General features: G+C 40.7%; 1 long non-coding RNA gene across 1 annotated transcript; it reads left to right on the top strand.

The window, feature by feature from the left end:
* The first annotated feature begins 17723 nt into the window (after positions 1 to 17723).
* Positions 17724 to 44631, top strand: LOC135980860 (uncharacterized). Its single transcript, XR_010597765.1, has 3 exons — positions 17724 to 17836; positions 34743 to 34800; positions 44287 to 44631. It is a non-coding gene; the product is annotated as an uncharacterized LOC135980860 (long non-coding RNA).
* Positions 44632 to 72089: the final 27458 nt, after the last annotated feature.

Genomic DNA, 72089 nt, shown 5'->3' with positions numbered 1-72089 from the left:
TTCCTCAGCAACAGCAAATCCATCTGTCCAACATGAGCACACCTTTGACTTCCACAGTTTTGACTTCCCTGGGTAAGAAGCATAGGGCAACTCCAGAAATTAGCTTAAAGCCCTAAAAAAAAAAGACTTAAATACTCTTATAGAGACTCACTGAAGAAAAGGGGTAAATCACCTCAGAAATTTCTCAGCAAGAAGACCTCATGTCCCAGAAGCAGTACAGTCAAGGCTCCTAGACCCTCTGGTACCAAGCTTCCTGCACTGACTAAAATGCCTTCTTCTGCTATCCGCACTGAAAAGTCTTTGGCAGAAAGCCGCATTTGGTACCAATTGTGGTACCTGTCTCAGAATGGACCAGGCAAAAGTACTCCACCCTAGAATAATTCTGTACTGGCACCAGATCCCATGGCACCTGCCCCTCCAGTGAGGCACAAAGACAAGGGGCATTCTGATCACACCCCTTTGCCATCCTTGGTACTGATGGCTTCAACTACATCAAACTCAGCTCTCCAACATGCCTTCCAAGTACCAAGAAGATACCTGTTGTTGAGGAACCTCCTAGTCTCTATGGAGCTTGACTTCCCCTCTTCTCCCCACTCCCACACCCCTCCTGCTAATGGAACTTTTATTTTGTATGTAATAGAGACAGGTGCACAAACTAATGTAATGTCAGAAGAAATTTTAAAATGTCTAAAAGTAAAAACTGTAATAAGAGAACAATATATATTAATTTACAGACTTAAGGGATGAGAATTCCTGTTAGGAGTATCTGTGAATTACAAGTCATATCTAAATATTATTTAGAAAATCTAAGATTGGTAGTAGTTAAGGGGCAAGGCATTTCTATTTTAGGTTTAAAAACATGTTTAGCACTAAATCTAATTGGTAGATTCAGACTATTCAGGATTCTAAAAAATTGGAAATAGAACATCAACTTACACAGTTATTCACAGGCATTGATAAATTGAATACAATGTACAAGATACAGTTAAAAGAAACAAAGAAACCAGTTATACATGCAATTAGAAAAAATACCCTTAGGTTGGAGAAATAGGGTACAAAAGGAATTGGAAAAGTTTAGTTAATTTATAAACTTATGAAATTAAGAGTAGAAGAGCTAACTGAGTGGTTGAATTCTTAGTAATAAAAAAGAAAGATGGAGCTTTATGTTTATGTTTAGATCCAAAAGACTTAAGTATGTTAAAAGAAACATTTTTAAAATACCTGCCAGGAAGAAATATTTGGACAAAAGTCAGGAGCAAAATATTTTGCTTCTTTAGATGCTTCAAATGGATTTTGGTCAGAACCATTGGAGTAAAAAAGTCAATTTCTATCTATCTTTAACACACCTTATTGACATTACTGTTTGCTCAAAGATTACCTTTTGGATTGCGTTCAGCTCCAGAGGTATTTCATAGAATAATGCAAAAGATTTTTGTAAATATAGATGGCAGACTAGTATACATAGATGATAGAACAATATGGAGAAGAACTTTAGAAGAACCTGATATAAGGTTAAGTAAAGCATTATCTAGAGCAAAAGAAGCAGGATTGAAATTTTGAAAAGTAAATATACATTTAGAGTGCAATAATTACATCTAGGAGAAAAAGCTGACCAATCAGGGATTTCAGAGAACAAAGAGAAGTCATTGATAATATTGCTTACCCAAAAGATAAGGAGTCATTACAGAAATTTTGGGGTATGGTTAACTTTTTAGGAAAACACATATCTAAGTGGCAGGGAAAAAATCCTTACAAACTTAAGGGCTTTACTTTATAAAAATAATTGATGGAAATGGGACTGTAAGCATCAGCAAGAACTTAAGAAGCTTAAGCAACCAATAAAAACAGCTCCAGTATTAAAACTATTTCATAGTAACAGACTTAGAAAATTTGTCTTCAGAGGCAGCCAAAACAAGGCCTAAGGAGAAATACTATTACCAAAGTGTGATGATATATGGAAACCAATTGCTTATTTATCTAGAGCTATGTCATAAACAAACAGAATGTCAGCTTACTCCAACAGAAAGAGGTTTTGACATTGGTTTTTGTACACAATTTTTTTTCACATATACATGGTAAATCTGTACTGGCAAAACCAGATCATAAACCAGTAGTTAAAGTAGTTAATATTTCAAAAAGGGCATACCACCTGGGTTTCAAAGATTATTTGTTCAGTTGCATTTATATGATAGAATATATATATATATATATAATGGTAGAAATTGGGCTCAGAAAGCCACTATAACAAGGTAGTAGCTTAGCCTTGTGATGTCATGACTATGGTCAAGTGTAGAGATGAAGTCAGACACTTGCAATTGTAACCTGCAAAACCAGACTCAGCTGAAAGAAATGATTTAGTGCAGCAACAAGAGCAGCAAATAATGAAAATGACATGATTCCTCTAAGTAATAAACTTCTTTAAATAATGCAGGAAATATAGAAGTTAGATGGTCATTGAGTCAAGATCTGTTAAAAGACTTATTGAAAGCTGTTAAGATAATTCTGAGATACATATACACAAATTTTGGGAAGGGGGGTATTGCTTTTAAGGCACTGTGATGTTACTGTGGCTTTATGAGAATTAATAGAATCTTCAGGGTGCAGGAGCTGACAATGGGAAGAGGCTGTTTGGTTTTAGGTTAGACTGCTTGATTGACCTGAGTTAAGATGCTCTCTATATATGTTAACTATGTATCTAATAAAGACTTTCGTTAAGTTACTAACAATGAATTATTATTAAGGTTAGAGGATTAATCATCACAATGTCCAACCTCATCTTCCAGCTTCAGTTAAAGCCTCAAACTGTGAGAACCTGCCTTCAATTATTGGGACACGTGACAGCTTGCTCATTCATAACACCCCATGCCAGATTACATTCCTGATGGCTTCAGGCCTGCTTTAGGACTGTGTGAGAGCCCTCCAAGCACAACCTAAACAAACGAACATCTATTCCCCCAAAAGTACTCATGTCCTTTGATTGGTCGAAGGATTCCCACAAGGCTTGTGTGGAAGTTCCAATCACTCAGCCACTCCCCAACAGAAATCATAACTACAGATGCCTCGGATAGCCTGGGGTGTCCAGCTTCAAAACCTTATGGTAGAGCAAGTGGACACCTCGAATCTGGCCTTCATATCAAACTCAGAGCATTTTCTACACATAATCAGAAGTCCTCTAGTTAGGGTCATGCTGGACAGCAGAGCAACCATTTATTACATAAACCACCAAGGAGGAGCAAGTTCCTTATCACTGAGAACAGTGGCAGTAAAGCTTTGGAATTAGAGCATGGCCATCAAGACTGAAATCTCAGCTGCATACCTACCCAGCCTTCAGAACACCATAGCCAACATGCTGAGCAGATATTTTTTGCCAAGATCACAAATGGGAATTGAGCAATCTGATCCTACAGGACATATTCTTCATCTGGTGCTTCTCAGAGATAGACCTCTTTGTGACAGCATCCAACAAGAAGTGCAACAAGCTCTGCTGAAGGAAAGGACATGGCTACAATTCTCTACGGGATGCATTCCTCATTCCATAGCCAGGATCCCCGCTGTATGGCTATCCCCTCCTTCCCCCCCCCCCACCCTCCCTTTACTTCTCAAATTCCTGAAAAAGATAAAACAGGACAGAGGTTTGCTGGCTCTGATAGATATGGGTCTTGGGCTTGATTTGCCTGTCACTTTGGCCACCTCTTCACCTGCCATTGACAACAGAATTGCTGACTCAAGACTTGGGGGTGTGTGGAACTATTCGACCCAATCTTCCCATGCTACATCTCAAGACCAGGCTCTTGAATGGCTCTTGGTTATAGAAATGGACTGTTCATTTGAAGTGCAGAAGATGCTGCTGAACAGTAGGAAACCATCCACGAGGAAGATTTAGCCTCATAAATGGAAGTAATTCTACTCCTTGTGCATCCAGTATGGTTAGTCTCCATCCAATTCTCAAAGTGCATGTTTTTAGACTACCTGAAGTTTAAAGACCTTGGGTTTGTCATTCCGTTCTGTCAAAGTCCATCTTGCAGCTATTGCAGCCTTCCACTTATCTTTCTATATGTTAGATAACCTACTTCATCTTGGGATGTTTAATGTCATCCTCAATGACCTAATAACAGCACCCTTTGAACCTCTGGTAGATAGCTTTCTCCTGCACTTATCCATGGAAACTTCTTTACTCAGCTAGAAGCGAAAGGGAACTGGGTGCCATTATGGCAGATCCACCCTACACATTTTTATTGGGACAAAGTGGCTCTTCACTCCATCTTCACTTTTTCCCAAGAGCTCTTCAGACTTCCACATTAACCAGGTCAGATGATTACTCATTTTCTACCCTAACCTGCATAACTCTAAGGAGGAAGCTAGTCTACAGATTTTGCATGCTAGTGTCCTTCTAACATTCAATTTAGAAAGAACTAGAGCCTCCCGAGCCTCTCATAGACTTTTCATCTCTTTCTGCATACAGAATGAAGGGAACCCCTATTTCTACACAGACTCATGCTAATAGATTTTAAGGCCAGAAGGGACCATTGTGATCATCTAGTCTGACCTGCACATTGCAGGCCACAGAACCTCATTCACCAACTCCTGATATTGACCCCCTAATCTCTGGCTGAGTTACTGAAGTCTTCAAATCATGGTGTAAAGACTTCAAGTTACAAAGAATTCACCATTTACACTTGTTTAACCTGCAGGTGACCCATATCCCATGCAGCAGAGGAAGGCAAAAAATCCCCAGATCTCTGCCAATCTGACCTGGGGGAAATTCCTTCTGACACCAAATACAATGATCAGTTAGATTCTGAGCATGTGGGCAAGACCGACCAGGCAGACACCTGGGAAAGAATTCTCTGTAGTAACTCAGAGCCCACCCCATCTAGTGTCCTGTTTCCAGCCTTTGAGTATTTTTGCTACAGGCAGTCGCTAATGGCCACATGCCATCATAGGCAGTCCCATCATATCATCCCCTCCATAAATTTATCAAGCTCAGTCTTGAAGTCAGTTCAAATTTTTGCCCCCTCTGCTTCCCTTGGAAGGCGGTTCCAGAACTTCACTCTTCTGACGGTTAGAAACCTTTGCCTAATCTTCAACCTAAACTTTTTGTCGATGGCCGGTTCATATCTATTTGTTCTTGTGTCCACATTGGTGCTTAACTCCTTTTGAACCCTGGTATTTATCCTTCTGATGTGTTTGTAGAGAGCAATCATAATGTCCCTCAGCCTTCTTTTGGTTAGGCTAAACAAGCCAAGCTCTTTGAGCCTTCTCTCACAATGTAGCTTTTCCATTCCTCTGATTATCCTAGTAAACCTACTCTGCACCTGTTCCAGTTTGAGTTAATCTTTCTTAACATGGGAGACCAAACAGCTCATAGTCATCTTGTGATCAACCAACACACCGAGGTCTTTCTCCTCCTCTGACTCTTCCAGCTAATATGTCCCCAGCTTATAATGAAAATTCTTCCTGTTAGTCCCTAAATGTATGACTTTCCACTATTAAATTTCATCCTATTTCTATTATTCCAGTTTACATGGTTATTCAGATTTTCTTGTATGATATTCCGGTCCTCCTCTGTATTGGCTATACCTCCCAACTTTGTGTCATCCGCATATTTTATTAGCACTCTCTCTCTCTCTTTGTGCCAAGATCAATAATAAAGCTGTTAAATAAGATTGGTCCCAAAATTGATCCCTGAGGAACTCCACTAGTAACCAACCTCTAGCCTGACAGGTCATCTTTCAGTATGACCCACTGTAGTCTCCCCTTTAACCAGTTCCTTATCCACCTCAATTCTCATATTAATCCCCATCTTCTCCTATTTAACTAATAATTTACCATGTGGAATTATACCAAATGCCTTACTGAAATCCAGGTAGATCAGACCTACTGCATTTCCTTTGTCTAAAAAAACAGTTATGTTCTCAAAGAAGGAAATCACGTTGGTCTGGCATGATCTACCTTATGTTTTAAAACCTTGTTTTATTTTCTCCTGATTACCGTTCATCTCTATGTCCTTAATTATTTTCTCTTTCAAAATTTGTTCAAAGACCCTGTATACAATTCAGGTCAAACTAACGGCCTGTAGTTTCCTTGATCAGTTTCCCCCACTTTCTTAAAAACAGGAATTATATTAGCAATTCTCCAGTCATAGGGTATGATCCCAGAGTTTACAGATTCATTAAAAATCCCTGCTCTTGGCCTTGCAATTTCATGTGCCAGTCCCTTTAATATTCTTGGATGGAGATTATTTGACATCCACCTTGGATATGGTAATTTCTACCTCCATATCCTCATTGCCATTAGCTACCCTGCCATTACCCCTAAGCTCTTCATTAAAAACCGAGGCAAAGTATTTATTTAGGTGTTAGGCCAGGCCTAGATAATCTTTCATCTCTACTCCTATCCTCGGTGCTTAGCAGTCTCACTTCTTGTTTCCAGGTTTTATTCTTGTTTATATGGCTGTAAAACCTTTTACTAATGGTTTTAATTCCCTTTGCAAGGTCCAACTCCGCTTGGCTTTTGGAAGTTCTCTCTTTATCTCAACACTTTCTGATCTCCAAGAGGTAGCTTTCTTTGCTGATCCCTCCCATCTTCCATTCCTTGTAGGCTTTCTGCTTTCTATTAATCACCTGTTTGAAATGCTTGCTCATCCAGCTTGGTCTGTAACCCCACCCTACAATTTTCCCCCTTGCTTGGGATGTAGGCTTGAGATAGCTTCTGTAACTTTTACTTACAGTAATTCCAAGCCTCCTTCACATTTAGATCATTGAGTTCTTCAGTCCAGCCAACTTCCCTAACTAATTCCCTAAATTTTTTAAAGTTAGCTCTTTTGAAACTGTCTGTTCTTCTTTGGATGGAGTCCCCAATCACATAGACCTGCCTTTTCCTGTGAGAGGGTGATATGGACTGCAGTTGGTTGCAGTGCAGAAGGGCTTTTACTTTTATTTTAACGTTGCTTTTACTTGCATACTGGATCAAACCAATTGTCTCTAATTGTTTCTTTTTAGAGTGCTGTGGTTAGAACACTGGACTACAAGTCAGGAGAGCTGAGTCCTTGTCCCAGCTTTGCCACTTCCCTGATGAGTAACTGTAGGCAAGTCTCTGTGCCTCAGTTTCCTCATCTGTAAAATGTGATTAGTGATATTGGTTTTCTTTGTAAAATACTTTGAGATCTACAAATGAAGAGCTGATCTTTTATTTAGCCCAGAAGTCTGTCACTGACACTGGCCAGCACCAGATGTTTCTGAGAGTCCTCTTGTCTGTTATTCTCCCTTGCAATTGTCTTCAGTCCAGCTTGTATCTGCATGTCTTGACTTCCCCCTTCTGCTCCTCTAACCTTTGCTCCATCATCTGTTCAAACCCCCTTTGAAACTTAACCATAGTTTCCACCTGCATTTCCAAGCCTTGGCTCCTCTTCTCTTCCATCAGCTCCAACAAGCCACACTTCATATAGACTAAATTCTCTTCATGTATCTGCTTATGTATATCCTACAGTTTCAATCACTGGTCATCTTCATTGTCTTGGGTCATTACAACTGCTGCCTCTTGGTTCCAGCTGATAAGCAATCAACGAACGAGTGACAAGACTACATGCCCAGCCAGAAACTGCTACCCACACCCTATGGAGATTTGAGCTTGCAACCCCTCGTTTACAAGACTGATGCACTATCTCCTGTGTTAAGAAACAATACATTTGTTACCATCTTGTACTTTAATAACAGGCATTTTTACAGTAGTATTAATGGACACAATCATCAGACATGGGTGCCTAAAGCTAGGCACTGAAACGTTGATTTACTCATCTACATCACCACATAGGTGCCAGACATTGGTATTTAGGTGCTTAAGTTTAGATCCTTTGCTTTGAAAAGTAAACCAATATATTCTAAATTTTAAAAGATTCAGGGATTCCCACTAGACATATTTGAAAAACATTGAGCCAGACTGTGATTTGTCCTTCTGAGGTCCAGTGGGGATGTGTGTGAGGAATATGGAGGGACAGTTTCCTCTTTGATACATCTCCTCATGGTGGCTGGGGAGGAGGCAGAGCGTTGGCCCAGCCCTTCTGCACTGCAACCAACTGCAGACCATATACACCCTGTGCGCTGGGAATCTTGGGGAGGATTGTTTCTGTGTGTACAATCCCTGTCTGAGAGAGAATCCTGCCCCTGGGGCAGTGAGGCACTCCATCTCTATCGATATAAGGCTGTGTCTAAATAGCAGTAGGTAGCCCTCTCTTTAGGGACAATTATGTTTCTCTCCCATTCACATTCACTTTCTTTAGTAGTAGACTAGTTCCTGTGAAAACAGGATTTTTGCTCCCCAGGACTTCATCTATTTCTGCTACTGCATTCATTCTTTATATGAAATCAAACCCTGGACTCCTCCAATTGTGACACTATCATTGTCCCACAGCAACCAAATGTTACATCACAAACAGAGGATCATTGCGCGAGGTTGGAAAGAAGCAGCAGGTTCATGTAAACATTTACAAATCTACACCCTATTTCTATGTAAAGTGAAAATGAGCACTGAGAAATAAAGAGAAAATATGACCTAACATTCTAGAGATGGAAGGATTTTATAATTCTCTGCAAGGAATCACCGTCTTTTTTAGGAATAGAGTATCATTTAAAATTGTTGCCAAGTATGGCTTGGGCTAAGCTTCTCTTTACTTGATACTGAAAACTTGTGACATCTTGAATAGTCTATTCATAACCCAGGCAGACTTTTGAGGAAACTGCATAGAAAAGGTGAGCAGCAAGCCTTCCCTGTGTGTAACATGCATGAAATTGGCATTCATTATCATGGACTGCTTGCCTCACAAGAGGACACTGATCTAATATGTGTCAGGTCATAAGATGGAGAATGGAATAGTGTATGTGTGCATGCACATGTGACCTTTCTCTGTTAGAGCAGGCTTTTTGGGTTGCAATCAAAGCAACTGTGAAAAATTATGTCACCTTTGTTTTCAGGTGTTAATAGCAGATTAGGCTTTCATACTTTATCACATTCAGCAGCCAAAGATGACCAAATGAGCGAATAACAAGTTGTGTGAGAAAATAGCTAGGTTTGAGAGCATTAGGGAAAATAAAACACACAAAACTCACATTAGTTAAATATGTCTAATTAGCCAATTAACCATAGCATGTTTATTATTAATTCATTAATTTCAGGTGGTTTTAGCTAAAGCGCAGACTTGAGAATTCTTATCAAAATACAGTTTAAACATAAATAAGAAATTACAGAAAGTAAACTAAGTATAATTATATGAGAGTGTCTAAATGCATGAATTTAATTTATGATGTTAAAACTTATCAAGAAGTAATAAATCCAATCATACTAAATCAGTCTTCTTACCAAATAGTAAATGTATTCTAATTCTTTATTCTGTGGAGGTGATCTTGTGTAGCAAAATGGAACTATGGTTCCTTAATACAAGTCTTTATCAATTTGTCAAACTTGATATCAATCAAAAGTTACAGAACTGTCAGTTCTACCATCAGTAATTCTAAAGTTAGATGTTTGAACAATTATTGAATTACTGAAATGTCAATTAAATAAAAAATTGCCATCCCTGATGTTGATGATTTACAGCCAAACCTTTTTCTTATTACATGCACAAGCCCCCAAAATATGCTTTTAACAACTCAGTTGTTTCTAATTTCTATGAAAATTCCCCAACATGTGTAGACACAGGTAACCTGTAACCATCAATCTTGATTTGTAACTCTTACCTATCCAAATGCTAAAACAGGAAGCTTTGTAGCTTGTAGTTCATGTGCTACTACAAATCAAGGGTTATCTGAAAAATCTTTGTTTTCAGCTTGTATGCTTTTTTTAGCTACTTTTCCAACATAGTGAAAACAATTTGTTAGAACTAGTACTATGCTGAAATAATTTAATGAATTTGCCCACCACAGCACCACTGCTGACGATAGGATGACAATTCCATTTGACAACAACTTTCAAGGTTATGCAATTTTGTTTGTTGTTCCTCACCGGAATGAAAACAAAACCTTTCAAATGCTTTTGTGAAAGAGAATTGTGTCAGAGCAAAAAGGACTAGTTTTAGATTTTTTCTTTCCAGTCACCATCACCTTGGGTCAGCAGTGACTAGATAGCAGTGGAACTCAGAAAGCTTTCTATACAAACAACTGAAACCAATATATTCATAAAACATTTTGGCTCTGACAAAACATCGTATTTTCATGAAGATAGATTTAATTGAAAATGTTCCACCAGCTCTACCCAGCACTCCTAACCTCTGTTTTTTTGTTTTTGTTTTTAAAAGGGCATATAGTGGAAATTTTTGAATGAGATACCTTAAGTCGTTACAGACTTTTTAACTCGGATACATACTCTGTGAAAAGTAGTTACTATAGAGTAACTATGGGTGTGGTTGCAGACCAAGCTGTATGAGCAAGCATTTCAAACAGGTGATTAATAGAAAGCAGAAAGCCTACAAAGAATGGAAGATGGGAGGGATCAGCAAAGAAAGCTACCTTTTGGAGATCAGAAAGTGTGGAGATAAAGAGAGAAATTCCAAAAGCCAAGCAGAGCTGGACCTTGCAAAGGGAATTAAAACCATTAGTAAAAGGTTTTACAGCCATATAAACAAGAATAAAACCAGGAAACAAGAAGTGAGACTGCTAAGCACTGAGGATAGGAGTAGAGATGAAAGATTATCTAGGCCTGACCTAACACCTAAATAAATACTTTGCCTCAGTTTTTAATGAAGAGCTTAGGGGTAATGGCAGGGTAGCTAATGGCAATGATGGATAAACCATCCCTCCCTTAGAAGAGTATTTTAAAATTACCACTGTTTGGGACCAATTATTTATCTTATATCCATGATCAGTGTATTTTCCACAAGACCACCTTCTCCTGTTTTTGAGGCTGTCACAGCCTATTTCTACTCTCTTGAGCATCATCTATCTCTAAAGCAAGATAAGATCCTTTCAGAGTCAGTTGCTTCACAGCCTGTCTCTTACACGTAAGTGTTGAATTTGGATTTATCAGCTCAGGAACGTAGGCTTGCAGAGCTGAGCCTGTGCCAGGAGTTATCCCGACTGTGTGCCAGATAAAATAGCTCAGACAAACCAACTGTGATAGTAAATGTGTGTCTCTTAACTTGTTCATCCAGCATGTCACTGTATGTGGAGTTTACACCTAATCTGTCTTGTAAATTTGAACACAGATTTCTCCTACAATTTGACCCTTTACGGACATTTTTTCTTCAGCAGATATAGGGGAGCCTTCCCCTAGCCATCAGTCCATGTTCCCAGACAGACAGGAGGGGATCCTTCAATGTACTGTTCCACAAAGGCACTTTAGGTTTTTATTGGACTGATATAATTTAGTATTTTTATCTCGATAAGTTTAGTACAAGCAGTTGTGTAACGTAGTTCCAGCCACTTGCATCAGTGAATTCTCAATTTTACATGCCATATTGGGAAAAGAATGGATGCCTGAAAGAGAGATGAGAAGGTGAAGAGTAGCTCAGCAGCAGAGTGGACCTCTTTTCTTGTGCTTTATCTATCTCAAATAGCCACTGATCCTAATTTTGATTTTTTTTTTGTTTGTTTTTCTCCACTTAGGGAATCATTTTTTTCCCATGGAACAAAACTCCTGAGGAGTGCTATCCCTCCCTGGTAGTGACTGTCTTTCCCCCCATCCCCATATGACACTTTCTTTCTTCAGCTGGTGGTAACATCTGGGTATATCATTCTTTTGATCAGTTCCTGAAATAAATTTGCAGAATTAATACATAGGACGAGCATCTTTATTGTGCCAAAGCGAAAAGTGGTGATGGCAAGGTGAATAAGTAGCAAAGGATTTCAATCTATTTGGCTAGCCTTCAGGGAAATATGCCCCCCCCCCATCCCATCTACTAAGATAGGTGTTCTCTACTTGTGGATCACACACAGGTATCAAGGGGATGTCAACCTATCTTAGCTATTTCCTAGCTGGATGGGAAGGGGACCCCAGAATAGTTCCTTCAATTAAGGGGGAAATGGTCACAAAATGGAACAAGTTTGCAAACCACTGTGTTAATACATTTGTTCTACAGTGTGAATACATACAAATTCATTATTATATAATATCTCACCATTTCCTAGCAAAATCTGATCCTCCTGCAAGGGAGTCCTTTTTGCAGTTCTCCCCTAAGATATGTGAAAGACTTTTGGAGAAGACCTTTGAAGAACTTCTCACTAAATGTTTAGGTAGCATATTAAATTTGAAGTCATCTGTAGCCACATACTAATATCATGACAAAGTAGATACCAAATACAGGAGCGTATTGCGATTTGTTCAGCATCCTGCAGCGGAGACTGAAACTTCAAGAAACAATGAGCCGATGGACCACCCAACTGTTCACACATCAACTCAAAGTCCACAAAGTATTTCCAAATCCCGTTCTGAACACCTCACTTAAGTAAACATACTATTTCCCCATCTGTTCAATACCTCACCCCCCGTGTCTGTGGGGATAACTGTGTGACTGGATTTTCAGAACAGACAGGCACTTAACTATCTAAAAACTCCTACTCAAACTCTATGTAAATGCACTTATTTACCAGTAAAGGAGCAGAGTGCTTGGGCTCTGAAAGTCTGCTTGCTTTTTTTTTTTTTTTTTTTTTTTGTAAATGAAAGCTCAGATGATTGAGCCTTCAAAGATGACAGCCTTCAAAAGAACTATCAATTTGCTGGGCTAGTGCCAGCCAACCTCATTCTAGCCCTGAACATACTTAGTAGTAGAGGGCAGAGTTCGCCCTGCTAATAGGAGATAATGGATTCTCATATAATAATACAAGTCCCAAAATGAGAACATTCATTAGGAGCCAATATTGTATTCTCTTATAAAGTACTCTGATAACTAACTTGTGCAAAAAGGATGGTGTTAATATGTGTAATTGCAATCATTCCTTTGGAAGCCTGAAATGAAAATCTGTACTTCCACCTACATCCGTTTCTCTCAGTGTAAGACAAACATGCTTATTACAGGTTCACACAGGAGGGCAAGACTTATGTTACTGAAATTGCTTTTAAAAAAAAAGTAATTAGTATTAAAGGACCTGAGCAGGAAGAGATGCCTAAATACAAACAGACATAAAGGGGGGGAGTAAGTCAAGATCAGGGCTTTTCAACCTTGATAATGTCCCTGGGCATTAGGTGCAATGGTCTAAATTTAAAAAAAAAATGCAAATTAAACTCAGTCAGGTGTCCCAGTTTTCATTCTTAAAAACGAAAGGGAGGGGAGGAATCAAATCTACTTGAAAATAAGTAACTGAACCTGCCTGAAACTGCACCTCTAGGCACGTGGGGTGCAAAAGTAAGTGCTGCAAGGAGTGGAGAGCTCTTTCTTCCCTGTGCCAGCTGATGGTGCCTATGGCATTTTCAAAAACACCCCAGGCACAATGAGCTCATTGTGAGGTATGCAGCAGAAGAGACAAAGAGCAGCTCACAGGTAATTCTCCACATTTCCAGGAATAGCGATGGTACTCCTGAGCATAGTAGGCTTGCACAAGAAAAAGCTCCTGTTTGTTACAAATATGAGGAACAAGGGACTCTGCTGCCCACAGATGACATGATATGGGGAAGACTGGGAAAGAAAGAGAGGAGGAAAGCAGATGTCTGACGCTCAGTACCAGAAGGGAAACCTATAGGGTGGTTGTTGAAATGGAGGTTTCAGAGTAGCAGCCGTGTTAGACTGTATCCGCAAAAAGAAGAACAGGAGTACTTGTGGCACCTTAGAGACTAACAAATTTATTAGAGCATAAGCTTTCGTGGACTACAGCCCACTTCTTCGGATGCATATAGAATATGTTGAAATGGAGAGATCCCCTGAAGAGAACCATGTCTCAGAGAGCAGCTGCCAAGCTAAATATCCATTAAAGCCCAGCAGAAGCAAACTCCATCCCTTTAGCAGGCCTGACAACAGTTCACATTGGGCTGGTGTCAACTTTACCAATGGCAGTCTTTGGATAAAAATACGGGATGCAACAATAACAAAGTGCAAGCTTAGTAAAGCATTGAATAAAAAAGATGAAGGTCTAGATCATGGCTTAGTATCTGTCCTCTGCACGGGGAAGCATGTTGTTACACTGCCCCTCGAACAGCACCCATCTCCCTGCTCCAGGGAGAGAGTGAACTGCCCTGGGTCTATACACGGTGCAATGTGTATTTTGCTAATATGCTAATGTAGCCAAGATTCCACCCATTCACTGTCTCATCCTTCCTGCTTCCAAGGGGGGGCATATAAGTAACTCTGTGGAGCCTGCTTCTCCTCCTGCATCGCATGTGGTGGTAACTGGTAGCTGGCACAAGTTAAGAAGGGGGCTGTTTACTACCTTGCATGGGCATGCAAGCCCAATCACAATCTGGCTCCAGCAAACGTCGAGAATAAAAGCAATTCCACAAATGTGGAGTGTTTCCTCTTCAGCTTCTGTGGAGAAACGTTACCAAACAAATGAAAAGCTGTAAGAAACAGAGGAGCACTCCCGGACTCCAGTCCATGCAGGGAAACAAACGAACAGTGGCATTATTATAATAGCACAATGTGAGGATGTCTGGCCAAAACCATAAGGGGCTCCCCAAAATCTTTGCAGCTGAGAGCTATAAATGATATCCCCTGACGATAACATTTCCCCCATTCAAAAATATCCATCCTTTTCCCATCCAATATTTCCAAACACTCTGCCTCCGAAATCCATCTAGCCTACCCAATACCTCTCCAGTGAGCAGGAGGGATAGTGGTGATGGAGATTACCAGGCTCTTTCTCCTCAATTCCCACAAAGAGGTAGTAGCAGAACTAAGTGCATTCCTGTAAACAAGTCAAAGCAGACCCATGGGCGTATAAAGAGCGAAATGAGAAACAAGAGTGGGAGTCCTAGTACCCATATTAAGAATATAATGCTGTAAGCTGTGAGGAATAGAACGTGGGTTCAGGGGAGCGTCTTCCATGCCAGTACGTTGTGTCAAGGGAAGTAACTCCAATGAGAAAGGAGACCAGAAGCTGTTTTAGCACCTTGTATTATTATAGCACCTAGGAGCTGTAGACATGGTCCAGGACCCTATTGTAATAGAGCTGTGCAAACACAACAAAAAACAATCCCTGCCTGACAAGCTTACAATCTAATTATAAGACAAAAGACAACACTCCGATACAGACAGGGGAGTACAAGGAAACAGTATTTGTCACCATGATAGGAAGTGGACTTCCTACAGCAGCTAACTGTTGTCAAGATTTTTTATAGGATACATGACAAAGGAGAGTTTGAAGGAGGAGAATGCATGACTTGAATTGATGTTTACAGGGCACTTCTCCCAAAAGTGATGGACTGCATGGGGAGAGCACAAAGGTGACTGTTTGAATATCAGAATTAGAAGACCGAAGGCCGAGCCATAGACAGTAAATATAGATTTACTCCTTGCTAAGTCAGTAGATCTTCTCTTCTCATATGTGGAAAGACAGGGCTTCTGAAAATTGATGGAAGTTGGATCCCTTCAGTGGCAGGTGCCAATCTGTTGATTTGGGCTATTCCACTCCCAGCATAATGGCGCTGCTCAAGCTTTACATAACAGTAAATGTGAATTGCCATATTTTGGCCAGGTGGGAAGATCCACTGTAGTAGGGACCTTTGGATCTGTGGGAAAGCCACTATTTATATATGCATTACTGCATATATGATAGCAGCAGAAGCAATAACAGCATTCAGCATCTTGCCACACTATGCACATGTAGCCTTGAGAAGAATCTCACGGTTAACAGTATTTTGGAGAAACTATAGGCAGTCATTAGAGTGGCTGAGGCTAATTTCACAGACATGAAATTTTACACCAAAATGCATTTCACAAGCTAATATATAGCAGGAAAAAAATCTTGGAGCAGATCCTCAGCAATTGACATAACTCCATTGACTTCAGTGCAGCTACGCTGATTACAGTTGTTGAGAATTACATGCTGTAAAATTTAAAAAAAAAAAAAAGTGAAAAATAAATCTAACATTTTCTTGGAAACATTTTTATCATTGTCTCCCACCAGTAGTAGCCAATGCCAAGCACAAAACACAGATTCTCAAAACTTATTCTCACAGCATCTCAATCCACTTCAAAAGTGGGCAGCTGCATTTTGATCTAGCTGTAGATCTACCAAGATGATTTACTGGTATTAAGTTAAATTATTTTGCTGTAGAATGTCAGTTATTCATGTATTACAAGCTATGTCACTATGTACTCACAGGATGCATCATAATGGCTCTTGAGAGGCCATTATGGTGTACTGTACTAATGATCCATACATAATGAAAGTGTCTTAGTCACCTCCATTTATTTCATGATGGATCCTTCACACTAGTTCCATTGAACATAATACATTTGTTTTCCTTTTTGGAAATAAAAAGTAGACATTAATTATCTCTCAATTACAGCGATACTCCTAATGAGCAACATGCACTCACACACTGATATTTTTAAGTTATTGTGATCAGCTCAAATGTGGTCAACCAACAGAAAAAAATGGATTGTCTTCAAATGAATTATGTTTTAGAGTTGGACCAGGTTCTAGTCCTGGCTCCACAGGCATTTGGTCTATTGGTATAGGCACTTATTGTGTATGTGTTACAGTAGCTCCTACTTTGCTCTCACAGTAAAGGCCCCAACAAAGACTGGAGCTCCATTATGATAGGTGTTGTACCAATGCATAGTCAGAGAAAGTCCCTGCTATAAGCTTACAATCTAAACAGGATAAGACAGACAAAGAAGTGGGAGAAAATAAGTATTACTATCACCGTTTTTCAGATGGGCACAGAGAGACTTGTCCAAGGACACACAGCTAGTTCATGGCAGAACCATGTATTAAATCCAGTTTGCCTGAACCACAGTCTGATGCCTTGACCACATGATCAGCCTTTCTTATCCATTTGTTAGAAATCTAAACTCTTCAAATCCATGAAAATAAAATAATTCAACTGATAGATCACATGTTGTGCTGTTTCCTCCATTGCTTCCTAAGCAATCACTATAAAAGTTAAAATAATGAGTGGATTCGAGGGCAATATTTCACAGCTATTCCCTTCAAACTTAACCAGTAGTTCAATAGCACTTAAGCACATAGAAAGAAGGCATCCTGAATAATAGTATTATGATGAAGACGATCTGAAGCACCATCATTCTGGCTCTTATAACATGTTGCTTCATTTCCCCCCTAATTCTCTAATATCGTAGGTGTCTTGCTGCACGTATAATACTATGTACTATAGCATGTGCCTAGAGGAGCTTGCTTATGGATCCCAGATCCCTGCAGTATCAAAACACAAAGACCTGATTTAAAGAAGGAATGAAAAGCCTGAACTCTCAACGTCCTGGCCTTTGTGAGTTTAAGTCAGACCCTTGTGTATGTTTTTTGTTACTTGGATTTATTAAATAAAAACTAATGATGGAAAATGTAATAAGCGAAGCCAATAGAGCATACTCTGGGGTTCTGAAAAACATCTCTGGCTCATTTTGAAAAATAAGAGCCTATTCTAGGGTTTTAAGAAGCTATCTACACTTATAAATTGTTTCAGTAACTTTAAAATTACAGTAAAACACTCCTGGTAAATAACTGTATAAAAATATGCCCCCACAAGCTGATAACCACAATGTAAATAGACATAAGACACATGTAAATAGATATAACCACATGTAAATAGACACATGTTTGTCTTGGTAACAGCCTCTCTTTCTGTACTTTACCCTTAATATTTGAGAACAGTTGGATGCTTGATCTGACAGGACAGCAGAGCATTCTCAGTGGAGGACCTTGATCTTGCTACCCCTTCAGTTGGGCAGAAGCAGGTTTGTTGATCTTTAAGACATGCTACAAGGTATATCCGTTTATCCAGGTTTTCTTTGAGAGTGATTGTCTAAGAGAAGACCTGTAAAAACTTGTCAGTTTTCCATAGGTAAATAAATACAGAAGGTCACTTCAGTATACTTACTATAGGGAATAGCGTGGGAATACTGCAAATACTGGGATAATTGGCAAGCTTTAAAGGGTAACCAGTATAGACAAATTGATGATGATAAGGAGGAGGATTTTTTAAAGCTGGCTTCTCTTTTTTGCTTTCTGAAGTTTCTATTCTATTATTTTCTGTACTGATTTAAATATTTCAACACAAAAACCATATTGCCCTGTGAACAATGAACAAATATAGTCTTTACTTTCTCACTGGCAATAAAACTTCAGGTCTATTTTTCAGAGTAGCAGCCGTGTTAGTCTGTATCCGCAAAAAGAACAGGAGTACTTGTGGCACCTTAGAGACTAACAAATTTATTAGAGCATAAGCTTTCGTGGACTACAGCCCACTTCTTCGGATGCATCCGAAGAAGTGGGCTGTAGTCCACGAAAGCTTATGCTCTAATAAATTTGTTAGTCTCTAAGGTGCCACAAGTACTCCTGTTCTTTTTGAGGTCTATTTTTAAGACTCACAGTCCTAAAATTCACTGTTGCTGTCTAAACAACAGCAAAGTTTAACTTCTCTCTACTTGCCTAGGGAACAAAATGGCAGAATATTATGAAGCACATAAGCTATCCATCCATTCAGATCACTTGATTGGCTTTGCTAATGTGACGAGTTCAGGAACAGTATTTGCATTTGTTCATTAGAGCTGGGCAAATAACTGACTTTGATCGGCTGCCAGTATTGAAAAAGAGATCATGAATGACAGTGAATAGTCATTGGGACAGAGAGAAAGTGAGACTGACTCTATAGCCTGGGGGTTGGGCCCCAGAGATGGAAGATCCAGTTTCTTGTCCTTGCTCCAATGACTTTTTATACAAAGTGGAACCGTTTCAACAGGAGAGATTAAGAGAGGTCACATCAGATGGTGGTGAAGGTTGACTTTTGCCGATTTCTTTAGGGACGGTGTTACAGAGCTTTTGGTCTACTTTTTCGAAGACTCTGCCTCCAGCTTCCTCACTCTGCTAGTAGCAAGGCATTTGGGTCTAGATACACAAAGACTTGGGAATTGCAATGTCTAACCCCTAGGTGCACTTAGTGGAATCCTTTGACCCGAGTTAGGCACCCCGGTTCCCCATACAGTGCAGAGGTAGAGTTATGCACCTAAGAAAGGGATTCTCAGGAGCCAGCAAGCTGATCGGAGAGCCACATGAGGTAGGCAGGAGTGAAATGCAGAGGAAAAGGGTGGAACATAAGACACGGATTCGCAAAGGTACTTAAGTGTTTAATTCCCACTGATCTGGACTTTAGGACCTGGACTCACAGGTCAGAGATAGGTGTGATGTTGCACTCCATATGCTTTATGGAAATATGCTGATGAATATGACATAACTGGAATATGCTTTACGCTAAATACTCCTTGTATGGTGTGATTAGAAAGCTTGTAATCTACTAAGTGTGTTCATCCTATTTGTTTGCATGTATTATTTCTATATCTGGAACTAGGAGAATAAGATATAAACTTATATCACTGATGTAAACATATTAAATGGAGGCTATTAAGGGTGCTCCAGAAACAATTAGTTGTAAATGGCCTTAGTTAATTGAAAGCCTTCCTGTGTACGCGTGGGCCAACCCAGGAAGAATGGAATGTCTGTTCCTGGCAACTGGCATGCGGTTTGGGATAAAAAAATGGAAGAAATATGTCCTGGTTGATATGGAAGGCCAATACAACCTTCAGAAGAAATGCTGGATGAGGCCAAAGCTGCACTTTATCCTTAGAAAGATAATATAGGGTGGTTCGGAGGTTAGGGCTCTGAGCTCAGAGACACGCCGCACTGACGTGATAGTGACAAGGAAATCCATTTTCCAGGAGAGGTAGAGGAGGGAGCAGGTGGCCAGTGGCTCGAACGGGGGCCCCATGAGTCTGGAGAAGACCAGGTTAAGGTCCCATGCAGGGACCGGCTGTCGAAGCTGTGGGTAGAAATGATCCCGGCCCTTAGAAACCTGCCAACCATGGGACTGGCGAAGACAGAACGGCCATTCGCACCCGGGTGAAAAGCCGAGATGGCCACAAGGTGAACTCTGACAGAGGATGCAGCCATGCCTTGCTGTTTTAGGCTCAGCAGGTATTCCAAGGTGAGAGACATGGACGCCTGGAGCGGGGGTGTTCTGCGCTGAGTGCACCAGCCTGAAAATTGCTTCTACTTAGCCGTATATGTGGCCTGAGTGTAGTGCTTCCTGCTGCCCATCAGTACTTGTTGCACAGATTCTGAATAGCGAAGTTCTGCAGGGTTCAGCCATGCAGTATCCATGCTGTGAGGTGGAGAGATCATACATTGGGATGGCAGAGGCGATCGTGATTCTGAGTAATCAGGTCTGGAAGAAGAGGCAATGGGACTGAAGCGTTCACAGAGAGTTCTGGTAGCATGGTGTACCAATACTGTCTAGACCATGCGGGAGCTACCAGAATCACTCGCGCCCTGTCCCTGGTACTTTGAGCAAGACCCTGCGTGCCAGGAGAAACAGGGGAAAGGCATAAAATAGTCGACTCATCCAGGGGAGCAGGAAGGCGTCTGTGAGAGAGCCCGGGGAGCAGCCCTGGAGGGAGCAGAAAGTCGGACATTTCCGAGTGCTGCGGGAGGCGAATAGGTCGACCTGGGGAAACCCCCACCTTCGGAAGATGGGGTGGATGACATCTGGTCGAAGGGACCATTCGTGGGAGTGGAAGGACCTGCTCAGGAGGTCCGCCACCATGTTCTGGATCCTGGGTAGAAAAGACGCCAGCAGCGGTGAATAGAGTGGGCTATGCAGAATTCCCACAGTTGAACGGCCTCCTGACAAAGGTGGGAGGAGCGGACCCCCCCCCTTGTTTATTGATGTAGAACATGGCCGTGGTGTTGTCTGTGAGGACCACCACAGAACTACCCTGCAACCGCTCCTGGAAGGCTTGACAGGCAAGGCGCACCGCCATCAGCTCCCAAACATTGATATGAAGGGAGAGCGCAGATGGGGGCCATAGGCCCTACGACTGAATATCGCCGAGGTGGGCACCCCATCCCAGGGCTGACGCATCCGTGACCAGGGACAAGGAGGGCTGCGAGCTGTGAAAAGGTACTCCTTCGCAAACCACCCGGGGATTTAGCCACCAGCGGAGAAAGACCAGGACCCACTCCAGGACGGTGACCACCAAGTTCAGGCTGTCTTGACCTGGGCGATAGACTGATGCCAGCCAAGCTTGTAATGGGCGGAGTCGAAGTCTGGCATGCCTGGTCAATTTTGTGCAGGTAGCCATGTGGCCGAGAAGACTCAAGCAACTTCTTGCCAATGAGGTTGGGAAGCACTGAAGGCTCCAGACAAGGGCCACTATAGCCTGGAAACAAGCGGCCGGCAGGAGGGCTCATGCCTGCATGGAGTACAGAACCGCCCCGATGAATTCTATTCTCTGGGTCAGTTCTAGTGTGGACTTTGCTGCATTGAGAAGGAGGCCTTAACAATGAAACATGTCCTTGACCAACCGGAGGTGGAACTGCACCTGTTCTTTGGTGCTTCCCGGATAAGCCAATTGTAGAGGTAAGGGTATACCTGCACCTGCCGCTGACGAAGGAAGGCCGCCATGACCGCCATACATTTAGTAAACACTCGTGGGGCCGTGGAGAGACCGAAGGGAAGGGCTGTGAACTGATCATGTTCACGGTTGACCACAAAGCGGAGGAAGCGTCTGTGCGCCGGATGAATCGCTATGTGGAACTATGCATCCTTCATGTCGAGGGCGGCGTCCCAGTCTCCGGGATCCAGGGAAGGTATGATGGTGCCCAAGGAGACCATGCGGAATTTTAACTTTACCATGAACTTGTTGAGACTGCATAGGTCCAGAATGGGCCGAAGCCCTCCCTTTGCCTTGGAGATTAGGAAATATTGGGAGTAAAACCTCCCACCCCTTAGCTCCCTCGGAACCTCCTCAATCGCCCCCATGGTGAGGAGCATCTGAACCTCCTGAATAAGGAGCTGCTCGCGAGAAGGGTCCCTGAAAAGAGACAGGGAAGGAAGGTGGGGAGGAAGAAAATTGGAGAGAGCATCCTGCTTCCACCATGTGGACGACCCAGCGGTCTGCAGTTATGTGGGACCAGGCACGGTGGAAGTGGGATAAACGATTCAAGAACGGTGGGGTAGGATCCTGAATGAGGTCCAATACATCATCCTCGAGCATCCCTTCAAAAGGCCTGTTTTGAGCCCAACAAAGGCTTGGACGGGCTCTGGCCTTGCCCAGACTGGGGGTTGGAGGGCTTCTTCCTGCCATTACACCCCTGTCTCCTATAAAAATCCTGCCTTAGTGGAGGAGGAGGATAGGAGCGTTGTTGTGGCTGCTGGGGTTTAAAGGGTTTCCGCTGGGTATCCGGTGTGTGCATGCCCATGGACTTCGTTATCGCCCTTGAGTCCTTAAGGCTTTGTAGCCTGGAATCGGTTTTGTCTGAAAATAGGCCCTCTCCATCAAAGGGGAGGTCCTGCAGTGTTTGCTGAAGATCCGATGGCAGGTTGTAGGCTTGCAGCCAGGAGATACGCCTCATCGCTATCCCCGAGGAGAAATTGAATGCGGCAGAATCCGCAGCATCCAGCAAGGCCTGCAACGAGGTCCGTGCCACTATTTTGCCCTCATCCACCAAGGCCCCGAACTCCTCTCTGGACTCAGGAGGTACTAACTCCTTAAATTTCAACATGGAGTTCCAGGAGTTAAAATTGTAACAGCTCAGGAGTGCCTGCTGATTAGCGATCCTGAGCTGAAGACCCCACAAGGAATAAACTTTGCGCCCAAATAGATCAAGGTGCCTGGCATCCTTTGATTTGGGAGCTGGGGCCTGCTGGCCATGCCGTTCTTTCTCGTTCACCTATGTTACCACTAGTGAACAAGGCTGCGGGTGGGTGAACAAATAATTGTACCCCTTTGAAGGGACAAAGTATTTGCACTCCAATCCCTTAGTAGTTGGTGGGATGGATGCAGGTGTTTGCCAGATAGTTCTGGTGGTGGATTGGATAGTCCGAATAAGGGCTAGGGCTACCCTTGATGGAGCTTCTGCTGACAGAATATCCATCATTGGGTCCTCCGCCTCTACCACCTCCTCTGCTTGCAAGTTCATGTTCTGCACCACCCTGTGCAGGAGGTCCTGGTGGGCATGTAGGTCTATGGGAGGGGGACCCGAGACAGCAGTGCCTGCCACCGCCTCATCAGGTGAGGAGGAGGAGGCCACATGGGGGAGAGGGTAATCTAGGGCCTCTTGCGGAGCTGGGCCCAGCTGTCCTGTGCCAGCGACCTCAGGGCCCAGAGCAGGAACCGGTGTTGGAGGAGGTCCTGCAGCGGGAAGAGGAGCCACCATGTTATCCATGCCTCCCGGGGCAGGCCAAGTGGCGGTAGCCTCTGGCACTTGTGGTTCAGATGGGGCGGAGCGAGAAGCCCCAGATGGAGCACCCTGTGACTGGTGGTAGGCCCAGGGTGTTCAGAACGGCCATTGGGTTGACCCTTGAGCAGGACCCTGCTCTTGCACCTGCCAATGCCCAATCCCCGACTCCGGGCAGCTATGGTCGAAATGGCAGCAATCCTAGAATCGCAACCCTGCCTCCGATCCTGAAGAATAGGAAATGGAACAGGAAGGCCACAGTGGTGCCGAGCAGATCTGCACCGGGTCACGCCAACGGGGTGATGGTGAATGGTGCCACGACGCTGGGGAGTGGTGCTGGGACCTAGAACAGTACCGGGACCTGGAATGGTGCTTGGATCTGGACCTGGGTCTAGACAATGAGCAGCATCGGGAGCCATATCGGGTCCAGGATCTGCTCCTCGATGGCGACCAGTGGGCAGAGCGGCGTCGCAACCGGGACTAGTTCTGGGAGTCATAGCGGTGCCATGAATACGAGCAGCATCGCGAGTACAACCAGCACCATGAAGGAGAGTGGTGCCGGGACTGTGAGCAATGCCAGAACTGCGAGCAGTGTCAAGATTGCAAGTGGCGTCGGAACAGGAATGGTGCCGAGAACGAGATCAGTGCCGTGGCTCGACCGATGGTGCTGATGGGTGGATCAGGACCGATTTGCCTCGGGATGGTGTCACACGTACAGGTACCAGTGCCTTGGCATGAGGCTGAGGAGATGCTGATGCCATCATAGCAATAAGGTCCCTCGCAGCTGCAAAGGTATCTGGGGTGGACGGCAACTGGACGTTGACCGTGGTACAGGGGAGTCCAGGGGCACTGGACTCAACGGCTCTCCTCCAGGGAGCGGAGTCAATGGTGCTGAGGCCATAGACTGTGCCTTTAGATGTTCCTCTGTTGGACGCACCTGCAGAGATGGTTCCAAGGAGGCTGGCGTCTGTGGAGGTGGGCCAGCCTTTGCTGGTTTCCAGTTCCGCTTCTGGCCTGGAGAGTGGGAGTGGCGCCGGGACGATGATGTCAGCTGTGGTGCTGGGGAGCGTCGGTGCCGTGGGTCTCAGTCAGAGTCCAACCACTATTGCTGCTGCCGGGGTGCTGCACACCAAGGTGCTCAGTGCCGGATCTCGGCGCGCCGCAGGAGGTTGAGGGCTAAGAGCCACCTCCATCAGGAGCTGTTTGAGATGAAAGTCCTGCTCCTTTTTGGTCTGGGGACAAAAACCCTTGCAGATCCTGCACTTGTCTGCTTGATGAGACTCCCCCGGACACTTTAGGCAAGAGTCGTGGGGGTCGCCTGTGAGCATGGGCTTAGAGCAGGAACCGCAGGGCTTGAATCCCGAAGCTTTGGGCATGAGCCCAATAGAAAATCGGGGAGGAGGGGAACCCCCCCATCCCACTAATACTAACGAATTACAGTTATAACTATGAACTACTATAAACTATCAACTATGAACTATTATAACTAGAAACTGTAAGTGCTAGGGAGAGTGGAGACCAGTGAAGCTGAACTCCACAATTCCAATGACCGTCATGGGCGGTAAGAAGGAACTGAAGGGGCGCTGGGTCAGCTGGGGTATATATTGAGTGCCATGAAGGCACCACTCCAGGGGGCTCCATAGCTGACCCACCAGTTGTTGCTAGGGTAAAAATTCTCCAACGGCGTGCACACGGTCCGTGCACATCTAATTGGAATCAATACGAGCAAGCACTTGAAGAAGAATCCCTGCTTACCACCTAAGATGTCTGCTGGAACTAACAAGGACTGTACCAGGGGAAAGGATTGGGCCCAGACTAGAAAGAAGTCTAGTCTGTGAAAGAAGTGTAATATCTCTGAGGGTGAGATACTACCTGTAATAAGTTTCTTAATGTATTAGGCTTAGACTTGCATGTTTTTGCTTGGTGACTTACTTTGTTCTGTTATTACTTGAAACTGCTTAAATCCTACTTTTTATACTTAATAAAATCACTTTTGTTTATTAATAAACCCAGCGTAAGTGATTAATACCTGGGGGAGCAAACAGCTGTGCATATCTCTCTATCAGTGTTATAGAGTGCGGACAATTTATGAATTTACCCTCTATAAGATTTATACAGAGTAAAACAGATTTATTTGGAGTTTGGATCCCATTGGAAACTGGGTGTCTGGGTGCTAGAGACAGGTAACCTGCTAAGCTGTTTTCCATTAAGTCTGCAACTTTGGGGCATGGACCAGACTCTGGATCTGTGTTGCAGCAGGCTAGCATGTCTGGCTCAAAAAGACAGGGTTCTGGAGTCCCAACCTGGCAGGGGAAACAGGCTCAGAGGTAATTTCAGCACATCAGGTGATAGTCCTAAGGGGATCTCTATGACCAAACCAGTCACAACAGGCATCTCCTTATGCTTGGAATTCTCAACCATAAACCCTCTCCTACAGTTAAGTGTATGACCTGGAGTAAGTGCCATAGGTATCTCATGCCCTAGGTATCCCATGTTCTTTCTCACAAAAAACACAGACAGACCATGCCATTATACCCACTGGTTAAGGCACTCATGTGGGAGACATGGGTTCCAATGCTCCAAATCGGGCAGAGTGGGGATTGAAACCAGGGTCTCTCATATCCTAGGTGAGTCTCCTAATCAGTAGATTGTTGGGTATGCTGGAGCATGTACAAACACACACTGTTGCCTTTTGAGTGAGGCCAGATCCTGTAGGCACTCAGACACATATCAGACTGGGCCCCACAGGCCAGATAGGCAGCAGGGCACCTAGTTTGAGAATTCTGCAAGGGATTAGGAATGAGGTAGCACTCCAATTAGCTTGTTATCCGTGGAGAGGCATCAAGCTTAAGGCCACTTTGCACATGCCTACCAGCACAAATGTACATGTACGTGTTTAGGTGGCAGCTGAGCAATGGTTTTGTGAGTGTCAATGGTGCCTAAATATTGGACTTATACACCTGTCTCTTTAAGTGGCAAAGTACCTTTGTGAATCTAGCCTTCAATACCTTGGTTACCTCAGCTTCATCCTCTATGGCTTCCCAAAGTTGCTCATATCTAAACTCCAGGTTGTATCCAACTGCCATCTCTCTCTGTGTAAGTGAACCACATCCCTGTCTGCTATACAAATGTTCTCCTCATCTTCAATGCCTTGCATGGCTAATTGCTCCCATCCCCTTCAGCTCTGAAGAATTCAATGTCCTCTTCATCTTCCTTTTTGCAGTGATGAATGATGCTACATAACTGCAGTTTATCTGAGGAACTCAAAGTGCTTTTCAAACACTAATCAGTTAAACCACATGACACCCTTGTGAAGTAGATTTTATTCTGCACATGGAAAAGCAGCTTACCCGTGTTCCTCTGCCTCACTGATTCCATGTGTGTGCCAAATCGGCAGCTCAAGCTATATCTCTTCTACACAGTCTAGAGCCAGCAATCTTTTGATCAATCCCCTATGTCAATGCTTACTATTACCAGCACTTCACATCTCTCCTAGTCTCTTATCCCCAGGGCTGGATTTAGGGGCAGGCGACCCAAGCAACACCTACGGTGCCAGGCTTGGGGGTGTGTGTGTGCAAGACTTAGGGTACTGTTTTTTTTGTTAGTGACAAAAGGGAAAAATTTCCAAAGGATATATGTTCTGTTTTAAGATAAACTATCAGGTGGAAGATCCTCATGTTACAAATCTGACCATGAAGCCACTAAGTGACCCTCACTGGGAGAACTGCATTGACAGCATAAGGCCACTGAGGTACCAAGTGAATGATGGAACTGGCATTGTCAAGTAAAGCCGAGGCTGGAATCTGACATGAGGGACAAAGCCTGGCAAATCACTGGTCACAACTGTGGTTTGGCATGATATCCTGTTCCAAGGATATGTTGTAAGCAAGGCATTACACACTCAGTTGATGGACATCGTGATCACTACTACTTTGATGAGAAGCTGCCTTGATTTTGTTGTTGACTACAGAGACAACGGATTTGAAGATGCCATCCCTGCTGCCAAAGAAACAACCAAAAACTTAGGAGGTGAGCCTGTCTTCAAGGAAACTCACATTCATCAGAAGAAGTGACACCTTGGTTACAAGGGCAGAAATTAGGTGATTCAAATCTTGGGGAAAAAATCAAGAGGAGTTTTTTGCTCACTCACTGACACTACTTGAGTGTCTATCGAAAAAGGGTTTGGACAAATGAAGCTTCACAAAAATAACTGGGGATTTTTGTATGACCTTAGTAAGCTGCTAGCGGACAGTAAAACACTGCTGAACAATTGTATGGACGTTCACTGGACGCTGACAGATGGAGAATGTTCAGATGTCAATGATAAAGACACCTTTGTCAAATTGGATAACATCCATCACATTTTGCAACATGGGAAGAATTCTCCACACCAAGTTCTCCAATTCATTCATGATGCAGAGTTGAAGGACACTTTTCCTAATGTGTGGATAGCTTTGAGGATTCTGCTCAGTATGCCAGTCACAGTCACGAGTGGTGAGTGCAGCTTTTTGAAGCTCGGGCTTATTAAAACGTATCTTCAATCAACAATGGCAGACGAGAGACTGACATCGCTTGCTATTATATCACTTGAAAATGCCATTGGCCAGTCTTTGGATCTCTCTAATGCTGTTCTTCTGTTCACAAGGTAAAAGGGAAAAAAGCGACCTTTTCAACTAAAGGACTACAGTTAATATTCTAAAGCTGTCACCTACTATAACACTATTTAATACTGGTCCACACAATGTTGGTGCACAGTTCAATTTCTTGATGTTAGTACATTTCAGTTTATTCTTAAAATTAAAAAGTTTCTATAAGCTTAGAGGAAACATTTTTTTTAATTTGCTCATATATGGCATGAATAAATACATATTTACAGATCCTAGCGTGCAAATGTATTGTCTTATATGACAGGCATAAATCATGCATGCAAATTGTGCATCTAAGTCATGAAATGGGCTACAAATGCAATAAAAATAAGGTATTCAAAAGTTTAACAAATGCGGTGGCACCATTTGGTGTAGGGACGGCCCTGCTTGTCCCATGTACATCGATTTCTTATTATTTATTATTAGTTATTTTGACAGTGCCTATGATGTACATAGCATCTACAGTAGTAAAAATATACTTATAAGAGAACTATGTAGATATTCCTTCGCTGTGCTCAGTGAGCACTACCTATATCTCAAATGCGAAGTTACAAAGGAGCCATTTGCGGCTCCCTCGTTCTACAACTGTTTTTTTTGTTTGTTTTTTTTTGCTGTCCCCATCCCCGTCATAGTACTGTTCTAAACTAACCTGTTTTGTAACAGCCCCAACGGGTTATCATTCTAGCCACACCCCCTCGGACTCATGAACCTGAAGTCCCTGCCTCCAAGAGCTTACAAACAATTGAAATAGTTTATTATATTGCCCAGTGTTGTAACAGTTGTGTTTGAACAATGAGTATATGCCAGGGGTCGGCAACCTCTGGCACGCAGCTTGCCAGGATAAGCACCCTGGGCGGGCCAGGCCAGTTTGTTTACCTGCCGCGTTGGCAGGTTTGGCCAATCGCAGCTTCCATTGGCCATGGTTCACCGCTCCAGGCCAATGGGGGCGGTGGGAAGCCGTGACCAGCACATCCCTTGGCCCGTGCTGCTTCCTGCAGCCCCCATTGGCCTCGAGCAGCGAACCGCGGCCAGTGGGAGCCGCGATCGGCCGAACCTGCCAACACGGCAGGTAAACAAACCGTCCCGGCCTGCCAGGGTGCTTACCCTGGTGAGCGCCGCATGCCAGAGGTTGCCGACCCCTGGTATATGCTATAAAATTATGTTGTACCGACCAAGGGTTCTACAAACTACTGTAAACCTTCAGTCAGGTGCCAATGGCAGCAACAGAAGCAAAGTTCAATCTGACTTGGGGTCCTCTTCTAAAAATAAATAAATGTAATGAATGCATGGTTCAAGTCCCTACCCAGAGTTATATTTAGACTTGGAAGGATTCGATTTTTATTGGTAAATGTCAGTGAACATCTCCTCCCCCCCATAATTTCCTACAACTGCGAAAATTTAAGTCCCTTAAAATAAAAAAGTTTAAAAATAAACATTGATATTATCCATCAAAAATATAAAAATAAAATTCTGCCAAGCGTAGTTATACTTCTGCCCTTGGGAAATTAAAATAAAACCTTCCTTGGTACCTTTGTTGGTGGTTTTCCCCACTCACAAGTACTCAAGAGTCCTTGGGAATGTTGGAACCACAAGCATCTTTTTTATTTGGGAAAAAGTAAGCAAACAAAACATGACTATGAACATGGATTATAATTAATGTAAATGAAGCTGGCAAGAGCAGGATTTTCCCCTTTTCCCCTAGAAAGGGAGCAGAGAATTCCAGCCCTCTAAGCCAGGGGTTCTCAAACTGAAGGTCGGGACCCTCGAGGGGGTCACGAGGTTATTACATGGGGGGTCGCGAGCTGTCAGCCTCCACCCCAAATCCCGCTTTGCCTCCAGCATTTATAATGGTGTTAAATATATTTAAAAAGTGTTTTTAATTTATATGGGGGGGTCACACTCAGAGGCTTGCTGTGTGAAATGGGTCACCAGTACGAAAGTTTGAGAACCACTGCGCTAAGGCTTCTGGATCTGGATGTTATATTATGATTATGAAAGGATACATCGTGCCATACTTATTAGGGATTTAGATTAGGCCGGCCACAGGTGAATCTGAATGCAACTCAGATGTTTCACACTCTCTTCAGCTCACACTTAAAATCATGAAACTGTTCCCTGGACCCCTGACCCCCAAATTAAAATGACTAATCTTTTGACCAGTAAGAAAGGTTTAGTGAAGTATATATTCTAAAGGTATAGTGCTTCAGAAAAGAAACACTATTCATGTGAAAAGAGTACACATTCTCTCGCAAAAAGATTTTCTGTTTGCAAGATGTATAGAGTACTACAACAAGTGCCTAAACCTGAAAAATAAAAAGCATTTCAGAGGTTTTCTTATACTGGGATTGTAAAATATCTGGGAGGTTTGCCAGGCTCAGTCAGAAGGAGAACACAGTATTTTCTCATCACTAATAACAATGACCTGAAGTCACGTTAAAAATTGTAAGGTCAATTTCCCTCTTAAATCGAAAAAGAAAATAAAAGAACAGATGTGAGTGGTTGCTTGTGTATTTATAAACCGCAGTGACATCAGGGTAGGATATATGATCGCCAGTTTCTATGAATTTAAGATTATTTTTATTAAATCATTCATACTAATCAGATAAAAGAGTAAAGGTGGATTCCTTTTAAGTATTATATAGTGTAGGCCAAAAAAACAATTTTATAAACTACATTTAAAATTGAGAATTTCTTCTTTAAATGTGTTCAAATCAGTTTGCCAGATTGAATAGGGATGACCAAGGCTTTTTCGGGGATTGAATTATCTATACCAAATGCATGAAGTGTAAAATACAATAAAAAGTCATGTGATCATAAAAAGAGTAGGTTTTAAAGAATGTGTAAATTAATATAACTTTTTAACTATATAGTAGATTCCTAATTAATACTACCTGCTATCAGTAGTTTTTTATCTTACAACTGTGATATGAATAACTGAGTGATGTACACATGATATTTTCTTAGTCTTTTTTTTTTTTTTTTTGGTTTGCATTGCTAACAGTAAATCCTACACATAAATACTAGAGTTCTTTTATTCTGCTTGATTTCAGATGCTAAACTATTCTAATTACTGACTCATTATTTCCAGGAGCTGAAAAAAGGCTTGCAAAGTTACACCTATATTTACTCCTATATTTATTTTGAGCTACCATTACCTTGCATTAAATTCCCTACCATCTGCTTGTGGATTTTAAAGACAATTCTTTCCTTTAGATTATAAAACTAGAGATCAATTACTGTGTGGAGCATGTAAATTGACCCCCACAATCCTTTTCTTTTCTCACTGCACTATGACTCCAAAGCGAGAACCCAAAATGGAGATCTCCCACATGGAGGCATTAATGCATTAACCAAACTCAACAGGTAGAACCTCCTCTACTCTTAACTGTGTTACACATCTCTGCAGTCTCTCTGCAGACATTTCACTAACATGTATCCCATATAAATCATACACTCTGGAAATCTTTCATGGTATCTGAGGTAGTGCTTAGGCTACTTATCAGCCAACTAGAGAGACTGGTTGATGATTGTCCAAAAGGGGTAGAAAGATTAAGAGAGGTAGGAAAGCGTAAAGTATGGCACACAATATTCTCTCTCCAGGAGCCTTAGAAAAATTGGGAGCATACGCTAAAGCAGCCCTCAGGCAGCTTTAAATTGTGCAATCAGCCCTTATGTAGCAGATTGTCCTAAGCCTCTCTCACCTTGGCAGCATTACAAGGGTCAGATTCTCACACGGATGAATTGTTCCTGAACAGTTTCTGCAATGTGCAGAATTAGATGGGAAAAAGTTTTTGTTTATCTTCAAAGTGAAGGACTTCTCTTTTCAAGTCTTTTTCAAAATGTAACAAACTTATTGTGGACAATGGAAAGGAAAAGTTCATTAACCATTCATATTGGTATTCCTCTGGGTACTTTCTAACAGCAATTCAAGGCCATCTTCATCCAATGAGGGTTTTGGAATTACCCCCCGCTCCCATTTCTATTCAAGTTTCCTACCTATATCTTTTGCATATTTTGTAGTATATGGCAATTCGTCAGGCGAAGAACTTTTGCTGCAGTTGCAGGTCCCCTGCAGCTTTGGACAAATTTTGTCAGATGTTAAATTTTGCAATGGAAGTAGGACCCTGTGGGTACATGAATACTTGATATACTAGCTCTTACGTCCTCCAGGTACCAAATAATTTCTTCTTTATTTGAAAAAAACACTTTGAAAATATCTAATTTGTCTATGTACTTATTTCCACATCCCAGATCAGGCTCAACTAGAGCTGCTTTAGGGCAGATATACAAGGAGGGGGTAAATGATGCAGGACGCCCTTTCTGCCCTGCCCTTCCTTGAAAAAGGGAGTCACAAGGCCAGTGCTTGTGCTGTCTCAGCTTAAGAGAGGGTAAAATAGTGTGTGACAGGTTTCTACATTTCGGGAGAGGGCTATGGGCTTTGTCTTGGTCCTGCACATCCTGCACATTTGCTGCAAGACTGAGGCCAATGCTGAAGGGAATGTGATGCTACACTATTTTACAGGGTGTAGTAGTCACCACTTTTGAGCATATTTCCCCAGTGCTTCAGGAGGCAGGCATTCTTGACTGTCCTCTTTGGGCAGAATAATCTTACCCTTCACCCAAACCTTCAGCACACCGTTGGCTCTCAAAACTGCAAGAGATCCAATAGGGTCCTAGTGCTAAGACTCTTACCACCATCAATTAATTTTCAAAGTTGCCCTGCTTCAATGTTTGCCAGGTATCAAACACTAAACAAGGACAGTAATTACATCTCCCCAAGGACTTCCCCCCCTTTGTTTAAAATGGGTTTTCTGAATTTTTCTCGTGGCCTTGTGGTTTACTCTAGCACCTTCTTCTGGTTCTCATTGGTTGACTGGTTTTCAGTAATGTGTTCTCTTCAAGCACAGAGGTGTATGTCTTGTGTTCCTCCAGATCTCACCTTCAGCACACATCCAACTTGTAGGATGATTTATACCAATCACCACACCTCTGGCTCCACCAGGAGGAGACATCACCTTGTGGTCAATATTACCTCATCTCTCCATTAGTCATTTCTGTATATACAAATGTTGCATTAGGGCCCTAGAGCCTTGATCTCTTAAAAAGACTTGTGCAGCCAGATCCTCATGGAGCTGTGTTGACTAATACCAATTGTGGATCTGGGCCACTATCTGTAAAATCCTGTTGCACGAATGATATCTAGCATCTTGAGTAATGGGACTGATAGTCTGATTGAGGTCTCTGGGCACTACAGTAACAGGAATATTCATGTACTATGATGTCAAGCTGTGTCCACACATTACTAATAAGCATAGCAAGAATGTTCTTGCAGAATAACCAGAAGAATATACATTGTTTGTTTTATTCTCCTTCCATTGTTAAATGATGAGGAATCCCCTTGTCCATATATAAAGGTCCTTATTTCTGGTCTTGAGGGCTTAATTTCTTTCTTCTGTATATGCCAATCAATAAGTGCACAATTTTCACTGTATTCTAACTTTCATGTTTGTTTATAGGTATATTTGGTGTATACATAAAACACCAGCAATTTCTAATCTGATTATGGGGATTTCTATTTTATGAACATATAAGACCTGTGTATTTGAGGCTAAAACCATGGAAAGCTTCAGCATGCTGTAATTCATCTCCTGACAGGATACCTTTCTGAGAGAATATCACATTGGTTCCATGCAGTGGATGTATATTGAATTCTAGATTCACTGTAAGGTCCTGATCTAGCTCTACAAAGCTCTCTTTGGGCTAGGAACTAATAAGCTCAGGTATAGCCCCTTTCTATGGAAGCCTAAAGAATATTGTGATCCACAGAGCCACCAAGCCCAGGATAAATATCTTCAATGCAAGAGTAAGAATATATCAGAAAAAGTTCTCTGACTGTGCAATAAGCTGCTATCAGAGATCAAGATAAGTCCATGTACAATATCTTCGTTTTTAGAATAACTGCAAATCTCACTTCTTTGAGAAGCCCTATCTGCAACAGAAGGTACTATACACATATTGATCTCTCCCTTAATTACATACACCAAAAATATTCTAAATAATACTCTTCTAGCATGGAAGCAGTAGAATTAACATCCATTCATGGAGAAGCAAAACCTGTTATTTTGAATAACTCAGTTAGACACCTACATGATACTCCTTACAAATGAGGACTGTTAGAATCCGATCTCTTAATCCAGGAAGAAAAGGTGAAAGTTAGATTTTGGTTGCATTTAGATTAAGTAGAATACCGGGATCCATATCCTCTAAAGTATTTAGGTGCCTAACTCCCACTGACTCCCACAAATACCTCTGAGGATCTAGGCTCAGGTGCCTCATGTGTTACTTTTTAGTCTGAAGTGCCAGGGAACTGTAAAATGGGATGCATTGTTGAAACTAATGTTCTATTCTGAATATGTTTACTTAAGTAGGGCTAGAGACAAAGCTGTGAAGAGCAGTCTCTGAAAGGTGACTAGACTGCTGTACTGATCTCTAAGTTCACTGGAAATTCTGTTTATTAAATGCTAAGCATTTTGTTAAGGATTTGCAAGTGGGTGCTTCTGATTGCTCAATACATAACAATTGTTCTGCTGATAACAGTATATAAGTGTTCCATTTATAATGATGCATTTTAATTTCAACATAATAATAGCACAATGCAATTTTGTGCAGATGTTACATGCACTTGTATGGATGTTCCACTGCATGTTAGCATAATTGGCCCAGTCATGTGACTTGCTGAGACCCTATCTCTCGTTCATTTCAGTAGGAGAGACCAAAGCAACACCCCAAGGCATGCAGCACATCCCAGAACCATGGCCCAAGTAAGCATTCCTTTTTTGAAGTGTCATTTTATTTGAAGTGTGCTATCACTATGAATGTATCAGAGAAACCCCTAATACAAATAATCAATTTAGCATTCATAAAGACATATATGGCTTAATTTGGTTTTCCAGTTAAGACATATATTTAACAATTAGGACCTAATTCTGGTCTAATTTACCCTAGTGTAAATCTGGAGTAACTCAACTGGAGTAATTCAACTGAAGTCAATGGAGTCACTTTGGTTTTGCACCTCATGGAAACAAGAATAGAATTAAGCTCTTCGTTTTTTAACAGAAATCTGTCTCTAAATATACAGTTTATTTACATGGGGGAAAATATTGCACTCCAGGGAGATTAATTTGGTAGTTAGGGCTGAGAACTATGACTCCTGGGATCTTTTCCTGGCTGTGCCACTGACTCCATGTGTGATCCTGGACTGAGCTCTTGGACTTAAGTACTATGGATGAAGTCTCAGTCCTATTGAAGTCAATGACAAAACTCCCAGTGACTTTTAATAGGGTCAGGATTTCACCTTGTGAGACTTAATATGGGCTCTGATCCTCAAGGGCTATCAAGTCACAAAATGAGATTAAGGGGCATAAAGTATAATAAGAAATATTTTACAAATACATTAGAAGCAACAGGAAGACCAAGGACAGGGTCAGCCCATTATTCAACGAGGAGGGAAAGACAATAACAGAAAATGCAGCAATGATCAAAGTATTAAATCCTTTTTTGTTTTAGTTTTCACTAAAAAGCTTAACAGTGATTAGATGACTAATATAGTGAACATCGTTATAAAATGGGGTAAGATCTGAGGCTAAAGTAGGGAAAGAATGAGGTAAGAATTACTTAGACCGGTTAGACTTATTCAGGTCTACAGAGTCTGGTGAAATACATCCTAGAATACTCAAGGAACTGGCTGAAGAGATATCTGAGCCATTGGCAATTATCTTTGAGAAGCCATGGAGCATAGAGACATTTCAGAGGACTGGAAAAGGGCAAATATAGTACCTATCTATAAAAAGGGGAATAAGGACAACATAGGGAATTATAGACCAATCACCTAAACTTCAGTATCCTGAAAATTATTGGAGAAAATAACATTGGTCTACAATTTTTGAGAAGTCGTCTGCTTCAGAGATAAAATGTGCTATTTATTATGTATTTTGATGTGCTGAATTCAAATATGACAATTAAAACAACTGATTGGCTACTGTTTCTAAGATATTTAAGTTTTTACATTTTATGTCTATGGATATTGTGTAGATAGTAGAGTTTTAATCATAAATTGTAAACCTAGGTCTTTTCATGTGTTTATGCTTGCTTTACATGATAATATTTTACCTGTCCTGTTTATGTAACACTTTAAAAATCAGCAAAAGGGTTATATAAATAAAATTTATTATGAAACAAAAGGCAAAAAACTATTCTGTACATAGTTTAGTCCTATTCAGTGTCTACTCGGCGCTTCTTGGCTTGTCTCTTGTATTCATTAAATGGAGCAACTCTTGTCGCTGTCCAGCAATAGTCTGCAAGCATTGATGGGCTCCATTTGCCCTGATAGCGTTTCTCCATTGTTGCAATGTCCTGGTGAAATCGCTCGCCATGCTCGTCGCTCACTGCTCCGCAGTTCGGTGGAAAAAAATCTAGATGAGAGTGCAAAAAATTTATCGTTAGTAACATGTTGCAACCAAGGCTTTTGTATGCCTTGAGGAGGTTTTCCACCAACAACCTGTAGTTGTCTGCCTTGTTGTGTCCAAGAAAATTTATTGCCACTAACTGGAAGGCTTTCCATGCCATCTTTTCCTTGCTACGCAGTGCATGGTCAAATGCATCATCTCGAAGAAGTTCACGAATCTGAGGACCAACAAAGACACCTTCCTTTATCTTAGCTTCACTTAACCTTGGAAATTTTCCATGGAGGTACTTGAAAGCTGCTTGTGTTTTGTCAATGGCCTTGACAAAGTTCTTCATCAGACCCAGCCTGATGTGTAAGGGTGGTAACAAAATCTTCCTTGATTCAACAAGTGGTGGATGCTGAACACTTTTCCTCCCAGGCTCCAATGACTGTCGGAGTGGCCAATCTTTCTTGATGTAGTGGGAATCTCTTGCACGACTATCCCATTCACAGAGAAAACAGCAGTACTTTGTGTATCCAGTCTGCAGACCAAGCAAGAGAGCAACAACCTTCAAATCGCCACAAAGCTGCCACTGATGTTGGTCGTAGTTTATGCACCTCAAAAGTTGTTTCATGTTGTCATAGGTTTCCTTCATATGGACTGCATCACCAACTGGAATTGATGGCAAAACATTGCCATTGTGCAGTAAAACAGCTTTAAGACTCGTCTTCGATGAATCAATGAACAGTCTCCACTCATCTGGATTGTGAACGACGTTGAGGGCTGCCATCACACCATCGATGTTGTTGCAGGCTACAAGATCACCTTCCATGAAGAAGAATGGGACAAGATCCTTTTGACGGTCATGGAACATGGAAACCCTAACATCACCTGCCAGGAGATTCCACCGCTGTAGTCTGGAGCCCAACAGCTCTGCCTTACTCTTGGGTAGTTCCAAATCCCTGACAAGGTCATTCAGTTCACCTTGTGTTATGAGGTGTGGTTCAGAGGAGGATGGGAGAAAATGTGGGTCCTGTGACATTGATGGTTCAGGACCAGAAGTTTCATCCTCTTCCTCTTCCTCGTCTGACTCAAGTGAGAATGATTCTGGTGCATCAGGAACCGGCAGTCCTTCTCCGTGTGATACTGGGCGTATAGCTGATGGAATGTTTGGATAATGCACAATCCACTTTTTCTTCTTTGACCCACCTTTCCCAAATGGAGGCACCATGCAGAAGTAACAATTGCTGGTATGATCTCTCTCCAAATCATTGGCACTGCAAAAGGCATAGATTTCCTTTTCCTGTTCAACCACTGGTGAAGATTTGTTGCACAAGTGTCGCAGCATATGTGTGGGGCCCAACTCTTGTCCTGATCTCCAATTTTGCAGCCAAAATAAAGGTGATAGGCTTTCTTAACCATAGTGGTTATACTGCGCTTTTGTGATGCAAATTCACTTCACCACAAACATAGCAGAAGTTATCTGCACTGTTCACACAAGTACGAGGCATCTCTGCTCACTTTGGCTAAACAGAAATGTGTCCCTTTGCAAAATCAAACACTGACAAATAAGAGAGCACAACACTGTATGATTTCTAGAGCTGATATAGGGCAATTTGTTCAGCAGAGTGATGTAAGCTTCGTTATGATTGCATCATCCATGACTTCTAGGAATAACATGATGCAATTCATATCATGTATGATGCAATACCAGCTTCGGATTGCATCATTCATTGTTTTGCCTAAAAAGCAAGTACTGTCCAAACCCAGTCATAGATTTATTCATAGATCCAGTCAAAGATGTTTTTTAGTCATTTCTGGTTTAAATTGAGATCCCTTCCCTTTATAACTCACTTATCCTCCGCCATTCCCAAGTCAAGGGTCGTATATACTGACCCAATAGCATATCTTGAAAACTAGAGCCAATCAACAATTTTAAGCATCATTTTCGTTCTCAGTGACCCAGAATTAGTAAAGTTTGACTACATTTATTTCAGAAGCATTTTGGCTGTAGAGCAGTGTAATCAAACAATCAGTTTGAAAGCATCTAGAAGATTATAAGGTGATAAGTAACAGTCAAGCTGGATTTGTCAAAAACATATCATGTCAAACCAACTTAATACCCTTTTTTGACAGAGTAGCAAGCCTTGTGCATGGGGGGAAGCAATAGATATAATATATTTTGACTTCAGTAAGACTTTTGGTACTGTCTCACTTGATCTTCTCATAAGCAAACTAGAGAAATATAGCTTAGACAAACCTACTATAAGGTGGGTGAACAACTGGTTGGAAAACCATACTCAGAGAGTAGTTATCAGTGGTTCACAGTCAAGCTGGAAGGGCATATCGAGTGGAGTCCCACAGGAATCTCTCCTAGGTCTAGTTCCATTCAATAGCTTGATAAATGATTTGGATAATGGCATAGAATACACTTATACAGTTTGCAGATTATACCAAGCCGGGAGGGGTTACAAGTGCTTTGGGGGACATGATTAGAATTCAAAATTATCTTGACAAACTGGAGAAATGGTCTAAAATAATAGGGAGAAATTCAATAAGGCCAAATGTACTTAGGAAGGAATAAGCAACTGGACAAATACAAAATGGGAAATGACTGCCTAGGAAGGAGTACTGCTGAAAAGGATCAGGGGGTTATAATGAATCACAAACTAAATATGAGTCAACAGTGTAACACTGTTGCAAAAAGAGTGAGCTTCATTCTGGGACGTAATAACAGAAGTTCTGTATGCAAGACACAAGAAGTAATTATTCCACTCTATTCAGCACCAATAAGGCCTCAATTGGAGTACTGTGCCTAGTTCTCAGAACCACACTTCAGGAAAGATGTGGACAAACTGGAGAAGGTCCAGAGAAGAGTAACAAAAATTACTAAAGATCTAGAAAACATGACCTACCAAGAAAGATTGAAAAAAATGGGTTGTTTAGTTTGGAGAAGAGAAGACTGAGGGTCTTCATAACAGACATAACAATCTTCAAGTACCTAAAAGGTTGTTATAAAGGGGAGGGTGATAAACTATTCTCCTTATCCACTGAGGACAGGACAAGAGGTAGTGGGCTTAAATTGCAACAAGGGAGATCTAAATTAGACCTTTGGAGAAACTTCCTAACTGTAAGGGCAGTAAAAAACTGGAATAAATTGCTTAGGGAGGTTGTGGAATCTCCATCATTGGAGGTTTTTAAGAACAGGTTAGCCAAACACCTAACTGGGATGGTCTAGATAATACTAAGTCCTGCCTCAGTGCAGGGGACATTTCTATGATTCTAGTTTGTGTGGACCCTGGTGCCATAGAGAAGTCCCATGGCTCTATAAGGATTCTGCAGAGATGCAGAAGAAAGTCCATGCTAGCAAATGCCATTGCAGGATCAGCTCTTGAGTCTAAAATGAGTATTATAATAGCAATTAGGGATGTACATCACGATGTAGCTGCAAGGCCTATTTAATTAATATTTGTATTGTAAATCACCTTTTGCTCTTTGGATGAAAGGTGATCTATAAATGTAAAGTAATATTAAAATTCACCTATACATTGCATCTTTGAGAAAAAAGCCGACATCTCAGCTTACTTAGTCAATTAGGGGAAAAAAGTAGAAAAAATGCTTAACAATCTGTAATTTACATTTCTCAGTGGAAACCAATATTCTGTTTAGATTATAGTCAGGATAATATTATTAGTAAAATAACTGAGTCAAATGAATCATGACTGAAAATCTGATTACAACAAGCACCATGCTGCTATCATAGACTTCACATATCTTCTCCCTTTATCTTCTTATTGCAACACCAAATTTATCCTAGTATTCAGTGGGTATACAGGATCTTCAGTTTCCGATGTCTTATAACTGCTGCTTTGATATTATAATGCTTATCTTGTGAATGATGGGCCTTAAATTAATTTTATTCTTACAAAGAAGAAACTACAGACAAGGACAACTGTTTTTAATAATATTATTTACAAGGAGCTAATGTGCAATTTGTTGCTTGTCAAAACAGTGGAAATTACGTTCTCATTCCATGTTAAATATAATTAGCCAATACTTTCAGAAGGGAAACACTTTCTGTGCAGGCAGAGGAGGTATCTCATATTTTTAGCTCTCTTGCCAATTTCATTATTTGCCTACATTTGTACTCTCTCTCTCTTAAAATATGGAAAAGAGTTAAAGTCACGTTATATGAATGTTCAAAAGAAATCCAATAAAAATAAGTTAGATTTCCCTCAATGTATAAAAGGATTAATATTCTGTTTACAGAAAGATCTTTTTAAGGAAACTAGTTAGAATTAGAATGTGCACAATGAATCATGATACAAATTCTTCTCTGAGATGTTTAAAAAATGTATAATCTGGCTTTACTGCCATTGTTTTGATAACACTTTTTTTTTCAAAAAGCAATTATACATTATGCAATATAAACACTTTACACTAAATTCATGTTCAGTTTGTTTAATTAAGAAATAGAAACTAATTTTTTTTTGTGGTTATGCAACCAGGACCCAAACAGGTTTGGAACCCCATTGTACTTGGCATTCTACAAACATATAATAAATGACAATCCATGTCCCCTATCCATTTACAATCTAAAAAATAAGACATAACAAGCGTATGGAACAAATAAGTGGGATGGGAGAGGAGAGGGGGCAGAGGATAGGCTGACAATAATAATAGGGTGTTTTAGTATCAAATAGCTATGGGCATAATTGGTAGACAATCAGTGACAGTAATCAGAATAATTACAATTCTTCTCCTATTTATCTAACAAACTGTTAAGACGTTCAACCCCCTAGGTAGAACATGCAGTCCCTGGGCCATCAATGATAGAACACTTTGGCCTTGACTTTCTCTTTCCAAGCATCATCGCGTTCCACTTCCAGCACCCAATTTTCTTCTTCCTATTTTCTTCCATGACCTTCTCTTTCTCTTTGCTACATAGCCAGCTAGATGAACTCCCTGTCTTAAGTAGAAATTCCAAATTACACAGAAACATACCAGTATGTCAACAAAATCTGGTTGGACAACAAAGACAAGAATCTCAGATACGAGAACACAGAACCTCTACTTTTGAGCGCAAGGTGAACTGTGATATAAATGAATGTATTTTAAGCTCTGATCCTGCAACTTCATCCACACAAAGAAATCGCAACTCTGTCTATATATACCTACACCAAAGTCACTGGGGTTCTGTAAAAATCCAGCCATGCAGATGCATTTGCAGGATCTAGGCCTTAATGTGGGCAGTAGCATTACATATATAAATATAAAATATAGTGCATATACCATATGTATCAAGATAAGAAATTGCTTTGTTAATGTATAGGGAACCGGAGGTTTTATAATACAGAGAACAATCCTTTTCATGTAAGTAATCGCACTGTGTTCAAAGAAACAACTCACATAGCACTTGCTTGAGATTCAGAGAACCTTGTTCAGTTCCTGGCCCTAACAAAAATTCTTGGGTAAGTCACTTAAGGTAGAGCCACAAAGGGGACTTAGTCATAGGCTCAGCAACACCTAACCTTAAGGATGCTGTTGCCACCCTGTGGAATCTACCACCCCAAATTAGGTGCCCATGCTCCCTATACAATGCATGGGGAAAGTTAAGTGATATAAGGATACAATTCACAATTCGGTGAGAGAAAAAGAGAGAATAACTCCATAGCCTAGTTGTTAGCACATTTTCTTGGGAGATCCAGGTCCCACTCCCTTCTCCAATGACTGTGTTTCAGACAAAGTGGAACAGCTTCAACAGGAGAGACTGAGACAGTGCTGTTCTGGCATACAGCCCAGTAGTTAGGGCACTCAACTAGTAAATAAGAGACCTGGGTTCTAGTTCTGGCTGCCCATCAGCCAGAATAGGCAATCAAACCTGAGTCTCCCACATCCTGGGTGAGTACTCTAACCATTGGGCTATATGGTAAAAGGGAGGCACTACCACCTCCCATATTTTGTGCTGGGCCCAGTCTGTTAGGCATGCTCTTAGGCAGCTTCTGACAATACGTACCAGATTGGGCCCCAGAGGTGAGATATGGGTGGGAGGAAGGAAATACCTAGTTTGAGCATCACACTGAGGCTGAGGCATGAGCTAGGTGTCAGGTCTGAGGCAGGTTTGTGCATGCCCACCAGCAGAAATTTGGGGACTTTACCAGTAGAGATCGGCTGAACCTGCCAATGCGGCAGGTAAACAAACTGGCCCGGCCCACCAGAGTGCTTAACCTGGCAAGCTGCATGCCAGAGGTTGCCAACCCCTGCTCTAGTTTCTCTGTGCCTCCGTTCCCTATCTGTTTTTGGCTTTTAGGTGTTTCGTTTTCTTTTAGAGAGAGTAATTGTATTTCCTTACCTCACAGAAGTGGGACTGAATTAGTTAATGTTTGTGTGGTACTAAGACACTATAGTCATGAGGGGTATATAAACACCTAGATTAAAAAAGGAGATTCAAAACTAAATAGAGTGGGATTTCTCTTGCTCTGGCCACACACACACACACAAATGATTTTACAGAAACAAAGGACACAATAAAAGACATGCTTGCCTAATATTCATAGAAAACCTCTGAGTGCCTAAAATACATTGTTCAATCATGCTAGAAATATTATATAATTCTGTCAAGGTCAGATTCTGGCAAGTGTCAGTTTCTATTTGCTATATAAGTGCCAGGTGTTCAAGTTGCAGTAGAACTACCCTAGGGCTAGTATAGTTGTTGTATCTAACTTTTCAGAACATTTTTGTTTAACATTTTTATCCATTTTCATAGCTCCTATGTGCCAATTCTATCTTTTGTCTCTTCTAATGCCCCCATTTTAATCTATGTTGGCCCACTCTCATACCAAACAAGAGTCTCACTATACATCTGGAGGCATATATTAATACATGTTTAAAACACACATGAGCGGTACAAAGCTATGCAATCTTTCTGTATACTATACTTTGCATGCATTTTAACATAGGCATACCATTCATAAATAAGGCTCCAGGGAACCTATCTCAAATGCATGTTAAAGCATACAGAGCATGTCCACCAAATGAAAAAAGAGAAAACCTTTCTATTTTCTAATGGGCTATACATCCTGACTCATAATGATACTCTGGAGTGAAAATGATCTGCACTTCCAAGGTTAAAGGTGAACTGAAAAGCTTTTATGTAGTATTCTCTCAATATTTCACTGTTATATCCTAATATGGGAAAGCCTTGTAATGGAAAAGTTATTTTATGCTAAATGGCTAGAACTAGAAAATTATTTAGAGCTGTCTCTCCCTTTCATACAGAACTTAGAAAAATCTGTGCTCTCATGGTGTAAAAACACCCAATCTTATATTGTATACTCAGGGGTTCTCAAACTACGGGATCATGACCCCTCAGGGGTCACGAGGTTATTACATGGGGGGTTGTGAGCTGTCAGCCTCAACCCCAAACCCCACTTTGCCTCCACCATTTATACTAGTGTTAAATATAAAAAATATATTTTTAATTTATGAGGCAGGGTCACACTCAGAGGTTTGCTGTTTGAAAGAGGTCACCAATGCAAAAGTTTGAGAACCACTGGTATACATCAACCAGTTCCTCTATTAATAACCTACTGTTCTAAATTCTCCATTATGACGAAATGCTGATCACCAAGTACTGAAGGACACTGGAACGCAGCAAGTGAGTTGCTATCTGAATCTATCCTACTATATTTATATTTTAAAAAAATAAAGATTAAGTTTTAAAAATGAGAACATGTTGGTACTTGTTCTAAATAAGGATAAAATCCCAGCCCTAATGGTATATAATCCTTCAAAGCCTATCTTATTTCTTTTAAAGAAAGTCCAATTAACCTGAGCATCATTCAGGCCTCTCTTCTTCCACAGCAGCCAAGGATGATGAAATTCAAGAGTTCTAACTCACTGACACAGTGCCAAGACCTGATGTGCTGCTGAATATGGGACATTCCAAAGCTAAAGTGGGAGCAAAGGTCATGGATCAGAATGAATTAAACAAACATGGATTAGGAAAGATCAATGAGCCGGGACACAGACTCATCAGGCTCTGTTTAGATAATCTGCTTGTTCTCACTAAAATTTTCTTCCAACATTACAGCAGAAAAAAATGTACTTGAAGCTCACCCTTGTCAGCTCCTGAGAAACTACCAGGAAATCAAGCAGAAGAGATGGTAAACTAGTATCATCAACTGTAAAAACCCTGATCCTAAGATATCATGACCCTTAAGCTTCATTTTCTGTGCCTGCAGACCTGCACACTCAAAAGGCAGTGTGCAGGTCTGCAGGCACAGAAAATGAAGCTATCCAGTTTCACCTGCTCTGGCCAATCCAGTAGAGTACTGCAGAAGAGCAGAAATAGACACAGTTGATATGGTGCTGGACTAGGACAACAGGTAAAAATTAAAGGTGTTTTTACCTGCATGTTATCTTTGATGATAAAACACTGGCAGAAAAGGCCAGTTGTTTTAGAGGAAATAGCTTGGAGAAAAATGAAATTCTACAAGCTGATCAGAGCGAACCCTGAGGAGTGATGACAAGGTAGGAGAGAGAAGGTTGAAATGAGCAAAGTTCCAATAAGATAGTGAGTTGGCACACATTGGGCAGGAGCATAAAGAGCTTGAGTAGCAAAAAATGGGAGATTTGCTATGTAAGAAAGAATTCTCACACAAGCGAGAGCGGTGTGCCGTTCAGTGGACAAAGCAGACAAAGGCAATAATCTGCAGACTAAGCAGAATAAGGGGAAAATGTGGGGAAACCAAAGACAAGTTTCACCAATATCCCTATGTTGCTGTCCAATGTTTGTCAGGATGCAAATTCTGCCTGTTGCTGAAAAAGAACCTCTGTCACTGAAAATGAAAAGAGAAATCTCAGTATTATCATGCTGTGAAGAAAAACTCTTAAGAACAGTGCTGTTTGCTCAACTCATTTACATTATAATATCAGACACTGATTCTCCCCTCATTTCCATGGGTTTTACATTATTGTGACTTCAGTAGTTACTCCTGATTTATACCAGTTTCAATGATAATCAGGTCAATAGAGTTTAGAAATGGAAAAGATCTGTTTGGTCATGTACTCCTTTTTCCTGTCACTAAGGGATTTTTCCCTTTAGTAAGTTTTCTAGTGATTTGCCAAGCTGGTTTTAAATTGCTGTTGACAAAGAATTTTATAGATAAAGCCCAATTCACTAATGCATTGAAACCAATGGGATTTTTGCCTGAGGTAGGACTGCAGGACCATCATCTGTAAGTTTAAGAATGGCTAGCTGACTTCTAGCAGAGTGACTGATGGAAAAAACACTTACTTTCCTAGCAGGAAAAAAGCTCTGGGAAATTGCAAACTGCAAAACAAATACTATTCTTGGACATCTGACTAGGATATTGTAAGACAGGAGTAGTTAGACGGAACAAATAAGCTACAGGATAGATCAGAAAACATCAGTTTCTAACAGTGAATATCAAAATAATCCCTGAAAATTATAAGGGACTCTATCAACAGCTATAGATATACCAAAATAAAAAGTGACTTGATTTATAAATTTAGATTTATTTGGGGGATTTTTTTAAGGCCAGAAAGGAGTATTGTGATCATCCAGTGTGACCTCTTGTATAAAAGTCTATAGAACAGGGATCGGCAACCTTCGGCACATGGCCCGCCAGGGTAAGCCACCTGGTGTGCCAGGACGGTTTGTTTACCTGCCGTGTCCACAGGTTTGGCTGATCGTGGCTCCTACTGGCCGCAGTTTGCCATTCCAGGGTTATCCACTATGACCCCAAAGTGTTAACTCTTAAAGCTCACCCATACCAACAAGAGGAAATAGCTGATCCTTGCAAGTCTTGGTTTCTGTCTACATGATCATTGCGTTTTTGGCAGATGAAGTTTGGACTACTCCACAGGAAAGAGGCTTCATATACATTTCATTAACTGTCTGTATTCATTGGAAAACAGCACTAAACTAGTAGGCCCCTCAGACTAATGCAAAGTTCATTCAAACTAATGGAAATATTTCCACTGATTTCAACTGGCTTTCCATCAGGACCTCAGAAAACACTACAGCCAGTTTGGTAAAGTTATAAACATATGAAAATCATTGTATACCATGCAAGCAGGAAGCTATGTTAACTATTTGTTCATGAGTTTTATGTTTTATTTTGTTTTAAGAAGAGTTGCTATGAACCATATGCACAATAATTATGGTTTTTTAAATGCAGCATTTAGAATAATCTTAAATAAAAGAATTTTTAAAATGCCATTCAGATTTATGTGGATACATTGATTATGACATAGTCCTTGACTGTACAAAGATTGCAAATTTCTATTAAAATATGTGTACTGCCTTGTTCACTAACTGATATTTAAGTGCACTTCCTGAAGAAATGTAAGTGCTATTACTGTGAGTGACATGCCATATGGCAAGCAGGATCAGCTGCAGCTCTAAACACTGCTGTCTTTTTTTCTCATACTACAGTTTTATGTGATGCAATGTTTTTCTGTAATTGTTCAGCATTATACAGTTTAAGCCAGCCATATCCTAAAATGTCACTTTATGGGGTTGCAGCTGATCCTGCTCACCATAAGTCTGCATTTATTTCAAAGATGTCTATCATGCTGTCATCCCACAGGTGCACTCAAACTTTAAAATTTCCCTATGCTTCAGTTTTTAATGTTAGAAAAATGTATTATGCAAGACAAGGAAATGGCAGCCAAAAAGTTAATGATAAATGTCACTTGACAATACAACAGGCATGCAATTGCAAAGCTTGTGTACTCCTACTGGGTGAAAATATTTGCACTATCTTCAAAAGTACATATTAGAGACAACACTATAGGTACAGAGTGCTACTTTTTGTAAAAGGAAGTGCCCCCACCCCCCAGGGCAAAAGTAAGGGCTTTTTTTTCACTTGATTCAAGGAGACACTTAATTTTTTCAGTGGCTATCACTCGTTACGGGGATTATCAGTGAAAACAATATTGCTTTCTAGCATCAAATGCATCCAACAGTTGTTTACTAACTTAAATGGAGTTATAACTGATATCATATGGTCCAGTATAATAAATAAAAACAAAATTTGTTAATGTAACATTAAAGTGCACTTCCACTGCAAAGAGACTATACAAAAATGGCCACTTCTTAATCAAAAGATCAACTCCCTTTGTGTATTCGCGTCAGCTTACTTTAATGCCACAAATAGTCTACTATTGTCTGCTTCTATTACCATTGTAGAGCCAGTACAGCTATGGATAAAGGACATGGATTTTATTGTGGCTCACATGTCATCAATGAAAATGTGAACTAAGTTTCTGTTTCAGGGACAAATTTGCCTAATTTACCTCTCTGCCCCTCCACTGTCTTCTTTTGGGTTGGACAAGTATAAGTGAGGGCAAAATCTGAAGACAATGAAACTGTAACTGAAGGCAAAATTTAACCTGCAGCAAATGTTACTAATGATCCAGAAGCAAGAAAAGATACAATTTGACTTTTGGATCTCAGTTGGAGTTTTAGATCCTAATAAGAAAGCAGAATAACTTGTACACTGAGCATATTGGATCTGAAAACCACTGCAACACAATAAATATGGAACTCTAGAATGCAATTTATAAAAAGTCACTTTTTGAATTAGAATTGCAATTCATGGAAAATGTTTTCTGTATGAGGTAATAGATATAGTCTCACAACCAAGGCTAGTTTCCATCCTTTGGTATGTTGTTTCATGTTCAAAATTAAAGGCAGAATAGAAATGAAAACTCCTTTGTTATTAATTTGTTAAAAGTTTAAACTAAGGACAGAGGCAAAATATGATGACAGTATCTCTTAGTTATGTCCATCATGCCTAAACTTTGGAGTACATACTAGTATAGTACCATACATGTAACCCTCTATTCTGAGATCATACAGGCTTCAGTGACTACATACAGTGGAGTTATGCTAGAATAACATGCACGCCTTAGCTCAGAATTTCCATGGCTTTCACCACCTATGATCCCCTGTTTCTTTTACATATTTTATATTAATTTTCCGTTGAGGGATTGGAACTTAAATAGCAGTATGTGACAGATTTATGGTATAAGAAATTGGCAAAATATATACTGGAAACTTCCATTTAAATTTCTGAGGCTGGACACAAAATGCAGGCTACCACCAAAGTTTTTAGTCCCACTTTGAATTTTAAAAAGTCTAGTTCACTGGAGAGCTTGCAGACTTTTGTTGTGAAATACAGGAAGAATGAGTTTCCTTTACACAGGCCCAGACCCCATGTAATATATGGTAGAGATTGTAATGACAGTTGTACATGTGCCATTCACAAATCTGATAATGTGTAAGAAGATAGTTTCTTTTGTCACTCTGATTGTGAAACTATGAATTGTGATTTGGCTACTCAGTGGAACCATGAGCTAGAGGCTGTGGAAAGCAAGGAACAGAAAGACAAAATAAAGAGAAGAAAAATAAATAAATATGGACCCAAAGAAAAGAAAAAAAAGGCAAGTTTGAAGTCAAGCAGAAAAGAGCAGGATGTTTTTAAAGTGAGTAAAAGTGAGATTTACTAGACAATGTATTAAAACTGTATATTTAATTACAATGAGATGTGGTGTTGATTCACTATGTTTCTTCCAGAGTATTACTAATAAACAGAGCTGGTCAGAAAATATTGATGATGATGAAAAGAAACAACATTTTTAGACCATTTTAATGTGATTTTCTTTTTTTTCTGATCAGTTTTACTAATAAATCACTTACCTTTGTGGTAACTATACTTGCCTCTCTTGTGCTGCTTGATCTTGCGACTTCTATAGAGTCTTCCATCAGGCAGCCATTTACTTTTTTCTGAAATTCATGTTTTAATTTTAATCTGAATAACCAAAAATATGATTGATTGCTTTAGATGCAAAAAAATTAACCTTTTTTTTGGTTAAAAACATGAAAAGTATGCAAAGTATTGAAAAGTTTAAGTTAGTGTTTTTGGAAATGATCAAGCTATAAAATGCTCCAAATTGTAATTTTAATGGAAATACCTAATAATGTTGCTATGTTGTTTTAATACGTTTACTATTTAACACGTAGACATTTAATACAATGTAAAAAGTATTGCAGTGGATGAACTGGAGATGTATAAAATCCATTAACATGATCTATATTTAGCAAGAGCATTGAAGTACCAGGATGATTCTGTCTACATTTTTTCTCCCATCTATGTGACGTAGTGTTCAGTTTACCATGAATTTAAAATACTTAAGTAATATGATCCTAATAAAATGTTTGTTCTATAGAAAGTGAGCCAAACATGTATTAACTGGTCTTATGCTAGCTTCTGGTTACATCAAAGTTGTAGTTTGAGGGTATCTCTGGGTGGAGAAGAAAGGTATGTCAAACAAAATGTAACCACAAGGATATATGAATTTAGTTTGGTTGATAGATGTCATCTTATACTATGGTGATTCTCTGTGTTCATTTGAATGTGTTTTTTAGATGAAGATTGAGACACAAACTCATATAATATATTCTAGCTTAAATATCATGCCAAATGTCATTGGAAAGATGCTTTTCTCTAGATCTTCAATAAGAGCTTGGTTTGTTTGATAATCTCTGAGATTTGACCTATAAGCTTTAATGTTCAGCTATGACTATATTGTCAAGTATCAGAGGGGTAGCCGTGTTAGTCTGAATCTGTAAAAAGCAACAGAGGGTCCTGTGGCACCTTTAAGACTAACAGAAGTATTGGGAGCATAAGCTTTCGTGGGTAAGAACCTCACTTCTTCAGATTCAAGATGTGAGGTTCTGAAGATGTGAAGATGTGAGGTTCTTGCAGCTGAAGAAGTGAGGTTCTTACCCACGAAAGCTTATGCTCCCAATACTTCTGTTAGTCTTAAAGGTGCCACAGGACCCTCTGTTGCTTATGACTATATTGTGATCCTTGGATATGGATAATTATAGTCCAAAAGATGAATGCTTCAGAAAATGCTAACATGTTTTAAATGGGGGGGGAGGGGATAATGGAAACATTTTGCGACTTTAACTACAGCAGGCACAACCAGCAGAAAGTTCTTAATGGGGAGGTAAATAATGTTACTGCTCAACTGGTTCTGTGCTTATTTTTTCTGATGAGCATTTGGAAGAGCAAAACAAGAAAAGTTGCAATAAGGGTGAAGGACAGAAACAAAACAAAGTAGAAGAGAGGTAAAACAAAATAATTTTAAGAATGGAGCAGAGCTTGGGAAGAGTGAAACAGATTTCATCACTTACCACCACTTATTACCATATCACCCAGAGCTAATTGGATTACATTGTTAAATATTGGAGAGCTGTGGATAACAAATAGTCATTTGTCAGGCCACACAGTTTTCCTTAGTATCATTTTGGGACAAATGAAATGAATAAGGTATGAATCAGGCAAGAAGGTTTTTGCCCTTATTATTGCTTTGCAATATTATTATCAATAAGCATTTCTAGAGAGAAAAGAATTAAAAGGGAAAAGAAAGAATGAAAATGTTAACCATTGATGTCACAAGCGACAGCAAAAGAACTGTAAAATCCCAGCTGAGTTGTTTAACAGAGACTCACATTAGTTCAATGCAAGTTAGAATTAAAATCTGTTTTTATTCGAGTATCTTGTGAAAATGAGACAAATGTGTTTACCAACTAGACTGGCTGGGCTGCTGTAAAAGACAGGCCTAACAATAAAATGGAGCGAAGACACTGAAGCAAGTTTAAATATGAATATTGTATAGTAATGTAAAATAACTCAAATATTATTCTTGGATTGGGCACTTTCATGTAATTTAAGTTGAATAGCTCAGTTTAGTAGCATTCTGTAGCTCACTGCATATAAAATATTCATGATGACTTTGCACAATATTTATATGTTTAAAACTTTTAAACATAATATACAAATGTTCCTGTCTATCATGCATGATTTTGCAATTACCTCCTGTCGGGTGATTCTGAATAACCTAGTTTGAAGTTTTGTTTCTATTAGCAAATATAGTCTGCTTTTGGTTAGATCAAGCCATCATGATGTACCATTACTCTAAACAAGGGCAAGGAACATTTACCTATTCTGAATAAAGGAATTATTTTATTCAATTTGAAATTTTTTCCAGATTTCTAGACCTTTATTGAACCTGGGGCAATCGGCTTTTTACCTGGCCATCAAACTGAATAATCTGTTAAATGACTTGTGAATGCTCCATATTTCTCCCCTTTCTCGTCTTTTATATACTTCAGTAACATGCTGTGGAAAAATGTGCTCTTCTTCCTCCAAGCCAGAAAAAGCAGAAATGCTTAAATAAATTCCTTTACTATAGCACCAGTCATCTGAGGAACTGAGTGTACCTCAGAAACATTAATTAATTATGCCTCATGGCAACTCTGCATGGTTAGTATTATCATGAACATTTTACAGATAGACTAAGGCATAGAAAAGTGTAATGGCCAAGATTTTTAAATTTGGGTGCTTAAAGTTGGCACCAAAATCCATACTTTGGCACCAGATTAAGTGGCCTGACTTTAAGCATCTCTGAAATTCAGGCCAGTTATATACTAGTGCCTAATTATGAATTGTAGATGCCTAATTTTAGATATCCATTAATAAATGTTGACCAAATGTTACCCAAAGTTTCACACTGAGTCAGTAGCAAGTCAGAAATAGAAGCAAATGAGCCCTGAGTTCTCACTCCAAGCCTTGTGCTCTAATTACTAAACATAACGGGCCTGTTATCCCTTCTGACTGCACAGCCAACATGAAGCTTCTGTTGGCTGCGTATTGCAGCTATTTATTGATCAATTGAATAAGGAGAAAATATAAAATGTTGGGCAAAACAGCAGTTTTTTGATGAATTTCTGTAACACACTTACTGTGTGTTATTAGGAGCTCATAAAAATGACTGGATTAGTTATCTTTGTCCCCTGAGTGGAAGGAAAGGGAATTCTTTGCATTCAGATGGAAAGCTGAAGGCACTCTCCACATTTTCCCTGGTTCAATGCTTTCTTCACTCACTAAACCTGTTTTGCATCTATCACTCATCTCCTGGCAGAGGAGGACTGGATGGGATTCTCCTCAGAGCCCAATAACATTGTTCATCAATCAGAGCTAGAGGGAGCCAATATTGAGTAAAACTAGTTTTCTTCTCCCATTTTCCAAAAACTGCCATTGGAGCAGCCTTTTTTCTGGCAGTTGTGTGGAGTGAGAGAAAAGGACCAGAAATCAAATGTTGAGACTAATGTGGACTAATGTGGACGATCACAATCAATTAGTTATCCTCTCATTATGATTTAGCAAAAAGTAACTGGAAAAAGTATTACTTCTGTACATCTAAATACTAACAAAAATGGCATTTCAAAAATCTTTTACCAACTTTCCATTAGATATCGTAATTGGAGTAATGATTACTTTACAACAGATTTGCTCTGTTAGTACACATAAACAAATATTAGCAAAACCCAGTGAAATTTCAATAAAATAGGACAGTGCGATATGCTGATTCCCTACTCACCCTCCACCCTTTCAATCTAATAACGGCATTATCCACATTGCATGCACAAATCCCCACTGGCCTTTCAAAATTGTCATGAACACTTTCCAACCAAGACACACAATCTTCACCACCCCTCCCCACCAGCACAATCATTCACCATTTCACCCACCCTGGAACAACTGGTTCCTCCATCTCCATAGCACCTAATATTGGACATTCCCTCTGACAAATCCAACATCTGGCCCACCTTATCACATCAAAAACTCCTCCATCCCCGCAAATCAACCATGCAGGGCATGTCATGTTCCTTTTACAGATATGGACTGGCTAAAGAGCTTGCTTATACACACCAGATGTGAGGTTTGTTTAATTAAGGTATTTTATAAACAGTGCCACCTAGTGGCTGAATAGTTTAGCATTCCATTACTGGCCACCTCTATCCTCATCCCAGTACCACAGTCTCCTCTCATCTCCCAGGCACAATCACCCAGGCAACTCTTCCTCCCTAGTATCACAATATTCTTTGATTTACCCACACAGGCACTTCCTTTCTCTGTACCACAGTTTCACCCCCACCTGGGTATACATTGTGTTGCTGAATATTTTGGCCTCACCAGTTGCTTCCATGAGTGGTGGTAGCTCTCCCTGCTGTCTCCCGTGCAGATCATAGTGTACTGATCTTTTGTTCCCTTCTTCCTCCTCTTTACTGCAGCCTACAGACAGCAAGTGTCCATTAGCGGTAGCAAAATCACTGCAAGAAAAAAAGAGAGCTAACTTTTAAAATTAAATATGATGTTGATTCTGCAAAGACTTAGCCCTGGTCTACACTGTGGGGGAGGGAGGGATCAATCTAAGTTACGCAACTTCAGCTATGTGAATAACGCGATAAATTGATCCCCACTGAATTGATCGCTGCCCGCCGATCCGGCGGGTAGTGAAGACATATCCTTAAGCATGTGAATAACTTTATACATATGGCTTGTCTCCCTGTCTTCATGGAACTACTTAAGTGTGTAAACTTATGTATGTAAATAAGTCTTTGCAATGTCTGGGCCTAAGTTTGTGTACTATACAGTATCACCATCAGCTATCTAATTGTCACTATTCAAACCTACTGTCTGCATCACATTATTTATTTCATTGTAAGAAGTGCTGTTGTAATAGCCTTAACATTTTTTGAAGAAAAGCTTTATCAAATTAGCATGACAGCATTTTACTCATTGTACATGCCTGCTCTCTTGGTTAAAAGTCTTATTTTGTTGGTGAGCATGTAGTCTGCTCCTTAGTCTGTTCTTCTGTGCACTGACCAGCTCATGTAGTTCAGCTGATAACTACTCTTTTATCTAACCAAGCAGAGGGCAAAGGGAAGAGAATCTTTCTACTTCCCAGCTTCTGAATTGCCATTTGAAAGGCCATTGAAACATGAAGAAAAGAGAAGATGAATTTCTGAATCCTATTGCTGAGGAGTCAGAAAAGTCACAAATTACCTTGTAGATGAGCCTCCTATGGAGGGAAGGTATAATTGCAGGTTAGGCTATTATGGGCATACTGAAGAAAAAGGAATTGGGAAAAGTTGCTATAACTGAACCTTCTACCTGTAATGGTAAAATTTAGGGGGAAGGTAGTTGCTTTTAACACTGAAACAACTCAGTGTTAATTAGAGCTGATCAGAAAACATAAATTTTCCCCATGGAAAATTTCATATTTAAAATCGCTTTTAAAAAAAATTACCAAAAAGTTTCATGTTTTTTAAATTAATTAACAAAATTAACTATCTTATTTTGTTTAGTTTTGAAATTACGTTTTTTGGTTTAAATTTTGTGATTCGCAAACACAAAAAATTAATTAAAACAGACATTTTCTCACAGATAAATTTGATGAAACCACAGGAAACTTTTTCAATCAAAAATGTCAACCAGCTTTTGTGGTTAATATCTTAAGTGGAGACTTTAGCTGGGTAGCCAAATTTCACTGAAGAAAGATAGGGGTGAGAATCTGCCAGGGTTTTTTACAAATTCAAATAAACCTAGGTGATTTTAGCTCAATGTTAATAACTTTACTTGTTTTTACTGCAGTAAGCAAGACGTAACAAAATCTGAGAATCTTCTAAAACATCCTCAGAGACGATGTCCTTCTCAGACATGGAAACAATATATGAATATGGGGACGGGTATTTCCTCCAAGATCCAAAGAGCTGTGTCTGAGTGCCAGCAAGTCCATTCATGGCATAGGGTTTAATTGGTATCTGTACTATACAGTAAGATTTAGAAAAATTAAAAATGATTCTGTAGAATGGGGATGATTATGTTGACCTCCTTTGTAAAGCATTTTGAGATCTACTGATGAAAAATGCTATATAAGAGCTAGGTTTTATTTACTATCATTATTATAATCTGATAACTATAATGTGTTAGATGGACTTGTTCATATCATTTCTCAGTTTTACCTAAACCTTTATGTAGCAACCATCATCTATCTGGGCACTAACAGAATTACACAAAGCAAAATTCAGTCCAAAGGACTTATATTCTAAACCCATCACTCTAGAGCAGTGGTGGGAAACCTGTGGGCCACACGCGGCCTGCCAGGGTAATCCCGCAGCTCCCATTGGCCAGATATGGCGAACCGCAGCCACCGTGCCTGCGGATGGTCAATGTAAACAATCTGTCTCACAGCTTGCCAGAGGATTATCCTGATGGGCTGCATGCGGCCCACATGCCGCAGGTTACCCACCACTGCTCTAGTGATAGAGTGAGCATACCAAAAAAAAAGGAGTTATCTTCAAGGGGAAAGATGGCCTATCATTCTGGTAGTTTCATTACAGGAAGGCAAGTGTAAAAACATGATCCTTTTTGTGGGGTCTGAAGGTGTTAATATCCAAGTTCCTTCTGTCTCCCTATGAGATAGTATTCCACACCATGCTCCTGTTTCTGAAAATGCCTTGACCCCAGTCTCCAATGACCACACCCAAGATTTTAGTGCCTTATACTCTCCTCTTGGAGTCCAATATGCTCATTGAATGGGAATGGAGATAGGATGGAGTCCCGTGGTTCTACATAGGTGAATGCTCTTAAGAAAGAGGATCAGCTGCCCTTTGTGTTTTGGAAAAATATTAATAATACATATAATAATTATATTTAAAGCACTTTACAGCTTCAAAACACTGCACAACCATCAAGTAATTAATGTTTACATAACATTAAGGTATTCCAATATGCAAAGACATTGAAACAACAGATAGTTTGAGAATGCACAAGGCAAATCCCTAAGCATATCCTAAGAAGCTACACAACCTAGCAGTCAAATTCTCTATAAGCCTTTGAAGAGCAATGTACACAAACTGTCCAATGGCAGTAGGACTAAATGACAGGAGAGATCATTTGGAAACCATCAAAAATCCCAAAGGAAATTTAGTGGGTTAGATGCGCCTCCAGAGTGTCAGAGTGAGCAGTATGGTGCCTTTGGTCTGACTGGACCTGCCATATATTTATTATTAGATGGGAGGGAACTGACCAGATCAGCAATTTTTCTTGTAAACATTGTGAGATTTTGTTGTTAGTTCTGACAACTTATTTACTTATAATCTGATCCTGTGTTTCTCATGTCCATAAAAGCCCCATTGATTTAAATGGGAGTACTGAGTGCACAAGGAATGCAGGATAAGGTCTTTAGAGTTTAGAATCATTATTTAGATTTAGGCATGCTTGGAGCCAGCACTCTATATTAATAGAACACTTTGCTTCAATTAGCACCCAGTCTCCTGCATCCCTCCCCAATTCCCTCTGTCCTTGGTTAACATACTTCCTTATCCCTTCACATTAACGAGACAGATGCTCTCTACCAGAGGAGGCACAACATGAGCTGGAGTTTGCATATTGTGTCTGATCTCTGCACACACCTCTGCCATGGAAAATGGTGACTGTTTGGATTATTTGTGTGTCTGTTTTTCCTTTCTTAAGTATTGTTGCTGGAATCCTTAAAAGGGGCGTCTTTATTATGAGGGAGAGTGCATTTTCAGGACCTAGACCAGGGACTGTAAAATAAATCATGCTAAAGATATTTGTAGTTGATTAATTCCATGAGGGAGGTAAGAAAACCAAAACAAAGAACAGGAGAATATTCTTGTACATATATGAAATAAATCTTTATTGTAGTGGGACTCTGAAAACTGCAGTACTGTTGCCTTTGCTTTCCACTCATTACAGTTTTATTTGAAAAGCAGCTTAGAAGCATAGTGTAATGGCCACCGAAAACTGAAGCATCCTGCAAATTGGGGGCAAGAAATTATAAGTTTTACATTGAGTTCAATGGGAAAGTCATAGTCCATGCTCCCACTCCTTTGAGGTATTTTCCTCTTTCATTGTCAGCACTATAATAGGCAATCAGTTCCTGAAATGGTGCCCTGCTGTCTAGATGAAGCATTTATAGGTATTTTAACCAATCCATTTGAACACTAGTGAATAAAAATAGTTAGACCTTAATAATTTTGGTTTTAAGGCCCTGATCCTGCAATGAGCTCTGCACAGGCAAACTCCTGTGCCCACCTGGAGCTCATTGCAGGATCGAAGCCTAAATTACTAAATTGTCCAATGCAAGCGTATCTTCTGAATTCACACCTGGATTTAGCATGACAGGATACAATATTACAAATAGAACATCCTGATTGCTACTAAAAATATGGTGTCTGTCCTTTAAAAAGTTAATTTCCATAGAATTACGCACATAGATTTACATAGTAATCTGATGACAGAAGATGAATTAGGGTATTACTAAAAAAATTATATATAAATCACCACAAGTGATTTTCATGGAGAAATACTGTCTCTGAATGCATTCTAGTCAAAACCCTATGCAGAAAATAGCATTTATTTATAGAACCATAACACTGTGTTCTTAGTAAAAAGGAAATTGCTATGTCAACAATGACCCAATATTGCTAGAAAGCATACACACTGGGTAGACAGGTGACCCTGCAGGCTTCATTAAGGGTGAAATTCATTTTTTTCTTCAAAATGCCCAATCTGGCTTTCTGGAGGTACAGGGCAAGTGGAGTGAAATATACCTTCACAATGCCCCCTGGCCCCCTGGCCCCACTCCTTTCACATTTATCATCTTCCATGCTGTTCTATACAACATTCAAAAATCATGATTAGGCCCCAAAATATCATGAGATTGGCTTTATATATACATATATATGAATTTGAGAGTGCACTCAAGTCATATTTTCAAGGTGTTCTCTACAACTGTGAGGGCTACATTAAAAAATATAAAAGCTGAGATTTTCCTGGGGTCTCTTGATTCCAGAGTGGAGGTGTTAAGAAAAACAGCAAATGCCACGAGACTCAAGATAAAGTGGGAAGAGTTAGCAACTCTGCAATCCTGAGAAGACTGAAGCATGTGCTTAACAGCATGTGAATAGTCCCATTCAACAAGATGTGAGTAAGCCTTCATAGGAGCAAGAGATCCAAGTGAACAAGGTAGGTGGAGGAACCTCAGTGCCTGCTCCCATAGATGCAGGCAGCACGCCCTGGCTTGAAGAAGTTTCTATTATATACATTATTTAAAGTTTGTTTCAATTGCTGTCAGCACCCTCACTATAAAAATTATTCCAGCACCCCTGTCTGCTTATTCAGAAGCCTCCACTCCACGGCACAGCCACTGCATTTTTTTTTTAAGTTTTGTTCTTAGTGAAAGCCAATATTTACTCCATCACTTAGAGCTTGTCTACACAGCAAGTTAATGCATGGCAAGTCAGAGTAACACTGCATCAGCTTACTGCGTAGTATAAGAATCATAGAAATGTAGGGCTGGAAGGGACCTTTAGTAGTCATGTTGTCCAGCCCTCTGAGCTGAGGCAGGACTAAGTATAATTAGACTGTCCCTGACAGGTGTTTGTCTGACCTGTTCTTAAAAACCTCAGATGACAGGGATCCCACAACCTCTCTAGGAAGCCTATTCCAGTCTCAACTATCTTTATAGTTTAAAAGTTTTCTCTGATATCAAAATTTCCCTTGCTGCAGATTAAGCTGCAGATCCTACCTTCAGTGGACATGGAAAACAATTGATCGCAGTCCACTTTATAACAGCCCATAGCATCGGGTCCCCCTAGTTTTCTTTTCTTAAGACTAAACATGCCCAATTTCTTTGGCCTTTCCACACAGATCAGGTTTTCTAAACCTATCATTTTTTGTTGCTTTCCTCTGGACTCTGTCTAGTTTGTCCACATCTTTCACAAAGTGTGGTGCTCAAATTTGGACACCGTATTCCAGTTGAGGCCTCAGCAGTGCTGAGAAAAGTGGGACGATTACCTCTCATGTCTTACACATGATGGTCCTGTTAATACACTCTGGAATATTAGCCTTTTTCTCAACTGCACCACATGGTTGACTCATATTCAATTTGTGATCCCCTATCATCCCCAGAACCTTTTCAGCAGCACTGTCTAGCCAGTTATTTCCCTTTTTGTAGTTGTACATTTGATTTTCCTTCATAAGTGTAGTACTTGGAACTTGGCTTTATTGAATTTCATCTTGTTGATTTCAGACCAATTCTCCAATTTGTCAAGGTCATATTGAATACTAATCCTGTCCTTCAAAGTGCTAGCAACTCCTCCCTCCTTGATGTCATTTGCAAATTTTATAAGCATACTCCCTACTCCATTAACTAAGTCATTAATGAAAACATTGATTAGTACCAGACCCAGGACAGACCCCTGCAGGACCCCACAGCTCCCTCTACTAGTTTGATAGTAGACCATTGATAATCACTCTATGAATATGGTCTTTCAACCAGTTTTGCACCCACCTTATAGTAATTTCATTTAGACATTTCCCTAGTGTGCTTATGAAAATGTCATGTCAAAAAGCTTTACTAAAATCAAGATATATCATGTCTACAGCTTCCCCACATCCACTAGGCCAGTGTGGACATTTCTACAGCACATTGAAAATCCTGGAGTGCAGCTTGTCTTACTAGTACTTGAAAATATATGAAAGATTATCGAGTCATGATTACTATCTTTTTTACATGTAGAACAGTGGAAGAACAGCAACACAAAGAACCATCATGCTTTCCTTCAATTTCATGAAAAAGACTAAGTTGATTTCTAAGTTTGTAATTAAAGTTGTTTTGCTACTTGTAAATTCTCGGGGGCAAGGCCTGACTTCTTGTTATGTGTATACAATGCAATGGGCCCCAAACCCAGATTAGGGCCTCTAGGCCCTTTTTTATTTTTAATAATAAAAATAATGAATAATTTCTGATAATCCTATTTTTATTTCAAAAATTTCATATTGAGAGTTAGATATTTTAGAATGTATTTGAGTGAATTAAAATGTGTAGATCCTCTTAAAGCAACACTGCCCCATAGTTTAAGCCCCAAATATAAATTTTCATTAATTTTGTAAGAAGTTTAAGAAAATGTATCATTAGTAGATATATTTCATACCATATTAAATATGAAAATTGTTTGTTTGATTATGGACTATTTACCTAGAGTATTTCTAATTATGGTTATAACCTGGTCTCCTATGGCCAACCATATAAAGTTTTTATTCTGGGAGAGACGAAGGTCAAAATAGACTTTATGGAAAAGGGTGATAGTGCAAAAGAGAGACAAAAGTCCAGAAATAGAATATGGGCCATATATCATCCATTCACAATGTTAGCAGTGAAACTTACTTCAGACTTTCATACCAATGGTGCATGGTTCCAATGAGACACATCCCCATAATCTATAGATCATTGGGGCTAGGATCTGACTGGCCCTTTGTGGGTTGGCAGTTATGAGGGAAGAATTAAAGAGTCTCTCCACCAACTTGCACAGTCTGGATAAAATCCAGGTAGAATAACAGTCCCTGCATTGGGGCTGTTACTAATATGTTCCCCTGAGGAAGTATGGTACTGAAAAGTGAGGAGGTGGATTAGGGAGTAAGTGAATGAGAAGTATAGTTTCCAAAGAAGAGCTTCAATAACTCAGCCAGAGGTTATGGGCCTCCAACTGGTGTAGGTGGGTGAGGTTCTGTGGCCTTCAATGTGGAGGAGGTCAGACTAGATGATCATGATGGTCCCTTCTGGCCTTAAAGTCTAGCAGTCTATGAGGAGGATCAGAGAAGAGGAAGATCTGGCTGTTCACATGTGGAAAATTATGCTATGCCCTTTAGAAGGGTATAGCAGTTCCTACTCCCATCAGTGCAATGGAAAGCTTCTCGTAAAGGATGACCCTGGTGCCTCTTCCATGACAGTGAGATTCTCCACCGCCCCAGTGCAGGGCTCTGCCAAACAAGCATGTCAGTGACTATGTAACAGAGAATGGGGGAGCTGTGAAATTTCTATCCTATAAACTAGATATATCCCAGGTAGATTTATTCAAGAGTTCTGGGTCATGATATACAACAGCTCAGGCTGATAACAAAATGTGTCCTAGTTAATGACTAGTCCTGCTTTTTAGACTCTCTACAGAAAATGACTGACTCAGGTTACACAAAGTAACTTCCTGGTAGTAGATAAATGCTAGATAGCCAGTTACTGGGAAAAGACACCAATGTATGGAGGGAGCCCCAGTGATGAATTGCAGCCACTAAATGTGCTAATGTAGACAAGGCCTTGTTGGAAATACACCCCTAGCCTGTACAAACTTCATAGCCACAGTTCACCACACACCAGCCCTGTTGGAACCATTTTTTTTCTAGGAGTTAAGAGTAGGACTCCAAATTTGATCTGAAGCTGCTGGACTAAGGAAAAAGAGACAGATTTGATTGTATTCTTTGTTTAGCTCACATTTTTGTTTGCTTTTGCTGGCTGTCTCCTACACATAACAAACACTAGCCTGTTCATTTTGGATTATAATTTAAATGATCTGTGCCTGCAGATGGAAAGGGGGAGAGGGGAATGGTGTTTTCTATCACTGGTTCCCTTTTGTTAGCCCTTTGATTCCACATTTGTATTTGTTCCCAGCTGATTCTGGTTTCTTGATGGCAGTTCCCCACTACTGATGGGTTGGCCATTGGCCAGAGGTCAAATTGCCTAGCACCCTTTTCCAGCAAAAGGGGATACTCAGCCCATATTTACAGTGAGAAAGTTCATTTGACCTCCGGTTTGACAGCCAAAGCCCCTGCAAGAGGCCATACCCAAGGAAATAATGGCTCAACCCTTTAGTAAGTGGGGAGGGGCCAAAAAGAAATCAGATCAAAAAGTTCCACATGACCAGAGACAAGTCCCCTAGATTACATGTTATTTACTTCTCAGATCAGAGACACTTCCAAAACTGATAAGATCTAGAGTAATGAAACTTTTCTGGCACTTCTACAAGGATTGAATACAAAATTCAATTTGAGACTCACTCTGAAAATCTAGAATGAAAAGAAGATTAATTTTTCTTAATGCAGTGTCAGTTTGGGGATTTGAACATTACAGTTGTAAATATGGATGATATATTCCATCACAATAATCCAGCATTAACTCTCTATACATTGTGAGGTATGTCATAATGACAGATAATGCTGTCTCTTTTGGCCCAAGAGCTTAGGCTACATCTGGAAGGTCTTGCAACTTGTTTCCATTTGAAAAAAATTATTATATGAGTCAAGTATTTATTTGGTTCAATGCTGTTTATTTACAAAGAATGTACACAGAGTCCTGTTTCCCCAAACACAGTAGGACAGGATGCAATTTCCTTGCTCACTGTTTACAAGCCTCTTTCCAGAAAGCACTCTGCCCAAAGAAGCTTTCTCTCTTGGCTTCCTCTCAGGGTCACATTCACCCAGAGCTTCTCTGGCTTTCTTCTCACTTTTCTGGGTGATAACTTCTGACATACACAAGCATACTCAACTTCAATCTAATCAATGCCCCAGCCCTTGTGTTTGCAATTAGTTCCCAAGTACTCCCCTCTTATTCTCCCTGAGTTAATTCTTAGGCCTTCCATATCACCAGTGCTTTGGGTAGTGGCTTTTATTTTTTCAGCTATCTTAATCAATAAAGGAACTTAACTGCTTCTCCAAGGTATCTGATTGCCCATAGATAAAAGGCACATTTGCTGTCAGCTGCCAACAACCTGCTCATAAAAATTTTTACAGTTTAACTGGAAATTCTTAGAGAATGAAATAGATTCTAAAAATTTAAAATCTGGGTCTGGGTCTACCTGTCAGAATTCACGGGAGTGATATTGAAAGCTTTTTGGAAAAAAAAATGTTGAGAGTAGCCTTGGGACTGAGCCCTGAGATTTTTTTCATAGCGTGGTTTGTAGACCAATTCTCTTCACATTCATAATCACACAACATCTATGTGGCACTTACAACAATTACTTACATGGCAGAGTAATATTAGTGAAGTATTTAATTTATACTTAGTTGTCTTTTATACAATTTAGCACGTGGGAAAAAAGGAGGAGCCAGCACCATGTAACAGCCAGCAGACACAACAAGGGTGCCACAAACCGATAGTAGACCATAGCAAGAGAACCGATGATATAGGGAGAGCCTAATATTTTGTTGAAAGACCTAGATCTGGTATTAACAGAGGTTAGAGTTTTAGGCCTGGTCTACACTATGAGTTTAATTCGAATTTAGCAGCGTTAAATTGAATTAACCCTGCACCCGTCCACACAATGAAGCCATTTATTTCGAAATAAAGGGCTCTTAAAATTGATTTCTGTACTCCTCCCCGATGAGCAGAGTAGTGCCAAACGATATTGTCATTTCGAATTAGGGTTAGTGTGGCCGCAATTCAATGGTATTGGCCTCCAGGAGCTATCCCACAGTGCACCATTGTGACCGCTCTGGACAACAATCTGAACTCGGATGCACTGACCAGGTAGACAGGAAAAGCCCCGTGAACATTTGAATTTCATTTCCTGTTTGCCCAGCACAGGAGAGCATAGGTGACCACAGAGAGCTCATCAGCACAGATAACCATGCAGGCCGATAATCGAAAAAGAGCACCAGCATGGACCGTACGGGAGGTACTGGATCTGATCGCTATATGGGGAGAGGATTCAGTGCTAGCAGAACTTCATTCGAAAAGAAAAAATGCCAAAACTTTTGAAAAAATATTCAAGGGCATGATGGAGAGAGGCTACAATAGGGACTCAGAGCAGTGCCGCGTGAAAGTCAAGGAGCTCAGACAAGCCTATCAGAAAACAAAGGAGGCAAACGGTCGCTCTGGGTCAGAGCCGCAGACATGCCGCTTCTACGCTGAGCTGCATGCAATTCTAGGGGGGGCGGCCACCACTACCCCACCTCTGACCGTAGATTCCGAGGCGGGGGTAATCTCATCAGCCACACCTGAGGATTCTGCAGACAGTGAAGAGGAGGAGGACGAGGAGCTTGCAGAGAGCACACAGCACTCCATTCTCCCCAACAGCCAGGATCTTTTTCTCAGCCTGACTGAAGTACCCTCCCAAGCCAGTACCCAAGACCATGACCCCATGGAAGGGACCTCAGGTGAGTTTACCTTTTAAAATATAAAACATGATTTAAAAGCAAGCGTTTTTTAACGATTAATTTGCCCTGAGGACTTGGGATGCATTCGTGGCCAGTGCAGCTACTGGAAAAGTCTGTTAACGTGTCTGGGGATGGAGCGGAAATCCTCCAGGGACATCTCCATGAAGCTCTCCTGGAGGTACTCCAAAAGCCTTTGCAGAAGGTTTCTGGGCAGTGCAGCCTTATTCCGTCCTCCATGGTAGGACACTTGACCACGCCATGTTAGTAGCAAGTAATCTGGTATCATTGCATGACAAAGCCTGGCAGCGTATGGTCCCTGTGTTTGCTGGCATTCAAGCAACATCCGTTCTTTATCTTGCTGTGTAATCCTCAGGAGAGTGATATCGCTCATGGTAACCTGGTTGAAATACGGGACCCAGCAGACCCGAAGCAAACCCCCAATAACCACAGAGTCTAGTAAGGTACGAAGGCACCTCGCCAGGTTTATTGCAACCTCAGACACAGTTGCAGTTCCCCGTAGATTACTTAGTCTACCGGGCATACTACGAGAAAGTGCCTCTTGGCAATGGACTGAGCTCAGTCAGTGGCAGGACTTTCCACTGCCCCCTCGGCTGGACAAAGACACCACCCCAGGGATATATTCTTATACACAGGTACAAACAAGATACACATCACTCCTGACGTATTGAGGTGCAACCCCTCTACGTAGCAAGGTGCCACCTCTCACCTTGTACATGTTGGTTCGATCAAAACAACTCTATCCATCATTTTACCCTTTTGCCCCTGTCATTGGGATGGTTCGGCCTGTTCCATGTTATCTGTGGAACGTTCCAGTATAGTGTATGTTCTGATACCTGGTGTCCAGTACCTTTTAGGTATGTCTCTTTTTGCAGCATCAGCCCTTTCCTTGCCAGCTTCTGTGAGCAGGGCCTGCCTCTGGCTCACAGCTTAACTTTGCTTTATGTTAGCAAAGTCTTGACCATTTCTTTAGTTCGGGCCTTTAGGCCTCATACCGGGCCTCTGATACCAAGGTTTATATCTCAGGGCCTTCTCTTCCTACATTCCCCCACTTTTTGTCTTTTTAAGGGGAGGATGTTTACCCATCGTCCCGGAAAAGCATAATGCATGGACTAAAGATAACCCAGTGGGCTAAACACTGTTATGTGGTTATCTTATTTTACCATCCATACACCCAGGCCCCATCTGTCTTTTTAGTCTGCACATTCCCACATACGACTGATAGGCAGATTTTATTATTCAATTATTTTTTAGTCCCTTATGGTGGGCCTGGGAATGTTAGGGACCATGACTGAGGAATGTAGTGTTATGATTGAGCCTTAGAGGCACTCCCAAATAATTAATATATATGAATTATGTGGATATAGCATATATATTTGTAGTGTGTATGGGCATATATGTATAGTATGTATGTATACATATGACACCACCTTATATTCAAGCATAACCATGTTTTTCCAGTCTGGCGTTGTACTCTGGTCCTTTTACTTTGGTAACACAGATAGAAACACACTGCTATTAGGGCAATTCCAGTTATCACCTGTCTCATTATTAGTAGTAGGCTGAGTGTTTTGAAATACTGGATAGGGATTGTGATGGTGTGTCCCACAGTGCTATGTATATGAGAAGAAAAACAGAAATTTGGAGTAGTGACACTACCACTGAGGCCTTTATATATAAATATATTGTAATTAGTTACTACACAGTACTGTCCATTCATGTTATAGGTCACCCTTATGTCTGGTGTCACCCTTTGGTAAGCTTTACTGCGCAGGAAATTGAAGTGGCTAGCTTCTTTGTTTCACGGGTTGCACGGCTCTGCAATACACCAATAGTTGACATAGATTCAGTTGTTTCTTATGGATGCTGTCTTCCAGATAACCTACTGAATGGACAGCAACCAATTTATAAAATAGTGCTGTGTCAGGATGTAGTATTGGTACCCAGACACTGAACAAGATCGTTTTGAATAACGTGTGCCTTAGTTAGGATGCAGTGTTACTGACCCAAATTATGCCTGGTACTAACAGGCAAGGTGTTTACCCAATTTGTAGTTAGTATGTAACTTTTTGTTTGTTTACCACTTTTTTTCTTGCCTTCATGTTGTTTGCTGCCATTTGTTTGTTGATTTTTACCTGTGTATTGGTTAAACAGTTTAGCAAGGTTATGCACATTGTAAATGTTGTACAGCAATATTACAATACAGCAATAAGACAACAGTACAACAATAATACAGCAGTACAGCAATAATACAGTTGTTTTTACATAGTACCCAAGTTGAAATTAAATGATGGCTTATTTTGGTCCAGCTAGTGGTTTTTTAGCTGATTGTTAAGTTAATTGTCCATATATGGTAGATAGAGGTGTATTTGACCAGTCTCTTATTTATAAAGCTCTTCATTTTTCTTTTCTTGATGCTTGTGGGTTTCTTTACTATATACTGATATCATCTGGTATTTTTGTGGCGTGATGTCTTCTGGTGTCTTTAGTCTGTGGGATGCAACTCAAACAACTTTTGTTAGTAAACAGAGTAAAGTTTTTGTTTTTTGTTTTTGTTTTTGTTTTCAGTAACTCAAACTTAATACACAGTTTAACTTAGTTTGTTTACAATGTAATAAGAACAAGGTAATAGGGACCGAGCCTTTTATAACACAAGCTATACTTTTGCAATTGTTGTATAGACATTCTTTTTCATTTGATGTGCATTACTAATATTTTTATACAAAATGTAATGCTTAACAGCTAAAATAAATGCTCACAATCTTCCATAAGAAGGTGTATTTCTTTCCCTTGCTGAACAATTTGTTTCAGCAAAGGAGTTAACAGAATTTTTACCAAGCTTTTTAGAGTTAATTTGCTTGTGATACCAATTTCACTTTTGTTAACTGTTTAGATGCACAAACTTTAACAACCATTGCTTCCCATTAACATAACATAACAAAAGAAAAGCATATAAAATTAAACCAACTATAAAATTAAACAAAAATAAATTTTAAATACAGTACTTTGAGGGTATTTGAGGGTATACTTTCATGATGCTTTGTTATGTTTGGGAGCCAAAGGTGGAAACCTATTCAAATTGTTTGGTTAGCTTTATGCATAAATTGTTATTTTAAAACATTTTGGTTATGATATTTTTATAACTATATTTAAAAGCCCAAACAAGAAATTAACATTTTATTAATATTATCTTTACCTTAATGTTGAGGTTTCCCCTTACATTTTTTCTTTGAATAACAAATTAAAAAAAATCTTAAAAAAAAACAAAACAAAACTGTGATTGATAAGAGAATATTTTTTGTTTGCAATTGCATTATTTGTTGAGGCAGAAATATATGTACATATATTTGTAACTGAAACCTTTTTGAACTTTGCACAAAAAATTGGTGCTAATACTACTATGATTATACCCCAACCATGATCTTAAAATAGTGCGGTACCACATATACATAAATTTTTAAAAGGGTATAAATTAACTTTTGTTGCAACAAAATAAAAATAATAAAAAATAGTCACGTGACACACACAACATACAACACAAGACAACACACATGACAAACTTACAATTAAAAACAAATGGCGCCAGAATTCTATTCATAACTATACAAAGTAAGGCAAATAAATAAATAAAAAGGGTTAAACGTTTGAATAACCAAATTATTTCCTTATTTAAAACTTGTAACATAAATTGGTAAAAAATATATTACTATTTGCCAAATGTATTGTATTAATTTGGTAACAAGGAATTTTGCATTACTTTATATTTAACATTATTTTAAAACTCTGCTATATGGAAATAAGAAACGCCCATGTTTCAAATATTTGTGAGTGGTTAGGATTAGAAGCAGAGTGTGCGTTTCTGTTGCTTGGCAACCATATCTTCAAGAAAGTTAGGAATAATTCCAGCTGTTGCATTCCTGAAGGGTTAAAATAATTAATTTACTGGATTTATTTAAAGTAAAGTTTTTACCTTGGGTTTTTTTTTGTTTGTTTCTTGTTTTATTCTGTTTTTAATTGCTGTATTATTTGGAGGTTTCTGTAAAAACTATAACTTTTAACTTTTAAAACAAAAAGAGAGAGCAGAATTGAGGAGAGGCTAGAGAAGGGGTGGGGGGTTGAAGAGCGACCTAGGAAGGTAGCGAGACTTGAGCCAAGAGAGATTAACTCTATCAAGATATTTGAAAGTACAGGCAGCAGCAGCAAGTTTAGCAAACTAAGAAAGCATATAAAGGACAAAACTTAACCGGTATGTAAAAATATTTGAGAAAGAAGGTTCTATTTTCAGATATGAGCGCCGAGTGTGGTTCCGTGGGTCAAAGCAGTTGGGAACCTGCACAGTTAGGAACTGTGCCCCTGTTTTTTATCCTGGCTTTGAGAGGAGAATGGGGGTAGTTACCTGCTCTTGTAAAACCTGCATTTGTTCCCCCAATGTCTGTTGCTTTTGTGTGCATGCCAAATGGATGGCGGGAGTGCCCTTTTTTGCTGCAGTTAACTGGTTTTGGGCAACTCCATGTGTTAATGCATCAATTTTAGGTGTTAACCCATTTAATTTTGGTTTTTTACTTTGAAATTATTTTTTATTTACTCCCCTGCAATTGACTTTACCAATTTGATTTACCAATTCTGTGAAAGTATTATGTGCTACTCTTTCCTTCTGTGCACTTACTTGTCCCGTTCTGACAGGCACCAGTCTAGGTCTCAGTTTAAGTTTAACTGGAACCTGGCTTTTATCATAAGGTGGTGGTTGCAATGCAGTGAACCCCGTTTCATCTTTTAATTTTACTAGGACCAACTTTTTCCATTTCTGTCCCCATTCTTCAGGCACAGGGTAGCTACCTGAAGCCTGCTGTTTACCACCAATATTTATTACAGGGGACGGCACTTTTTGCTTCTGCAGGTTTTCTACAGGTGTTTCCAATTTTTTATTTTCCTGCTTCACTTGCTCGAGCATATTATGAGTTTGGACGGCCTGTTGCTCTGCTAACAGAGCTTGGGCTTTCCAGTGCTCGACTGCCCGGGTTACCTCTTCTACTTCTCCTGTTTTTTCTATGACTTGTTTGGCCAGCATGCCAGCATGCTGTCTGAGCCATAGACATGAGTTGCAAAATTCTTACTTTTTTACTCTTATTACTGTTTCTCAGAGCCTCGGTTTCTACCATCGCTCTGCATATGCCAGGCCATCTTTCCCCACTCTCTTTTTAAAATTCATATGGACCCCCTTACTGGCAATCCAACGGGTCCACGAGTTATCAAACTCCGTGGGGATCATAAGGGAGGGGATCGAGGGTTCCCTAGCTCAAGGTTTTCTGCCATGTTAGATCGCGGTTCCTACAGCGGACAGCTCGCTTACTTACCAGATCAGTGGTCGGGGTCACCAGTGTTGTCAGATGCTACCGGTGTGGTGCTCTGCTTTCTCCTTTGTTGATATCACTCGGCTGCGTGCGTGTGTTCCCTCTGTGTGCTGCCCCAGCTCTGCGCAGATAGCTGACCCAGCAGACCCGAAGAGAACCCCAAATAACCACAGAGTCTAGTAAGGTACGAAGGCACCTCGGCCAGGTTTATTGCGACCTCGGACACAGTTGCAGTTCCCCGTAGATTACTTAGTCTACCAGGCATACTACGAGAAAGTGCCTCTTGGCAATGGACTCAGCTCAGTCAGTGGCGGGACTTTCCACTGCCCCCTCGGCTGGACAAAGACACCACCCCAGGGATACAGTCTTATACACAGGTACAAACAAGTTACACATCACTCCTGACGTATTGAGGTGCAACCCCTCTACGTAGCAAGGTGCCGCCTCTCACCTTGTACATGTTGGTCCGATCAAAACAACTCTATCCATCATTTTACGCTTTTGCCCCGTCATTGGGATGGGTCAGCCTGTTCCCTGTTATCTGTGGAATGTTCCAGTATAGTGTATGTTCTGATATTTGGTGTCCAGTACCTTTTAGGTATGTCTCTTTTTGCAGCATCAGCCCTTTCCTTGCCAGCTTCTGTGAGCAGGGCCTGCCTCTGGCTCACAGCTTAACTTTGCTTTATGTTAGCAAAGTCTTGACCATTTCTTTAGGTTCGGGCCTTAGGCCTCATACCGGGCTTCTGATACCAAGGTTTATATCTCAGGGCCTCCTCTTACTACAGTTTGCTTACAGGGAATGAGTCAATCAAGGGAGCGGGTTTTCAACAAACAGAACTTTCACACCGTAGCCTGGCCAGTCATGAAACTGGTTTTCAAAGCTTCTCTGATGCGCAGCACTTCCTGGTGTGATCTTCTAATCGCCCTGGTGTCTGGCTGCGCATAATCAGCAGCCAGGCGATTTGCCTCAGCCTCCCACCCCGCCATAAAGGTCTCCCCCTTACTCTCACAGAGATTGGGAGCACATAGCCAGCAGCAATAACAATGGGGATATTGGTTTGGCTGAGGTCTGACCGAGTCAGTAACGATCGCCAGTGACCTTTTAAACGGCCAAATGCACATTCTACCATCATTCTGCACTTGCTTAGCCTGTAGTTGAACAGCTCCTGACTCCTGTCAAGGCTGCCTGTGTATGGCTTCATGAGCCATGGCATTAAGGGGTAGGCTGGGTCCCCAAGGATAACTATAGGCATTTCAACATCCCCAATGGTTATTTTCTGGTCCAGGAAGTAAGTCCCTTGCTGCAGCCGTTTAAAAAAAGTAGTGTTCCTGAAGACGCGAGCGTCATGAACCCTTCCCGGCCAGCCCACGTTGATGTTGGTGAAACGTCCCTTGTGATCCACAAGTGCTTGCAGCACCATTGAAAAGTACCCCTTGCGGTTTATGTACTGGGTACCCTGGTGCTCCAGTGCCAAGATAGGGATATTGGTTCCATCTATCGCCCCAGCACAGTTAGGGAATCCCATTGCAGCAAAGCCATCCACTATGACCTGCACATTTCCCAGAGTCACTACCTTTCATAGCAGCAGCTCAGTGATTGCTTTGGCTACTTGCATCACAGCAGCCCCCACAGTAGATTTACCCATTCCAAATTGATTCCCGACTGACCGGTAGCTGTCTGGTGTTGCACGCTTCCACGGGGCTATCGCCACTCACTTCTCAACTGTGAGGGCTGCTCTCATCTTGGTATTCTGGCGCTTCAGGGCAGGGGAAAGCAAGTCACAAAGTTCCATGAAAGTGCCCTTATGCATGCGAAAGTTTCTCAGCCACTGGGAATCGTCCCACACCTACAACACTATGCGGTCCCACCAGTCTGTGCTTGTTTCCCGGGCCCAGAATTGGCGTTCCACAGCTATAACCTGCCCCATTAACAGCATGATCTCCAAAGCACCGGGGCCCGCGGTTTGATAGAATTCCATGTCCATGTCCTCATCACTCTTGCTGCCGCGCTGCTGTAGCCTACTCCTCACCGCCTGGTTTTGCAGGTTCTGGTTCAGCATAAACTGCACGATAATGCGCGAGGTGTTTACAATGTTCATGACTGCTGTCTTGAGCTGAGTGGGCTCCATGCTTGCCATGGTATGGCGTCTGCACTCTTCACCCAGGAAAAAGGCGCGAAACGGTTGTCTGCCGTTGCTTCCCTGGAGAGGGGGGAGGATGTACCCAGAACCACCCGCGACAATGTTTTTGGCCCCATCAGGCATTGGGATCTCAACCCAGAATTCCAATGGGCGGAAGAGACTGAGGGGACTATGAGATAGCTATGGGATAGCTACCCACAGTGCAACGCTCCGGAAATCAACGCTAGCCCCAGTACATGGACGCATACCGCCGA

This window comes from Chrysemys picta, chromosome 1 (assembly GCF_011386835.1).
Source record: "Chrysemys picta bellii isolate R12L10 chromosome 1, ASM1138683v2, whole genome shotgun sequence".
NCBI classification, from domain to species: Eukaryota; Metazoa; Chordata; order Testudines; family Emydidae; genus Chrysemys; species Chrysemys picta.
The sequence above is the reverse complement of the archived record's forward strand: the minus strand, read 5'-3'. Positions and strand labels throughout refer to the sequence as shown.